Here is a 72,089-nt window from a genome sequence, read left to right as displayed (position 1 = left end):
TTAACATGGTCACATGACCAACTAGGCTACTCACGAAAATATATTAAAATATTATTATTTTAATATTCGCGAAATATTGATCAAACGGGCATACTTGCTCATTCGAGCAAAATCGAGAATTTCAGTCAAAGACCGAACTCTTCTGAAAATCCAAGATATTGCTCAAACGCAAATCAAAAAATGCCGAAACTCTCAGGATTGAGACTCGGGCATTATGGTGACACGAGCATGCTCCCTTGACCGACCAAGGGCGGCTCTAAGGCTTGCAATGAACCGGTCCCACACGTTTTCATACTTTTGACCTAATTTGCGCAATCGCTCATATTGGGTCCAAACTCTTCACGACCAACTCGAGGTTTGTGCAAACGCCCATCAGTTGTACCACGACCACCAAGGCACGATTTCATGCCATCTTGGTCGATCCCTCACCTTTTCATAATTATGTTTTATCACTTAATGCTCAATCGAGCACTATTGACGAAATCGGCGTTCAATCGTCATTCTTTCACTAACTGGTCAATCCAGGACCCTGATGCACGCTCGCTCGAGTGATTGGGCATCACATGGACGTCCATAGTTCCATGTGGTCGGTCCCCTATCACTCAGTGACCTATTTTCATCAATTCATCAATTAATGAACAATTGATCAAAAATTAGGGTTTCGAACAAACGCTCAACAAATCATCATTCTGAGCAAGTTCAAAACACTGATAAATTTATGTTGATCCATCAATCAACATCTGGATTAATTATATAATATTCGGTAGTCTATCAATATTTTAATTAATATTTTATGTTGATCCACCAATAAATAAATAATTCTTCGAATTGAGCAATACTTGCTCAGTCGCTCAAATATTGATCCAACCATCAATATTCAGTAATTTGTCAGTAATCCATCGAATTGAGCAATACTTGCTCAATTGCTCGAATATTGATCTATCAGTATTTAGAAATTCGTCGAATTGAGCAATACTTTCTCAATTGCCCAACTATCAATATTCAGTAATTCGTAATACTTGCTCAAGTGCTCGAATACTGATCCAGCTATAAATATTCAGTAATTCGTCAAATTGAGCAACTTGCTCAGTCGCTCAAATATTGATCAGTAATTCGTCATTGAATTTACAATATTGCTAGTACGTGCAATGTCAATATCATTTAAACCAGTCTTAACAGACATGTTCAATCCATGAATCGTTGAGCATTCATCACTCATGCTCGATTAAACAAAACCTAGACTCATTGTTTAATCAGTCAACAACTGACTAATTAATCCACGTCTTTCATGCAGACTCCACGATTCATGAGACATTAATCACGTCACATGGGGGGAGATCACTTAGGGTTTTGGTCTGGCGGCCTACGACATGTGGATACATCCACGACGAGAAGTGTGAGTAAGTCGTGCAAACGATTGAAGGAGTTAACAAAGTAGTGGGTGGGCGGTTAACCAAGTATCTGCACGACCTGGAACTGGTTTTCACCACGATTCCCACTTTCCCACTCTTTCACTCAAGAAACCGTCACACTTACAGGGATCAATGTGTTTACTATTCTGGCAATATAAATAAGTCCAAATCGAGGACAATCGAATATTATCATCATTCGTCAACAACTCGATTAAAAACTTATTCACAGAACTCAACTTCAACAGTTCACCAGTTTGCAGAAACCTTCAACACATCCACAATCATTGGTCATCATTGGTCCCACACAATTCTCAGCTTCCCTCCTACAAATCAACCCATCTCCCTATTTGTGACCGAATTGACTCTGGAACGGCCATTTTCTTGGTTTAGGCCGGAGTCCTATAGATTGATCCCTCGAATCTAAGCACTCCCTTTGCAGTGCATCTGTGTGAGGTTCAGCAGTTTGCTCGGTTGAGGAATCTCGATCGTACGCTCGACTCTTCACTTTCCTAAAAAACCAGCAAACCATTTTCCCCCATCCACAGATTGGCGACCACAGTGGGAGATTAATCTCTCGGTTGCAATCTCACATTTTCGCAAAATGGTTGATCTTAGGTCAGGTTCAGTTACAAATCCTAACACAAACAACACTAGCACTAGCAACGACGATGGTACTCCAGAAACTACTCCTGCTGTCAACACCGGTGTTGTTGATACCCCTCCTCCTCAAACCAACGTCGACAACCATCCCCTGTTCGGCCGCTCTCCCAAAGAAATTAGAGAAAATCCACCTACTATCGGTGATCTCATGAAGGTGCAAGAGACTCTTGCCAAGAACCAGATTGACATGGCTGCAACACAAAAAGAGTTGTGCAATTATCTCAAAACTCTCACTGACAAGATGTCAGAGAAAACTCAAGATAATGGATAATCCAAAGAGACATCCTCGACTGCTGATCCTGAAGTTACTCCATTCCATGTAGTGAACGATGATGAAGTTCACAAGGCTGCAAATAACCCACCAACAAAGGAACCTGCAGGCTTCATCACTTGTAAATACCTGGAATGCCTCATGAAGGATTGTTGAAAAGAAAAGACATCATATTTCCATCGTCACCAACATCCACGGTACAACAAACCAAGAAGCATCATCAGTTGGGGAGAATTGATTAATGCTTTCTGCATAAAGTACTTCTTCGTTTCAGAATAGGTTACCCTCTCAGACCTGGGAAGAATGTTTTAGGGGAACAATGAGCATGCCAACAATTATATGAAGAGGCTCAGAGTCCAAGCTTTAGATTGTCACCTGAATATCACTGAACAACAACTGGGGACTTGTGCATCAATGAATGGTCCCGGTTGACAGAGCCCTGCTGGAAAATCTTCGGTTCCAGACTTTCTCAGAGCTTCATGAAGCAGCCAAACGATCAGCGACTACTGCACCTGCTTTACTGGAAAGAGCAAAGTCTGCAAGGTCGAGGAACCTCGAAGCAGCCGACGCCTAACCAACAGTCAGTACAATCTCCAGCCTTTAGAAAACTTTGTTGCTGGAAGGAATGAAAGGAAAGCGGAGACACATAGCGCTTCTCCAACATCCCAGGCTCCTCTGGAGGCGCGAAGAAAAGATAACCAATCCTGAAATGCACAAATCTCGACCCGACATCAACGAACGGGGAAATGATCAGACAGACTCAAACTTCTCTCTTCTCATGAAGGAGTGATCGAGTTACTGGAAGTCTGGGTTCAAGATGGTACAATCAAATTGTCGTTCGTCAGGAGAGAGCCAACTGGAGAATAAATGAATAATCCCAGGTATTTCTGCCTTCATAAGTTCACCAATAATCCAACAGGTGACTGCAATATTTTCAAAGAGAAGGTTGATCCATAACAGCTCCAACTGGGGACTGAAGGAGTACACAAGAATCCTCTCTCAATCAGAGACCATGAAGGAACGCTTATAGATGCTTATGGCTACATCACTCTCAAGGTGAAGATAGGTTCAACCTGAACCGATGCCAAGTTTCACATAATCAGGAAGATCCAAGATATGACGCGATAGCATGGACCCATGCTGAAAACATGACTACAAACAAAGCGTCTTTTGTTTCACATCTCTCCAACAAAGAAAGTTCTGATCCAGAAGATTTGGCGGACGTTCCATCATCAGAGCACTTGGAGAAATTGAAATGTCACAGGTTGTGCGTTGAATCAATCAATTGGTAAATCCAACCTTTGGTTGTTGATTGAAATTGATTGATACTTGAACATTGGTCTTTGGTACCGTTCTAGTTAATTTCTCTTGTGTTCAATTAGACTCGCAGATTTCTATTTGCTTGAGTAAGTATTGAACCGAGAAATTGAGATATAACTCCTTGATATACTTTTTATTAAGATTGAGTCTGACTATCTAGTTGATTCTCTTAAAAGTATATTGGAGTTACTCCATACGGATTGCTAAACGAAATATTGGGTGTGGTTGTTAGACCCCTTCTTTTTTACCAACCTTAACTCATCCAAATTCAAAAATTCTCATCACCATTTTTAAGAGAATTCGAAGAAGAAGAGAATGCAAAAAGAATGAGGTCATTCCGAGTTCGGGTGAAGAAATTACGGCCAAAACAAGTTTACCGAAAATCGACGTCTACGGGAAAGTATGCATACCGTTTTGCAAACGAATTTTCATGACCTGGAGCAGTATGCAAACGGGTATGCGTACTAAAATCCCTATATTTTGGTTTTAAATGATGGCATGCATACCTGGTATGCGTACCATGAAGTCTAAACATCCCCAACTACTATTTTCAAACTTAAACATTTAAGAACCTTAAACACATATAAAGTTAGGTAGAAATAAACTTTAAGCAAAGTACATGGATCATTATAAGAACTCTAAGCAAATAAAAACACAAATCTTTCTCAAGTTTATAGACATACCTTTTTAGAAGAATCCAATCGAATTCTACAGCCTTACCGAACATAATATGTGCCCCCAATTCTCGTGCTTCCCTCACCGTATACATAGCGGGGCATTCCTTGCTGAGGATGTGAAAAAGCGGGGCTCTAACAACACCACCCAATATTTTTCTTAGCAATCTGTATGAACTAACTCCAATATACTTTGCTAGAGAATCAACTAGATAGTAGGACTCAATCTAGACTAAAGTATATTTAGGAGTTAATATCTCTCTCTTGTTTTGATTTACTCGAGCTAATGGAAATTAGTGAGTCTTTAATCAAACACAAGGAATTACTTGGATGCTACCAAAAACCAATATCCAAGGATCAATCAATGACAATCAACAACCAAAGGTTGGATTACTCTAATTGATGATCAAACGCACAACCTGTATTATTTCAATTATAAAGATAAAACAGTATAACGCGGAAATTGAAATAACGCAGACACCAGAAAAAAATTTAACGAGGAAACCGCAAATGCAGAAAAACCCCGGGACCTAGTCCAGATTGAACACACACTGTATTAAGCCGCTACATATACTAGCCTACTCCAAGCTAACTTTGGACTGGACTGTAGTTGAACCCCAATCAATATCACACTGATCCAAGGTACAATTATGCTCCTACGCCTCTGATCCTAGCAGGATACTGCGCACTTGATTCCCTTAGCTGATCTCACCCAAAACTAAGAGTTGCTATGATCCAAAATCGTAGGCTTTGACAATAAATAAATCTGTCTCACACAGACAAGTCTATCAAAGGATCAATCTGTCTCCCACAAACAAACCCTAAAGGTTTTGTTCCGTCTTTTGATAATAATTAAGGTGAACAGGAACCAATTGATAATCCGGTCTTATATTCCCGAAGAACATCCTAGAGTTATCAATCTCCTCAGAACAATCTTAATCGTATGGTAGCGAAACAAGATGTTGCGGAATCACAAACGATGAGACGAAGATGTTTGTGACTACTTTTTATATCTTGCTTATCAGAGATATCAATATCAAGCCAATCAATCTGATTGTACTCGTACGATAGAAGATGCAAGATCAGATCACACAACTACGATAAAAGTAGTATCGGTATGGCTTCACAATCCCAATAAAGTCTTTAAGTCGTTAGCCTGGTTTTAGAAGAAGAAAACCAAAGGTTAAAGGAGAATCGACTCTAGTATGCAAACTAGTATCACACGTAAGGTGTGGGGATAAGTTTTGCACAATACTAGATGTTTCCTTTATATAGTCTTTCAAATCAGAGTTTGCAATAATGTTAGCTTAGTAACAAAGCATTCAATATCCATCGTTAGATGAAAACCTGATTTAGATTCAAGCTAATATTTATCAACCGTTAGACCGAAAACTTAGCTTGTTACACACACTTGACAATGCACTCTTCTAGGTTTGTTAACTGTACCCAAACGTATGCACTTGTTGGTTCAATAATAGTGAACCAAAAGGTTAGCCATATAAGCATGTCATATCAACCATGTTCTTCTTCACCATAACTAGTTCAAATGACTTCAAATGAACTAGTTAGAGAGTTGTTCAATTGCAAGGAAATCTTATGTACTACACAAGACACAATTGAAGCAAAGATGATTTGATTCACTTGAATCGGTTCATGAACTTTTATAGCCACGGTTTACAAACTGCATTCCTTAGTCTTTTTAAGTTTAAGTTCAGAAATCATCTTCAAATATATAACCTTCTTAAGTTCGCAGATTAGGTTCGCGGACTTAAGCAACCGGGCAGGGTTTACAAACTCCTGCAGAAAATCTCGGCAAAAGACCTTCCATCGGTTCGCGGACTTGTACTCACGCAACTAGTTTGTCAACTCCAGCAGAATTTATCAGGATGAGAAGTTCGGAAGTTCGCAGAATGAGTTCGCGGACTTGGAAACAAGCCATTCTTCCGGTTTCTTCTGATCAACAAAGTTCGCAAACTTTGGTTCAAGGAATAGGACTTATACATAAATGTGTTTCCATAACAATGCTTATGTCCGTCATTGGTTATGTAATCTAAACTCTCATTTCAATCACTGAAACATTCTTAGAGGATGTTATGTAGTTGTTACACCATTTCTCGTCAAAGCAATTTTCAAGGTGATTGATATATATCATGACTTTCATCACTAGGTATAAATAAACTTGATCGAAGCGAAAAGCTTACCAACACATATTTCGAGATATAGATAGGCGAGGTATACTCGGCTCGAATTACCTAATGTGTACAATTCAAGTCTATATAGCATACGACTCTTGTCTCAAAGAGTAGGAGATAGATTAGATAGACTTTTGAGTGATAGATAAGTTCAAGTCTTCACATACCTTTTTGTCGAGAAGTTCCACCGGTTCCTTGAGTAGTTCTTCTTCTTGTATGATGAATCGCCATGAAGTCCTTGAGCTCAACTACACTTTTTATCCTAGTCCGAGACTTAGCTATAATAGACTAGAAATCAAGACTTATAGTTTTGATCACTAACATTGACAAATATGCTTGAGATACCAACGCATGCGAGGTTGACCGAGCAATGCTCGAACAGGATGCACTAACAACACACTCAAGTTGTGTTGAGGTGGGAAATTTCTTGATCACCACAAGTGGCTTTTGGATTATCATGAAAGAGATCGCTTTTAGAACCTTTCACATCCAAATCCATCTTTCCAAAAAACTTTTTAAGTTCCAACATCATGGATATTGCCTTCTCCATAGTCATGGAATTTTCTGGGAGATCATTCCTTTTCACACTCAAAACATCATTGTCTTTCTTTGGTATCCACTTCTGAGTGCGTTTAGGAACAGTCAGAACCTTCTTCCTATAACTGTCTTTTAGAATTCTTGGAATAGAAATAGATTGATTATTATTTTGCAAGTTAGTCTTTCTCCAATTGGGAGCATCGGATCTTGTCTTCGTCTTTATGAAGTTATCCTTTTGATAACCATTACGATTGTGAAAAGGATTCGTATGACGTTTATAGGCAAATCTAGGTTTATCACAACACTGATTCCTTTGCCTAAAGGTTGGACAGTTACAACCTATAACGTTAAGGGGATTAGTCTTAACATATGATATTGGTTTCACAACTTCTTGTGATGCCCAAAAAAGAACATCATGAAGTTTCTCATTCCTTATACGGAAACGACATCTCCTTTCCAAGTAACCTTTATTTCCGCAATAGTGGCAAACATAAGGAATGTTCTTACCTCGATCCGTGTGTGCTGACTTTGGAGGTTGATATACTTTTCTCTTTTGAACCTTAACTGTCGGTGAAGGTATTTCACTTTTTCCATCAGTGGAAACCTTTTGTTGAGAAGAATCACTAGCCTTGACGAATTTTACCTCTTTGCTAGTACTTGGAGCATCTATTCCCTTATAGCCAAATTCTCGTGTATCACGATAATTTTTACTTGCTCCTAGCATAGTGGTTAATTTACTTGAACTGGTATTGAACTTTTTCAAGCCATCTTCCAACATCTTGATTTTATCAAAAGCAACAACTAAATCAGCCTCGAGGCGTTTTTCTCGAGCGAGATACGCACTTTCTCTGTCATCGAAACTTGCTTGCTGGGAATTAATCCCTGCTTCAATTTCTGCAAGTTTCTTTTCTAACAAGTAGTATTTTTGATAAACACGATCGCATTCAAGTGACTTTCTACTCAGGTTTTCCTCGGTATCTTTGAGGATCGATTCTCAATAGCGATTCCAACCATAAAGACCTCCATAAATCCTTTTCAATTTCATGTTTTCTCGACAAAGAGGAGTTAGAAGAGGTGTGACATGAGAAGTTGTAATCTTCTTCATTTTTAATGAATCCAAAAATTTAACATACTATGAGACTTCCTCATCAACATCTCTATCAATATATGAATCACCTTCATCAGAAAGATCATCCAATTGTTCTTCTAGGCGTGTTTCCCAATCAACAATTTCTACATTCAGAGAATGTTTATATGGTGACTTAGATGTGACAGTTCTCTCAGGTGAATTCAAGTTTTGAAAATCATCTGGTAATTTCTGACCTGATACGTTATTAGAGATAGATTCATCCATAATAATCATATTGCTACAAACACATACTTATGAGGTCTTAAACGTGTTTGCCTGCTCTAAAAGTGGGGGTACAACAACCTCACCCAATATTTCGCTTAGCAATCTGTATGGACTAAATCCAATATACTTTTAAGAGAACCAACTAGACAGTCAGACTCAGTCTTAATAAAAAGTATATCAAAGAGTTATATCTCAATTTCTCGATTCAATCCTCACTCAGACAAATAGAAATATGCGAGTCTAATTGAATACAAGAGAAATAACTTGAACGGTACCAAAGACCAATGTTCAAGGATCAATCAATTTCAATCAACAACCAAAGGTTGGATTTACCAATTGATCGATTCAATGCACAACCTGTGATATTTCAATTATTTAACAAAATACAACGCGGAAAAGAAATAACACATACACCAAAAGTTTTGTTAACGAGGAAACCGCAAATGCAGAAAAACAACGGGACCTAGTCCAGATTGAATACACACTGTATTAAGCCGCTACAGACACTAGCCTACTACAAACTAACTTCTGTTTGGACTATAATTAAACCCCAATCAATCTCACACTGATCCAAGGTACAATTGCTCTCCTTACATCTCTGATCCCAGCAGGATACTACACATTTGATTCCCTTATTTGATCTCACCCACAACTAAGAGTTGCTACGATCCAAAGTCGAATACTTTAATAAACGAATCTGTCTCATACAGAAAAGTCTACAGGAATAGATAAATTTGTCTCCCAAATAAATACCTACGAGTTTTGTTCCGTCTTTTGATAAATCAAGGTGAACAGGAACCAATTGATATACCAGACTTATATTCCCGAAGAACAGACTAGAAATATCAATCACCTCAAAATAAGCTTAATCGACTAGGAAAACAAGGTATTATGGAATCACAAACGATGAGACGAAGGTGTTTGTGACTACTTTTGTATCTTACCTATCGGAGAAATTAATCTCAATCCAATCTTACGATTGTACTCAAATACGATAGAAACATCAAGATCGATCACGCAACTATAGAGAAAATAGTTGGGTCTGGATACACAATCCCAATAAAGTCTTCAAGTCGTTAACCTACAGGGTCTTAATAGAAACCCAAGGTCAAAGGAGAATCGACTCTAGTTTATACAACTAGTGTCACACAGGAGGTGTGCGGATTAGGTTTCCCAGTTGCAAGAGTTCTCCTTTATATAGTCTCCAAATCAGGGTTTGCAATCTAAGTTACCTTGGTAACAAAGCATTCAATATTCACTGTTAGACGAAAACCTGAGTACATTCAAGCTAATATCTTTCAACCATTAGATTGAACTTAGATTGTTATACACAAATGAAATGTAACTTCATTTAGGTTTGAGTAACCGTACCTCCACGGTTTGCAAACTGCATTCCTTAGTCTTTTTAAGTTTAAGTGCAGAAATCATCTTCAGATATATAACCTTCTTAAGTTCGCGGACTAGGTTCGCGGACTTAAGAAACCGGGCAGAGTTTATAAACTCCAGCAGAAAATCTCGGCAAAAGACCTTCCGCCGGTTCTCGGACTGGGTTCGAGGACTGGTACTCACGCAACTAGTTTGTCAACTCTAGCAGAATTTCTCGGTATGAGAAGTTCGGCAGTTCGCGGACTTGGCAACAAGTCGTTTTTCCGGTTTCTCTTGATCAACAAAGTTCGCAAACTTTGGTTCAAGGAATATGACTTATACATAGATGTGTTTCCACAACAATGCTTATGTCCATCATTGGTTATGTAATCTAAACTCTCATTTCAATCATTGAAACATTCTTAGAGGACGTTATACATTTGTTACACCATTTCTCGTCAAAGAAATTTTCAAAGTGATTGAAATATATCATGACTTTCGTCACTAGGTAAAGATAAACTTGATCGAAGCGAAAAGCTTACCAACACATATTTCGAGTTATAGATAAGCGAGGTATACTCGGCTCGAAATACCAAATGTGTATAATCCAAGTCTATATATATAGCATACGACTTCTTGTCTCAAAGAGTAGGAGATAGAGTAGATAGACTTTTGAGTGATAGATAAGTTCAAGTTTTCACATACCTTTTTGTCGAGAAGTTCCACCGGTTCCTTGAGTAGTTCTTCTTCTTGCATGATGAATTGCCATGAAGTACTTGAGCTAAACTACACTTTCTGTCCTAGTCCGAGACCTAGCTATAACAGACTAGAAATCAAGACTTATAGTTTTGATCACTAACATTGACAAACATGCTTGAGATAGAAACGCATGCGAGGTTGACCGAGCAATGCTCTAACACGTTCAATGATGTGGACAACGCAAGAAAAGCTTCTAACTTATCTTGGGCTGACGAATGTTATTCCAATCATGTTGATTTTGATAAATCACTGATTTCACAAAAGATCAATGATTTGGTAAAAAGAAGCAAAAGTTGTGAGAAAGGTCGCTCTCCAGTTAATGCTTCTGATGATTCAATACAAGAAAAATCATCCCATGTTGTCAATATCTTGGATACTTCCAATGTGTTCAATGAATTTTCGGCTTTCACAACAGAAACTTTTTCCTACTCAAATTCTAATTCAGAGTTTGAGTTTGACACTTAGATTGTTAAATTCTTGAATAAGTGTGAAGAAATTCACCAAAAAAACCTCCAACTAAAGGCTTCGTTGGAAAAACTTGAATCATCACTTCAGGTGAAAGATCTTGAGATAGATTGTCTTAATGATGAATTCACCGGGACCCTATCTCTGAAGGAAAAGGAGATTAATACTCTTAAGTGTGACCTGCAAAGGTTGTCAGGAAGTTCTGACAAAATCTCAGCAATGTTATTCGGTCAGAAGTCTTTTGGAAACACAAATAGTTTAGGGTTCAAAAGCAAAACTGTTAGCACAAACAACTCCTTTATTCCATCCAGAACAGTTGATGATGAATGTTGTGATAAACAGGAGGCAAATAAGCAAGATAATAAATCATCCTTGATTTGATGGTTCTGTGGAAGTGCAAGTCATGTTCAAAATAAGTTTTGGAAATTCAAGAGGAACAACAAAAGGATTGCCAAACTTCAAAATGACATGCAAAGGATGAATCTGGATCTGACTAATCAACAGAGTTCTAATGATAACAAGAAGAAATCTAGAAGAACCATATTCATACGAGGTAAGAAGTCTGTTTGTACAACAAACCTTGATAAGTCACTATGTGACAAAAGATCTGAGCATTCGGCTCATTCTGTCACTATATAATACTAGTGACGTCTGGATCCTCAGTTTTAACTTGAGAAAATGAGATTGAATCAAGGTTACTCATGTTTTGTATTTTTGGTAATTTCTTTTTATTTTTTGTTAAGAATAGATAAAGGATCATGAACCGTATAAGACTTGTTCAAAGTTCTTCTAGGGTTTAGGTGTCCGTAAGTCGTCTATTTATATTCATTTGGGACCAAAATGCCCTTCACTTCTCTTTTCTTCAAAGATACAAATTCATGGCTCCAGTAACTAGAGGTACCACAAAAAGGGATGCAATTAAAGCAGTTAATGTGTATCTTTGTGAAGGCATTCTTTCCTCAAGGAAGAAGAAGGTGAGATCTACAAATGATGAAGGTGCTTCCTCTAACTGCCTCTTGTCTGTTTGTCATGTTGATAATAACTTTAGAGGTATGGTGAAGGATTTCATTAACAAAAGAAATGATTTAAAATCTCAAATCATTTCATCTTAAAAAAAAATAGCTCACTATGAACACTTGTTATCTTTAACAAAGAATACCTTGGGTGGACTAAAAAGAGAACTTCGTGAGTTAACTGATTTGGAGGAATTGACGATCCCATAATCAATGAGTTTTTCAATAATGAGAAGGAATTCTCTGTAGATGCTCTGAGAAAGCTCTATGATGTCTAGGAAACTTCTTATGAGAATTTATTCTTGTGTTTTAAGAAGGATAACTAGGGTTTGGAATAGCCATTATTCTGAGTACACATAGCTATTTCCAACGATTTTCATCTCACAATGTTTTTAGATTTATTTATTTAAATTTGAAAGTTTATTTAGAAGATGAATTTGCAGTATTAATCTTTATGGTTTTATATATGGAAACTTGTTATAGGATATGTGTGTTTGCGTCCGTGAACTATTATTGTCCCATACATGGTCAAAAGTTAAGTCTTTAATATGCATTATGCAAATATTGATAAAAGATTGAATGAACTTTTGACAACCAAAAGTTAAGCCTATTATGTCATTATGCAAATATTGATGGAAGATAGGATGAACTTTTGTTTACAAAGATTAAGACTATTACATGTCTCTATGCAAATAGTGATGAAAGATAGAATGAATCTTTGTTTATTCCGCAGTTGTGGTCTTCCCTGATCCACATCTTTGTGTAAATGTTGTGTGGCTCCATAAGTTTTCTTATGTCGAGCATTTCCGATTAAATTAATCATGGGTTCTGTTGTGGTTAATTTAATTGAGTACTTTGGATACAAATTCATGTTTCATGTGATTTGTTAATGTCCAAAGAAATCCTTCTTTTCTTGTCAAAGTAAGGTTGCTCTTGTTGTTCTTTCGGGAATGACATTTTATAGGGGAGAGTTCTTATTTGAACTTGTGCTTAATTATTATATCTTTGTGGGGAGTGCGAATGTTGAATATTATATGGGTTATCTTCTATCATTATAAACTCCTTGATGAATGCATTTAGCTTCGGATATATGATTGCATCTAAACAAAGTTGATATGTGGTTCTCTTTTGGTCATGAAGTATCTCTATGGAAATTTCATTAGGATCCCACTAGTTTTCGTACCTTTGCCAATTTATATTGACAAAAAGAGGGAGAATTAATGTGTAGTTCACACTACAAATACATATGGTTTACGGATCATTATGTAAGGGGGAGTGGTTTTCATGTGAGATGAAGTATTAACTAAGGGTGAGTGATGCATATCACCATAGTATTGTTGTCAAAGTTGTGATACAATTGAACTTTGATGCTGTAATAATACTATGACACTGTATAACAATGATTGAGAGCTATTATTTCCTCATTGTTATAGCTACGAATCTTCAACAACGATGATGCTGAATTGAACACCTTTAGAATCACTGGAGTACTTGGAAGTGATGAAGACTTCGAGTAATGTTGAAGAAACAAGGAGATCAAGAATTTGGATGAGAATCTATAAAGTTTATTTATTTTGTATTCCATATGTATTGATAGTTTTGTAACTAAAATTGACAAAGGGGGAGATTGTTAGAGCATTGCTCGGTCAAACTCGCAAGCGTTGCTATCTCAATCTTGTTTGTCAAGTTTAGTTGCCACATCTATAATTCTTGATTTCTAGTTTACTTATAGCTTAGTCTCGGATTAGGATAGTAAGTGTAGTTGAGATTTAGACTCCACGACGTTCATCGATTGAAGACGAAGAACTACTCAAGGGAACTTGTGGAACTTCATCAACAAAAGGTATGTGGATACTTGTACTTATCTGTACTCAAAAGTCTATCTACTCTATCTCCTATTTGAGAAAAAAGTCGTATTGATTTATAGACTTCAATTATACACATTTGCTATTTCGAGCCGAGTTTATCTCGCTTAGCTATTTATCGAAATATGTGTTGGTAAGCTTTCGCTTTATCCAAGTTCATCTTTACTCGTGACGAAAGTCATGTTGATTATTTCAATAACTTGAAAATTGCTTTGATGAAAATAGTTTGTGAATAACAACTATTTTAACATCCTCTAAGAAAGTTTCAATGATTGAAATGAGAGTTTAGATCAAGTAACCATGTGTTGATGGTGGTTTTTAGTTTAGGGTCAAAGTCGTAAAACCCTATACTTAACATTGTGATCCTGCAAAGGAATAAAGGCCATTTGAAAGTAACGAGTGCTCAAACCTCTTTACTTATACATGTATTGAACAACTCAGTATATAGATGAAGTTCATTCAGAATGGTGCTAGAAATCCCAAATATTCTGTGAATTCTATCTTATGCTAGCATTATTAACTAATGTGTGATTTTCCTTGTACTTTTCCGTGTTGTGTTCCCAGCCGAACTCTCAATACTGGCATGACATGACGATCAATGCTCACTCTCAGCAGAGCAGCATGAATCTCCCGAAGTGCTAGTATTGGGATCTGCACAAAAAAAATACTCATACAGGCTACATCTCTCTGACAAAGAGATCAACGCGTTCACACACTTTTAATTAAAGTTAGCATGATCAAACACATATTTATTTCTTAAAGAAAGTCTAGACTGTTAATGTTAGTCTCAAAAACCATCACGGCCACACAACTTGGACGCACAATTTAACAAGCATAGCTTACTCTTAGCAGGACTAGGAAATCACCGTAGCAACCACCGGGGGGCCCACTAGTCCTCTAGTTGATCGACCCCCATGTTGCTCATTCACGAGCGCTTCAAACGCTGACCCAAACATGAGCGATTGCGCTGCTGTTTGAGGGTGAAAACAGTTTCTGCTGATTTCGGTAATTTCGTGTGTTGTGGGTGAGAAACGAGTCTAAACCCTAAACAATGTACTGCAAGGGAGTACTTTAGATTCGAGAGATCAATTTGTACAAATCCGTCCTATACCAAGAAATGGTCGTTCCAGACTTGCTTCGGTCACAAAGTGAATGAGAAGGGTTGGTTTTGGGGAGAGAAGCGAAGAGAGTGTTGAGACCAGAATAGTTGATTCTGGAAGAGTAGTTGTTTTGACTTGTATCAGAAAGCGTAAGCTAACAGATGGGAAAGCTAACAGGTAATTTCTGAGTGTTGTATGCTCCTGACCAAAACTTGTTGTTCGGTGGAAATAGGTAATGCCTATTTATACAAGTCGAAGTGAAACGTACTCTGTTCTCATTAAGAAATGGAAAACGGGTGAGTAAACGGGAGGAGGTGGTAACCGGTAAATCTTGGAATTGATGTTCCATAAAAGAAAGCGTTTCACCATTACTCCCTGTATTTACTAACCGCCTCATCCTTATGAGACTTTCTTATAACGAGCGTACTGTACGCCGCACGATGTAAACCGCCAAACCAATACCCAATGAGCATCCCCCAGTTTGTGACATGTGTTGATGTCTCGAGTGTTTTCGTGGAAAACATGTAGCATGTTGTTGTTGTCTGGAAAGTTGATCTTGGGAGACTTGCCGGATCGGTGGAGACCTTCAACCGTCGAGATTTTGCATCTTAAGAGGAAGGTAGCCGTTGATTATTGCAACCTTTTTTTTGGTAGACAGTGGCATGAAAGTATGATCAGTATGGATTTAATATGGCCAAGTTTAGGCGCGACCAAAAGTTAGGGTTTTGGCTTTGTTTAGGCGCGACCAAACTAGGGACAAAGGTTTCCATGCGTTAGCTGGTAACCTTGGACATCTAAGATCTGCATCTTAGATGAAAAAGTGGTCGTTGATTGTTACAGGCCTTCATTTTGGTAGCCGCATAAGGAAGGTCGGCATGGTATGGCGCGTCAAGGTGGTTGGAATGCCATTGGCACATGTGGCATGGCATGCCTTGGCGCGGTTTGGTGTGGCCAAAACTAGGGTTTTGGGCCAAAGTTTACCATGCGTTGTTTGGCGACCTTGGACGGCTAGGATTTGCATCCAGGATGGAAGGGTGGTCGTTGATCGTCGCACGCCTTCGTTTTGGTAGCCGCATGGGGAAGGCCGGCATGGTATGGCGCGGCAAGGTGGTTGGCATACCATTGGCACATGTAGCATGGCATGCCTTGGCGCGGTTTGGCATGGCCAAAACTAGGGTTTTGGGACAAAGGTTACCATGCGTTGTTTGGCGACCTTGGACGGCTAGGATTTGCATCCAGGATGGAAGGGTGGACGTTGATCGTCGCATGCCTTCGTTTTGGTAGCCGCATGGGGAAGGCCGGCATGGTATGGCGTGGCAAGGTGGTTGGCATGCCATTGGCACATGTGGCATGGCAATGCCTTGGCGCGGTTTGGCGTGGCAAAAACTAGGGTTTTGGGCCAAAGGTTACCATGCGTTGTTTGGCGACCTTGGACGGCTAGGATTTGCATCTAGGATGGAAAGGTGGCCGTTGATCGTTGCACGCCTTCGTTCTGGTAGTCGCATGGGGAAGGCCGGAATGGTATGGCGCGGCAAGGTGGTTGGCATGCCATTGGCACATGTGGCATGACATGCCTTGGCGCGCTTTGGCGTGGCCAAAGATAGGGTTTTGGGCCAAAGGTTACCATGCGTTGTTTGGCGACCTTGGACGGCTAGGATTTGCATCTAGGATGGAAGGGTGGACGTTGATCGTCGCACGCCTTCGTTTTGGTAGCCGCATAGGGAAGGCCGGCATGGTGGGACCAAGTCCAATGGCGCGGATGGCTTGGCATAGTGGGGCCAAGGGTTTGGTACGGACGGCTTGGAATGGTGGGGCCAAGGCAAGGTGCGGTTGGCTTGGCATGGTGGGGCCAAGGGTTTGGCATGCCATTGGCGCATGGTGCGTCTAGCATGGTTGGGTCCAAGGCAAGGTGCGGTTGGCTTGGCATGGTGGGGCCAAGGGTTTGGCATGCCATTGTCGCATGGTGCGGATAACATGGTTGGCATGCCTTGGCGCGGTAGACGTGGCTGGAATTGTTTTCCATTGGCATAGTGGTGTGGCTGGCATGGTTGGCATGCCTTGGCGCGGAGATGTGGCTGGCATGGTTTTCCATTGGAACAGTGGTGCGGCTGGCATGGTTGGCATGCCTTGGGGCGGAGATGTGGCTGGCATGGTTTTCCATTGGCACAGTGGTGCGGCTGGCATGCATTGGCGCGGTATCATGAGAATTAAGGTTTGGCATAGATGATGTCGGTCAATGTTAAGGGTGCTGCCGTGGAACATGACACATAAAAAAAAGGTACCCTGGTAATTCTTACGCAGGCATGCTGATCGATTCAATAAATGTGCTAATGTTCATAGTGACGTCATGTCAATTGTACGGTTTTACGATTTTAACCCTAAGCTAAAAACCACCATCAACATTAAGTCCCCTGCTTAGCTCGGAACATGAGCATTGTTGCGAGGTAAGCATAAGATGGTGACAGGCAAGGACAAAAATCGAAACGACATGTCGTGGAAAGATGGTCAGGAAGGTCCTACTAACATTTTTCTAGAGGTAGGGAGAGTCTATGATCCTCGTGTTTGGCGGCCTTGCGTATATTCTATTCGTGGTATAGACCGTGAAGTGGTGAGATGAAGATCGTCGGCTTAGTCTGGCTATGTATCACCTTGGCTGGGTTAGGGAACATCATGATGCTGGCTTGGCGAGTTGTCGGTGTTGGTGCGGCATGTCATGGTGCGGACGGTCTTGGCATGGTGATTGGTCTTCACAGGCGCGGTTGCCTCTTTTCCTTACTTGACTCAAATAGGAAGTCCTTTCCTTATTCAAACTCCCAAGTATCATGCCTATAAAAGCAGGGCGGCCTCTCCTTTTACTTCACACCTATATTTTTTTTTATTCTAGCCGTGTGGTAACAGTAAAGCGGACGAGACTGGTCCGGAAAGTGAAGGAGAGGCCCGGTCGGTTCGGCCAGGAGGTGCAATAAGGTTTTATCTTCAGAGGAAAGAGTATCATGCTTCTCCTATTGACTTTAAAGTCTTTGTGAGTCCGTTACGTCCCTTTGAGAAATGGACGCGATTCATGATGAGCCAGGAATGTGTAAAAGCAAGTTTGACCAAGGCGCAGATCATTGTTCCTGTCGTGGCTTCCGCAGTGCTTCGAATTAGGAAAGATATTCCAGGATTGGTTGCTTTTATTTACAGATGGTGTCCAGACACTCACACGGCCATATGCAGGTGAGGTGAAATAACTATCTCCTTAGAGAGTGTGGCCGTGTTGCTGAACCTTACCGTAATAGGAAAACTCGATGTCAAATTGTCTGCAGATGAAGAAGAAATGCGCGCCGCTCTGGTTGCGAAATCAAAAGGATTCGTTCGGAAAGAAAACGAGATGAGGTGCTTCTATGATTGGTGGGTGTCTCAGTGGTTTCCCGATGAGTTGCAACCGAATCATAAGAATAGTACGCTTCATGTCGCGGCGTTCTTGGCTCTTTGGTTATCCAGAGATATTTTCGATGACGGATCGGGTAAGAAGGAGATAAGACGGGAACTTATCAAGTTTTCCGTAAAATTGGCAAAAGGTATCTTTCTCCCTATTGGCGGCTTGTTTCTTGGTTTTCTGTACACACATTTGGATCAGCTGGTCACGGACATGTGCGCTTCAAATGGTTACATGAAAGTGGATTCGTATATTCATGCCGCCTTTCTCCAAGAGTGGATGTGGGAGCATTTCGAAAGGTATGCTCCAAAACCGTAGGCCGTACTTCCCGAGTCTTAGGGTGGCTCTAGGATACTGTGCTGGTCGAATAGGCGCCCAAAGATTGGTTCGAACTTGGTTGGATTCCTTGACAACTCGCACACGGTCAATTTTCGTCCATGGTCTCCAGTGCATGCGTCCATAACTCAGATCAGTACCTTTGCTCCTGCTCCGAGCATGTCTTTATCTTATGATAAAGAGGATATGAGTGTTGGAGAGATGGTGTTCATGCGAAGCTGCACGCCCGGTCATGTGCCGTCTTTCTTTCGAGTATCTTGCAAAGCAGTCTCTTACATTATCGATAAGGAGGCTTGGTATATGGATTTTGACCAAGGGGTCCCACTTGTTCATCATCCGGCTGTTCCAGAAGTCTCGTTGCCAACTGTTCTCGATTCTACTGTTCTTGTGTCGGGTAAAAGTCTCCCTTTCCTGCTTGCGGAACGAAATCCATCAACAACCTCCAAATATAACATATTTTGGCAGGATGAGTTTCTCGTTTTTTATGGATTCGTGAATGATGTGGTAGAAAACAGTTGCGGTAAGCCTTCTTCTGCGGTTTTAGCGGAGCACCCACTGCTGAGGGATCCTTCTTCGCCCAAGTGAAAATCCATTAGCCTGAATGCAGATAGTCCCCAAGTGAAGGAGCGAAGATCTAAAATCCATGCAGATGGTTCCCAATCAGTTTCGACAGCCCTACCGACTTTCAGTTCGTCCAATATGCGGGTACATGTGATTTTCTTTTTGACTTTAGTTGGATCGTGTATATCCTTGTTTCTTTTCTTAGTATCCGTCTTTGTATCTTGCATAGGGTCTCTGCAGCGTGAATGCCTTTACCAAACTTGCAAGTAGTCAAAAAACATCGCTTCTCGAGACGGAGGGTGGCGGTGATGATCCTATTCATGGCGATGGGGAACCCGAGAAGGATGAAAGATCATAGTTCAGTGATGGCGAGAGTAGTTCGTCCGACAGCAGCGCTGAATCTTCCTCTAGCCAGTCGTTTCTGAAGATGGCCCTGAGACGGAGACTGGTGGTGATACAGCTTTGTCTCCAATTGTGGCAGCCGCACCGGGCGACCTTGAAATGGATGTTGATCGATATGAAAACGTCGTTGTGACTCATACAATGGAGAGTACTCCAGTGGCCGCATGTGCAATTGTCGTTAGGAATCCCTTACCGGTTACTGATGTGGACGCGGGCGCCACTTTCAACCCTCCATACCCGGTTCCTTATCCGGATCATGCGTTGATCGGGGGATTTAGCGTGCCATCCAAACATGCGGTGCTATACACCAAGATATGGTAAATCTACAGACATATCTCCACGACCAAGAAGGTTACTAGTCGATTTGCGTTGGTTAAGCGTGTGGAGGAAGCTTTGTCTTCGATAGACGACATGTTCAACGTGACCGGTAATACTGTTTCTGAGGATGTAATCTCGAGATGGAGGTTCCATCGTGACATGTGTGTAAAATTCGAGTTCAATGTTCTTTGGTTCGTTGAAGGTTTCTCTGAGATTGAAAAGTTGCTGGTCGAAACAGTCGAAGGTCCTTCTGCGGATATGGTGAAGAAGCAGGAAGCTGAAGTCGAAAATTTTTCCAGGAAGCTGAAGTTGAAGAGGGCGTATCTCCAAAGCACGAAGGAGGCTCTTGCTAAGAAGATCAAGCCATTGTTGAAATTTCCTTGAATGTATTTCTGTCTTCTGAACATCTTATTTTTAGGGTTTTTTTTTTTGAAAGGAAAATGAAACGCCTAGCTTATGGTTTTGATTTCCTGGATTTTTGGGTTGATAGACAAATGTTACCTTGAGGGTTTTGGATTCTTCTTTTGGAATGAATTGTTTTGGAATGGATTTTTTTGGGAATGATGTTGTCTTGGTTATGATTGCAAGTGACGTAAACATCCCAGGAAATCCATGGAGCCGTGAGCGTTGCGTGTTAGTAGATGACATGGGGTGAAACATAAAATGGCTATCGGTTTTATCATTCCCGTGAAAACTTGAAATAGCAAACCATGTATTTTGTCTAGGTAAGACTTACTCGGTTTTTCAGGTCTCCTGATGAAAAGGGAATCTTCCGGGTGTAAGACCGAGTTTTACGGGAGGTACCTCCGTGATTGTGGAAAGTCCCCAGTCGTCTCATCTGGTAATCGAGTCGTCGATCCCTGGTTGGATCGTTTTCTTTTAACCTCTAGGCAGTCCCCAGTCATCCCTCGCCGTGTCAAGACTTATAATCGGGTCGTCTGGTAACTGATTCGTCGATCCCTGAGCGGATCGCCTGCTTCTACCGTCTTGATGTCTGGGTCGAATCATGAGATCGATGGTCGAAAATTGACATTGTAACCGAAAGATCAATCTCCCACTGTGGTCGCCAATTGTTTGAGGGTGAAAACAGTTTCTGCTGGTTTCAGTAATTTCGTGTGTTGTGGGTGAGAAACGAGTCTAAACCCTAAACAATATACTGCAAGGGAGTACTTTAGCTTCGAGAGATAAATCTATACAAATCCGGCCTAAACCAAGAAATGACCGTTCCATACTTGCTTCGATCACAAAGTGAAGGAGAAGGGTTGGTTTTGGGGAGGAAAGCGAAGAGAGTGTTGAGACCAGAATCGTTGATTTTGGAAGAGTAGTTTTTTTGACTTGTATCAGAAAACGTAAGCTAACAGATGGGAAAGATCACAGGTGATTTCTGAGTGTTGTATGATCCTGACCAAAACTTGTTGTTCGGTGGAAATAGGTAATGCCTATTTATACAAGTAGAAGTGAAACGTACTCTAGTCTCATTAAAAAATGGAAAACGTGTGAGTAAATGGGAGGAGGTGGTAACCGGTAACATTTGGAATTGATGTTCCATAAAAGAAAGTGTTTCACCATCACTCCCTGTATTTAATAACCGCCTCATCCTTATGACACTTTCTTATAACGAGCGTAGTGTACGCCGCACGCTGTAAACCGCCAAACCAATACCCAATGAGCATCCCCCAGTTTGTGACATGTGTTGATGTCTCGAGTGTTTTCGTGGAAAACATGTAGCATGTTGTTGTTGTCTGGAAAATTGAGCTTGGGAGACTTGTCGGCTCGGTGGTGACCTTCAACGGTCGAGATTTTGCATCTTAAGAGGAAGGTAGCCGTTGATTATTGCAACCTTTTGTTTGGTAGCCAGTGGCATGAAAGTATGATCAGTATGGCTTTAATATTGCTCAGTTTAGGCGCGGCCAAAAGTTAGGGTTTTGGCTTTGTTTAGGCGCGACCAAACTAGGGCCAAAGGTTCCCATGCGTTAGCTGGTAACCTTGGACGGCTAAGATCTGCATCTTAGATGAAAAAGTGGTCGTTGATTATTGCAAGCCTTCATTTTGGTAGCCACATAGGGAAGGCGGGCAAGGTACGGCGCGGCAAGGTGGTTGGCATGGCATGCCTTGGCGCGGTTTGGCGTGGCCAAAACTAGGGTTTTGGGCCAAAGGTTGTTTGGAGACCTTGGACGGCTAGGATTTGCATCCAAGATGGAAGGGTGGTCGTTGATCGTCGAACTCCTTCGTTTTGGTAGCCGCATGGGGAAGGACGGCATGGTATGGCGCGACAAGGTGGTCGGCATGCCATTGGCACATGTGGCATGGCATGCCTTGGCGCGGTTTGGCGTGGCCAAAACTAGGGTTTAGGGCCAAAGGTTACCATGCGTTGTTTGGAAACCTTGGACGACTAGGATTTGCATCTAGGATGGAAGGGTGGTCGTTGATCGTCTCACGCCTTCGTTTTAATAGCCGCATGGGGAAGGCTGGCATGGTATGGCGCGACAAGGTGGTTGGCATGCCATTGGCACATGTGGCATGGCATGCCTTGGCGCGGTTTGGCGTGGCCAAAACTAGGGTTTTGGGCCAAAGGTTACCATACGTTGTTTGGCGACCTTGGACGGCTAGGATTTGCATCTAGGATGGAAGGGTGGTCGTTGATCGTCGCAGCCTTCGTTTTGGTAGCCGCACAGGGAAGGCCGGCATGGTGGGTCCAAGGCCAATGGCGCTGTCATAGTGGTGCCAAGGGTTTGGTACAGACAGCTTGGCATTGTGGGGCCAAGGCAAGGTGCAGTTGGCTTGGCATGGTGGGGCCAAGGGTTTGGCATGCCATTGGATTATGGTGCGGCTAGCATAGTTGGGGACACGGCAAGGTGCGGTTGGCTTGGCATGGTGGGGCCAAGGGTTTGGCATGCCATTGGCGCATGGTGCGGCTAGGATGGTTGGCATGCCTTGGCGCGGTAGACGTGGATGTCATGGTCTGCCATTGGCACAGTGGTGCGGCTGGCATGGTTGGCATGCCTTGGCGCGGAGATGTGGCTGGCATGGTTTGTCATTGGCACAGTGGTGCAGATGGCATGGTTGATATGCCTTGGCGCGGAGATGTGGCTGGCATGGTTTTCCATCGGCACAGTGGTGCGGCTGACATGGTTGGCATGCCTTGGCGCGGAAATGTGGTTGACATGGTTTTCCATTGGCACAGTGGTGCGGCTGGCATGGTTGGCATGCCTTGGCGCGGAGATGTGGCTGGCATGGTTTGCCATTGGCACAGTGGTGCGGCTGGCATGGTTGGCATGCCTTGGCGCGGAGATGTGGCTGGCATGGTTTGCAATTGGCACAGTGGTGCGGCTGGCATGGTTGGCATGCCTTGGCGCGGAGATGTGGCTGGCATGGTTTGCCATTGGAAAAGTGGTGCAGCTGACATGGTTGGCATGCCTTGGCACGGAGATGTGGCTGGTATGGTTTGCCATTGGCACAGTGGTGATTCTGGCATGGTTAGCATGCCTTGGCGCGGTAGCACGAGAATTAGGGTTTGGCGTAGATGATGTCGGTCAATGTTAAGGGTTCTGTCGTGGAACATGACACATAAAAAAAAGGTACCCTAGTAATTCTTACGTAGGCATGCTGATCGATTCAATAAATGTGATAATGGTCATAGTGACGTCATGTCAGTTGTACGGTTTTACGATTTTAACCTTAAGCTAAAAACCACCATCAACAGCTGCGTAAAAACCAAGCTCAAACGAGCTAAGACCGTAAAAAACGGTCTCAAAAGCTATCATATCCGTCCAACTTTTCCAGCCTAGTTGGACGGCTTAGATCTTTCTGTAAACGATTAAAGAAGTATCAACATGATCATTTGCGTCCCTACTTCCTCCTTGAACAAACGACTTGTCGGCGACAAGCCTACAGGGCGCTAAATCGATCGCCCAAACTCGAGTAAACGCGTCGTGAACAAAGCCCTAGTTTGGGTCGCGGCGATACATAGCTGTCAGAGATCGATCATGAACGTCCAACTTTGCCGTCCTAGTTAGACGGCTTGGATCGCATCTCGAGCAACCAAAGAAGTTCCAACGTGTTCACCGTTGGCCCCACTTCTTCTTTGGATGATCGACCTCTCCATGGAAAAACCGAAACATACCAAATCGTTGCCCAAAGTAGCTTGAACGTGCTACTTTGAAAACCCTAAATTATGTTTGCGGCAACACACTACTGCCGCAAATCGATCACAACCATCCAACTTCGCCAACCGAATTGAGTGGCTTAGATTTAATTTTAGGTGACCCAGGGGATGTCAACATGCTCGCTGGCAACCCACTTTTGTACATGGTTGACCGACCTACTCAAACCCAAGCGCAGCATCTCGAATCGCTCGCTCAAAAGGGAGTTGGTCGAACGGCCTCCAAACCCTAAAAATCGCGTCAACGGCATTGAACAACTGCCGCAAATTAGTCACGACCATCCAACTTTGCCAGCTTAGTCGGACGGTGTAGATTTATTCTCAGAAAACAAGCAAAGCAACATTGTGAAGACCGACCATCCTTCTTCCACATGAGGCGATCGACCAAGTGATGACTTAACCGTAGGGTCCTCAAACGATCACCCAAAGGTGGTCGATCATGCCTCCTTTAAGACGCCAATCCGAGACTTATGCAATCAGGCTCTAAAACAATGATGCTTCATACACATTGATTAGTTTGAGCTGCTTAACTGCGAAGCTTCACATGCATCGAATACATACAATATTTTATATTGGCCTCATAAACAACTTAGTTGTTTCACTAATAGCACCATGCTATTCTCCGCGGTGGATCCCACGACCCACTTATTCGAGACATCAAACATGTCACAAACTGGGGGTTGCTTACTGGGGTATTGGCCTGGCGGTTTACAGTGTGCGTCAACGCGTCCATTACGAGAACGTGTCAGGAAAGGTGGTCGGTTATCAGTGATGAGAGTAGTGGTAGAACGTGTGATCAGTCATTCCTCATAACTAGACACGATGATCACTACCTTCCGTACAAAATCCACTTCTCCACTACTTCACTTCCTAAGAGATCAGGGTTGTGCTCAAATTACTTGTATAAATAGATTTTCAATATATTTCGAAAAGGGGGACAAGTGTTATCAACACAAGTAGCCAGAAACCATTTTATGATACACAAGTCATAAACAACCACACCTTCATAATTCAACATTCTGATCTCAAACACCTTCTTCGGTTCCCTCCCTAAGATCAACCCTTCTCCTTCACTTTGTGACCGAATCAAGACTGGAACGGCCATTTCTTGGTTTAGGCCAGGATTGTACAGATTGATCTCTCTAATCTAAAGTACTCTCGTGCAGTGCATTTGTTTTCGGTTTAGACTCGTTTCTCATCCGCACACCCAAATTTACCAAAACCAGCAGAATCAGTTTTCACTCATAAACAACTGGCGACCACAGTGGGAGATTAATCTCTCGGTCGCAAGATCAATTTTCAATTTCATTCCAATTTTCTCAAATTTCAAAATGGTGGATCTTAGGTCTGGATCGACGACCAATTCCGATGGAACTAGCACTGACAACACTATCGGCGTTGATGTCTCTGTCAGTGGCGCTACTGTACAACCTGTTAATACGATCAATGCATCTCGTGGAACTACATCCTCCACCACCAACACCAGCGGATCATAGTTTCCCTCAGTAAAACCTCCCATCACCAGAGCTAGAGCAGCCGCAAACCCCAACATTTCTTCAAGTGTAACCCATCCGGTCGTCACCAGAGCACCTGCTACTCCCCCGTCAGGACGAGGGGCTGGAGGAATCAGAGGAGGCCAACCTCTTATTACCATTATTGATTTGATGGAGAGGCAATAAATTCTATCTAAGGCTCAGACATACATGGCTTCGACTCAGAAAGAGGTACTGACTTTCCTTAAGACGCTTACAGAGCGACTACCGCAAGAACCGCGTTAGCCCATGGAACCTGTAAGAAGTAACTTCAACACTCTTGGCACAAGAACTTCAGCAGGGCGTGCATTCATAGATGAGGAAGTTCGTGTTGCGCCTGAACGCCCATGGGAAAGGAACCATCCATCCAGCTTCATCACTCGTGAGGATCTGGAACGACTTCTCCAAAATCGAGGCAAAGAAAACTCGGCAGACCTGCACCAACACCAACCTCTGTATCCTCCTGACGTGCAGAGAGTTCCCCTACCGAGAGGATACTCCTCTCCTCAGTTTTCCCTTTATAATGGTACTGGTAACGCTCGCGAACACATCTCTCGTTTTCTGGAATCTTTGGGAGAACACGAATTCAATCACGTCCTCCGCCTGAAAGAGTTCTCAAAGTCAATTACCGGAAGAGCATACACCTGGTAAAACAACATCACGCCAAACAACATATCAAACTGGTGTGAGATGGTCACCGCTTTTTACAAAAAGTATTTCTTTGTATCCGAGCAAATCACTTTCTCAGACTTGGGAAGAATGTTTCAGCGAGACAACGAGCATCCGAACGACTACGTCAAGAGAATCAGAATTCAAGCTTTGGATTGTCACGATCCAAACGTGACCGAACAACAATTGGTAGAGTCATGCATCAACGGTATGGTTCCCATCTATCATGCTTTACTGGAAAACCTGCGCTTCAAGACATTCTCTGAACTCCATGAAGCTGCTAAGCGATCGGCTACGACCGCACCAGCACTTTTAGAAATAACCAGACCGGATAGAGGTGAGGATGCACGCGAAACTCGAGGGAATAAGCGTCTTATCAACAAGCAATACAACACTGGTCCTTTGGTAAGCGTGGTAGGCGAAGGAGGGAAAAGGAAATCCCCAGCAACGGAGCAACAACCCAAACGCGCAGCACCAGCGCAGACAACCACATCCCGGAAAGCCACGTCTAAAGCTCCTGAAGCTGGAGATGTTCCAGACTTCCCATTTCCAATAGATGAAGTCATTGAACTCCTTGAAGCATGGATTCAAGATGATGCAATCAAGCTACCTCCTCTTAGACGTCCGCCAACTGAAGAAGAGATGACGAATCCCAAATATTGTCGTTATCACAGGTTCGTCAATCACACCCAACCAGTGACTGCAACAAGTTGAAGCGCATTTTCAAATAGAAAGTGGATTCGGGAGAACTTCAACTAGAAAACGAAGGAGTCAACAGAGACCCCCTTCCTGTCAGGAGTTGCATGATTTCTGGGGACTCTGTTCACAAGACTGTGCAGTCTATGATGTAATGATTGTGTGAAATTCTGTATTTCTCAAAGGCACAGCATCAAGACATGTTTGGGGCTCTTAACCGTGTCGTATCAGGAAAGCGTATGTTTCCAGTTAAGGAAGTTGATCCTGAACCACAATCCTTCCTAGAAAACGCAAGATGTAACTGGGGACTCCTAACTGTCGCTCGCTTGAAGGATGTCGAGTTCGACAACGTGCTAATTGACGTAGCATCTGATTTCAACATTGTCACCGTCAAGACCCTGAAAGATGCAATGATTTCGAAGAAGGAAGTTGTTCATTGCCCAATCATAATTAAAAATTCTGAAGGAGAGTCTAGAGACGCTTATGGGTACATCGACCTCGAAATCAAGATAGGAGACGCTCTAACACGCGGTAGGTTTCACATTGTGAAAGATTACCCGAACTATGATATGATTCTGGGGCGCTCGTGGGTGAATAACAACAAATCAAAGTTAGAAGTTTGTCCCTTGACAGTGTCTATACCTGAAAGGATTACCAACAAGCCGTCAAATCCTGAAGATTATCTGTTGCCGTATCGGCAGCTTGCCGATGTGACGCAATTACCTGGAGAGAGCCCATCAGCATACGTTAGAAGATTTCGAAACCAAGTAAGTCTTATCGAACAACCTTTTTTCCAATCGGTCACTCCTCCTTCTACTAAGTCCAGGGGACTTGCTCCAATCAACAACCCAGCCGCCACTAGGAGATGTGAATGGGATGCTGATCCTTTCAAACGCTTTGTCAAAAGTTTAGAAGCTGTCTCTATTAAAGAAGACAATCCCAAGGACCAAGTAGTTGTGCAACTCCCAAACCCATTTCAAATTGGAGATTTGGTAACAAAGACGACCGCGTTTCAAGTTGGGGATGTGACAGTGAAAATGACCGCTCAGTCTGATTCACCTACAGAAAAGGAAGATTAGGCATACCTGGTAGAAGATGTTATCTTAGGCGGTTACTGCAAGCTCATCAATGCTGACAAACTGGAAGGCGTGAGGATTCACTTACGATGGCTCGAACCCTATAATACCTAAAAATATTGTGCTACCATCTCCTCCAGCATTCTCCATACCTAAAACGTTGTGTTACCTTTTCCTTCAGCGTTTACTTTAGTATTTCTTCCAGCAATTTCCTCTTTCATGCAATATTTGTAATTTCCCCAAGATGATTGCACTGCTTGCATTCATAATTAGGGTTTCAATTTTTCAGTTAATCAAAGTATAAATTCCTTTTAGAAACCTCTTTACTCCCGAACCATGACACAAAGTCATGAACGAACTTAAAACCCTCATTACCCATCAGTTCAAACCAGAAAGACAAAACCCTAAAATAAACATCCTATATCTTTCGAGAAACATGAAAGAATACGTACAGGAAGAAAGGGCAAAGAGGATTCGTGTGGGTAATCAGAGGGAACGATCTACTCCAACAATGAAACATCACCACTACAATAAGATTTGCGCAACTCTTCCTACTGGAAAACAGGTTCGTGGTTAATCTCTGGTTTTTATTATCGCATCGTCCTTCATTCTTTGAGATCGTGAGCAATCATCACGAAGATAGTACACATAAAAACGCATCACGGGTTATATGCGTGAATTGATGAAATAGGGAGATTCTATTATCACCCTGGAGAGCGTCACAATTGGGTCTCAAGATAATGTGAATAGAAGGACCATTGTTTAATTAAACCTAAACTCAGTCACCGCTGAGCATAAAAAGGAATGTCTACAAACTATGAAAGCGTTCAATAAGAATAAAAGTAACAAAGGGAAATCTAGTCCTCAGAGGGATCAACAGTAACTTCACAAGAGTTGTTGGAAGATGCTACAACACCGTCATCTCAAGCTATTACTGCATCCTCCAAGGAAGCCGCGTCGACCTCCCCTTCCGCTTTGACACCTTCCTCAATGGTTGCTTCAATATTCCCTCTAGGAGATGCACCGGCATCATCCCTGGAAGCTTTTTAAACACCTTCTCAGATGCCGCTACCATGATCTCTTCGGCATCCACTTCAGTATTCCCTCCGGCGGTTGCTTCAACACCTTCTACGGAAGCTACTTTGATTTCCCCTTCAGAGACTGCCCCAACAGCCTTCTGAGGATGCTCTAGTTCGTCCAAGTCAGAATCGAGGATGATGATTCCGTTACAGACAGGGTAATCATACTTGTTTTCACTGGAAGGCCGCTCATGCTCGATCCTTCGCCGTTTTAGCCAAGATGCAAACCTTTCAGCTCTCACGCTCGGCGACTGAGACGCTTCGCCGCGCCTCCATTCTTCCTCCATGGAAACCGAAGCCAAGAAATCCCGAACACGCTCCCGAACGAGATGTAATTGCATAAGAGACGTACCCTGTATGGCACGGTCATCTTCACAAAATAGAGGATCTATTTTGGCCATCACCTCCTCAAATGCACCAGCCCCGGGTTTGTCAACTTCAAAGCTCTTCTCTGGAGAAGTAAAAGACTAATCATCACCAGCAGTTCCCATCATATACTGCAAAAAGGGACGTTATGATCATACCAACAGCTGGTAAATAAAATTGTTATTATCAATCAAAACCAAACTCCATAATGAACACGGAGCGATACGTGAAATGAAGAAGAGAAGCAATCATGTGATGAGAAAAAGGCTCCAGCGTCTTCTTTATATTCCACAAATCAACAAGACCCGGGAAGAAAAGGAGTCTCTACTCGTCATGTATAAAGGCTCCATGTACGGGATACCAATCAAGTAGATACTTACATATCTGGAAAAGATAACCGCACTGAAAGGAAACGTGCCCTACGCAAGGACCAAGCCAGTCTCTATCCTGGTAATGTGCATCGAACTCTTCTTGAGAATTTTTTTATATGTCACCATCTAGTGCTTACCCCGCAACAATGTCATAGTTACGTGCTAAGAAGGGGACTTAATGTTGATGGTGGTTTTTAGTTTAGGGTCAAAGTCGTAAAACCCTATATTTAACGATGTGATCCTGCAAAGGAATAAAGTCCATTTGAAAGTAACGAGTGCTCAAACCTCTTTACTTATACATGTATTGAACAACTCGGTATATAGATGAAGTTCATTCAGAATGGTTCTAGCAATCCCAAATATTGTCTTATGCTAGCATTATTAACTAATGCGTGATTTGCCTTGTACTTTTTCCGTGTTGTTTTCCCATCTGAACTCTCAATACCAGCATGACATGACGATCAATGCTCACTCTCAGCAGACTAGCATGAATTTCCCAAACTGCTAGTATTGGGATCTGCACAAAAAATACTCATACATGCTACATCTCTCTGACAAAGAGATCGACGCGTTCACACACTTTTAATTAAAGTTAGCGTGATCAAACACACATTTATGTCTTAAAGAAAATCTAGGATGTTAATGTTAGTCTCAGAAACGATCATGGCCACACAACTTTGCCACACGATTTAACAAGCATAGCTTACTTCTAGCAGGACTAGGCAATCACCGTAGCAACCACCGGCGGGCCCACCAGTCCTCTAGTTGATCGACCCCCATGTTTCTCATTCACGAGCGCTTCAAACGCTGACCCAAACATGAGCGATTGCACTGCGTAAAAACCAAGCTCAAACGAGCTAAGACCGTAAAAACGGTCTCAAAAGCTATCATATCCGTCCAACTTCGCCAGCCTAGTTGGACGGATTAGATATTTCTGCAAACGATTAAAGAAGTATCACCATGATCATTTGCGGCCCCATTTCCCCCTTGAACAAACGACTTACCGGCGACAAGCCTATAGGGCGCTAAATCGATCGCCCAAACTCGAGTAAACGCGTCGTGAACTAAGTCCTAGTTTGGGTCGCGGCGATACATAGCTGTCGCAGATCGATCATGACCGTTCAACTTTTCAGGCCTAGTTAGACGGCTTGGATCGCATCTCGAGCAACCAAAGAAGTGCCAACGTGTTCACCGTTGTCCCAACTTCTTCTTTGGACGATCGACCTCTCCATGGCAAAACCGGAACATACCAAATCGTTTGCCCAAAGTTGCTTGAACGCGCTACTTTGAAAACCCTAAATTACGTTTGCGGCAACACACTACTGTCGTAAATCAATCACAACCATCCAACTTCGCCACCCGAATTGAGTGGCTTAGATTTAATTTTAGGTGACCCAGGGGATGTCAACATGCTCGCTAGCAACCCACCTTTGTACATGGTCGACTGACGTACTCAAACCCAAGTGCAGCATCTCGAATCGCTCGCTCAAAAGGGAGTTGGTCGAACGGCCTCCAAACCCTAAAAATCGCGTCAACAACATTGAACAACTGCCGCAAATTAATCACGACCATACAACTTTTCCATCTTAGTCGGATGGTATAGATTTGTTCTCAGAAAACAAGCAAAGAAACATTATGAAGACCGGCCATCCTTCTTCCACATGATGCGATCGACCAAATGATGACTTGACCGTAGGGTCCTCAAACGATCAACCAAAGGTGGTCGATCATGCCTCGTTTAAGACACCAATCCGCGACTTATGCAATCAGGCTCTAAAACAATGATGCTTCATACACATCGATTAGTTTGAGCTGCTTAACTGCGAAGCTTCACATGCATCGAATACATACAATAATTTATATTGGCCTCATAAACAACTTAGTTGTTTCACCTAATATCACCATGCTATTCTCCGCGGTGGGTCCCACGACCCACTTATTCACGACATCAAACATGTCACAAACTGGGGGATGCTTACTGGGGTATTGGTCTGGCGGTTTACAGCGTGCGGCGTGCAACGCGTCCATTACGAGAACGTGTCAGGAAAGGCGGACGGTTATCTGTAATGAGAGTAGTGGGAGAGTGTGTGATCAGTCATTCCTCATAACGATACACGATTATCACTACCTTCCGTACAAAACCCACTTCTCCACTATTGCACTTCCTCAATTTCCTAAGATATCAGGGTTGCGCTCAAATGATTTGTATAAATAGATTTTTAATCTATTTTGAAAAGATGGACAAGATTTATCCACACAAGTATCCAGAAACCATTTTCTGATACACAAGTCATAAACAACCACACCTTCATAATTCAACATTCTGATCTCAAACACCTTCTTCGCTTCCCTCCCTAAGATCAACCCTTCTTCTTCACTTTGTGACCGAAGTAAGACTGGAACGGACATTTCTTGGTTTAGGCCAGGATTGTACAGATTGATCTCTCGAATCTAAAGTACTCCCGTGCAGTGCATTTGTTTTCGGTTTAGACTCGTTTCTCATCCACACACCCAAATTTACCAAAACCAGCAGAATCAGTTTTCACCCATAAACACCATGTTTGTATATAAACACAGTGTGTTCTCACATTTGTGTAAAAGTCCAAAACCGGGAACCCAAAGTATGTGTACCTTTACTGACGGTTGTTGGAAACTCGGGAAGTATGCGTACCCGTACGCATACTGGCGGAAGTCTCACGTCCGTGAATTTCTGCTGGAGTTTGGAAGTGTGAATTGGTAGCGTACCCGTACGAAAACTGGCGTAACCAAACTCGGTCCGGCTACTTAGGTATGCGTACCCGTTTGCATACTTAAGTAGGTTACTTTATAAAATCGGGTTATTCATGAACTAAAACATTTATATAATAAGGAATGCAATCTTTGCAAACCGTAGCTATAATGTTTATGAATTGATTCGAGTGAATCAAAACCGATTTTGCTTCGATTGTGTCTTGTATACTTCTATGATATCTAAGCAATTGAATAACTCTCAAACTAGTTCATCTGACTCATTTGAACTAGTTATGGTGAAGATGAATAAGGTTGATATGAAAGTGCTCATATGGCTAACCATTGGTTAACTATTGTTGAACCGACTAAGTGCACACGTTTAGGTACGGTTATTTCAAACTTAAATGAAGTTACATTTCATTTGTGTATAACAAGCTAAGTTCGATCTAACGGTTGAAAGATATTATCCTGAATCTAATCAGGTTTTCATCTAACGGTGAATATTGAATGCTTTGTTACCAAAGTAACTTAGATTGCAAATCCTAATATGAAATCTATATAAAGGAGAACTCTAGCAACTGGGAAACCTAATCCCCACACCTCCTGTGTGATATTAGTTGCATAGATAGAGTCGGTTCTCCTTTAACCTTAGTTTTTTCACGAAACCCTGTAGGTTAACGACTTAAATACTTCATTGGGATTGTGAAGCCAGACCCAACTATTTTCTCTGTAGTTGCATGATCTGATCTTGCTGTTTTCTATCGTTATTGAGTACAATCGTAAGATTGGCTTGAGATTTATATCTCCGATAGGCAAGATAGAAAAGTAGTCACAAACACCTTCGTCTCATCGTTTGTGATTCCACAATATCTTATTTCGTTAATCGATTAAGATTATTGTGAGGTGATTGATAATACGAGGTTGTTCTTCGGGAATATAAGTCCAGGTTATCAATTGGTTCCTGTTCACCTTGATTTATCAAAAGGCGGAACAAAAACTCGTAGGTATATTTGTGGGAGACAGATTTATCTATTCAATAGACTTTTCTGTGTGATACAGATTTGTTTATCAAGTCTCCAACTTTGTGTTGTAGCAACTATTAGTTGTGGGTGAGATCATCTAAGGGAATCAAGTGCATAGTATCCTGCTGGGATCAGAGACGTAAGGATCACGATTGTACCTTGAATCAGTGTGAGATTTATTAGGGTTCAACTACATTCCAGACCGAAGTTAGATTTGTAGTAGGATAGTGTCTGTAGCGGCTTAATAAAGTGTGGCATTCAAATCTGGACTAGGTCCCGAGGTTTTTCTGCATTTGCGGTTTTCTCGTTATCTGTGTTATTTCTTTTCCGCGTTATATTTTGTTATATAATCGAAATATCACAGGTTGTGCGTTGAATCGATCAATTGGGAAATCCAACCCTTGGTTGTTGATTGAAATTGATTGATACTTGAACATTAGTCTTTGGTACCGTTCAAGTTATTTCTCTTATATTCAATCAGGCTCGCAAATCCTTATTTGCTTGATTGCAGATTGAATTGAAAATTGAGATATAACTCTTAGATATACTTTTTTTAAGATTGAGTCTGACTGTCTAGTTGATTCTATTAAAAGTATATTGGAGTTTTTCCATACAGATTGCTAAGCGAAATATTGGGTGAGGTTGTTAGACCCCCGCTTTTTCAAAAGCTTTCCGAGACCAACTGATGAAGGAATCCAAATTTGCTTTATTCTCTCTGAAAGAATTTTTGCCACAACTTTATAAAAGACATTACATAATGATATTATGTAATCCGAATGAGATTCAGAGTTCTTTATCTTAAAAATCAAAGTAATGTTTGTATGGTTAGGAAGTTCTGGAAAACTAGCATAATTAAATATACATTGTATTGCATTAACCACATCATTACAAATGGTATTCCAACATTTCTTATAAAAAATGGGTGAGTAACCTTCCGGACCAGGTGCAGTGTAAAAATCCATTTTTACCACCACTGATCAAATTTCTTCTTAAGTTGGAATTCTCGAGATTGCCGCATTATCCACTTCAAGAGAGGGGCACAAACTCTGTAAAGAGATCTAAGTTTTCTCTTGAGTAACTGATTGTTGGAATAGAGACTGAAAGTGGTTAACTAAAACTTTAGATATCTCCCTATGATCTGTCACCTATGAACCTTCATCTTTTTTTCTTCAGAAGTATTATGTTATTTTCCTTTTCTATTTGTTGAATAGACAAATGGAAATGTCATGTGTTTTTATCCCCTTCTTAACCCCAAAGTTGTTTCATTCTCTGATCCCAATATGCTGCCTCCATAATCAAACAATCATTAAGTTGAGTAACGATTAATTTTTCTTATTGAATAGAAGCAGTAGGTCTCTGTTAGAGCACTGCTCGGACGAACTCGCATGCGTTGTTATCTCAAGCATGTTTGTCAATGTTAGTGATCAAAACTATAAGTCTTGATTTCTAGTCTACTTATAGCAAAGTCTCAGACTATGATAGAAAGTGCAGTTGAGCTCAAGACTCCATGGCGATCATCATACAAAGACGAAGAACTACTCAAGGAACTGGTGGAACTTCATTGACTAAAAGGTATATGGAGACTTGAACTTATCTATCACTCAAAAGTCTATCTACTCTATCTCCTATCTTGAGACAAAAGTCGTTTTTCTATATAGACTTTGATTATACATATTTGCTATTTAGATCCGAGTTTATCTTGCTTATCTATTTCTCGAAATATGTGTTGGTAAGATTTCGCTTTGGCCAAGTTCATCTTTACTAGTGACGAAAGTCATATTAAGTTTCAATTACTTGAAAATTACTTTGACGAAAAAATAGTGTATGAACAACAACTATATAACGTCCTCTAAGAATGTTTCAATGATTGAAATGAGAGTTTAGATTATATAACCATGGTTGGATATAAACACTGTGTGGTAACTCATACGTGTATAAGTCCTTATTCCTTGAACCAAAGGATGCGTACTTTGCTGCTCAGGAAAACCGGAACTAGAGTCCGCGTACCAAGTCCGCGTACTGTCGGAAGTTCTCATCCCGAGAATTTCTGCTGGAGTTTGTGAACTGAAAAAAAACTTATTCCGGGTGCTTAAGTCCGCGTACCAAGTCCACGTACTTAAGTTGTTTATTTTCTAAAAACGATTATTTGTAAACTTAAACTTATATAAACTAAGGAATGCAAGTTTGCAAACCGTGGCTATAAAGTTCAAGAATCAATTCGAGTGAATCAAATCGTTTTTGCTTTAATTGTGTCTTGTATACTTCTATAAGATCTAAGCAATTGAAAAACTCTCTAACTAGTCCATCTGAGTCATTTGAACTAGTTATGGTAAAGAAGAATATGGTTGATATGAAAGTGCTCATATGGCTAACCATTTGATTAACTACTGTTGAACCAACTAGATGTACATGTTTGGGTAAGGTTACACAAACCTAAATAAACGTGCATTTCATTTATGTGTAACAATCTAAGTTTTGATCTAACAGTTGAAAGATATTAGCTTGAATCTAATCAGGTTTTCATCTAACGGTGAATATTGAATACTTTGTTACTAAGCTAACATTGATTGCAAAACCTGATTTGAAAGACTATATAAGGGAGAACTCTAGCAACTAGGAAACCTAATCCCCACACCTCATGTGTGATACGAGTTGTATTATCTAGATTCGATTCTCCTTTAACCTTAGGTTTCTACCGAGACCCTGTAGGTTAACGACTTGAAGACTTCATTGGGATTGTGAAGCCAGACCGATATTACTTTTCTTGTAGTTGTGTGATCTGATCTTGTTGTTTCTATCGTACTAAGTACAATCGTAAGATTGGCTTGAGATTGATTTCTACGATAGGAAAGATTTAAAAGAAGTCACAAACATCTTCCTCTCATCGTTTGTGATTCCACAATATCTTCTTTCGCTAGTCGATTAAGATTATTGTGAGGTGGTTAATAATACCGAGCTGTTCTTCGGGAATATAAATATGGTTTATCAATTAGTTCCTGTTCACCTTTGTTAATACCGGAATTCTCGTTAGGTTCTACCCGTCCTAGTATACCAAGATGACCTCACTTTTCTTAGAATAATATGAGAGAGAGTTGTCCTTCCATTGTACCTTGTTCTTTCTTATATAGACTTTCCAAAAGCCCCTCCCTTTTATGACACTTTGCCATGTGTCCTAAACCTCCTTAATTACTGCTAATGTCTTCCCTTCTCTAATATAACCTCCTTCTTCCTTGTTAATTCCTTCATTGTCCCTTCCACCTCATGGATTCTTCTTCGGTGGACTTGGGCCTTAGTCCCCCATGTTCCATGTGGCCTTTCCCCTCTTTGGGGCACCCTAACCTGGTTAAGGGGAATTATTTTTCATGTATCAACATTAGTCCCCTGACTATGAGGTTAATCGTAAGATATCCTCATAGTCATTACCTTAAAATCTTCCCTATTAGCGTTCGTGGGCGACGTTTGAACTCCTCCTAGCACGGCCTCTTCAGTTCCTTATCAATTATCATGTACGTTTGTGTAACCGCCGCCTTTATGCCTTCAGATTCCCTGTATATATGAGCCCTCGAATTTACTTGTTTCTTTCACTTCTTTCACCGCTTACCTCTTTCCTTACACACTCCGCCCACACGTGTGTCATGCCTAGTAGTTCTTCTGATGATAATTCTTCTAGTGCTTCCGACGAGTCGGAGGAAATAATGAGCAATGGCTCGGAGGAGAGCAAGTACTCGGGGGAGATAGAGCTCCACTTACCTCCCCCTTCCGATGGTGAGTCTTATACGCTTGCAGAGTTCACCGGGACTCCCGTGTTAAAACGCGGATTAAAGTTAAAGGAGTTCCGAGGGGGGAGACGTGTGATTCCCCTGGATGATAATCTCATCTCTCGTCTCCTGAACCCTCAAGTATTGCCTTACCCAAACGCCCCCGGGTGGATTATGTACCCCGAGCCGGCTGACACAGCTACTTACCCGTTCAAACAGGTTCCCCGTATGGCTATCCATCGTGGTGATTATGAGCTTCCTGATATCGACACCCGTTCAATATCGAAAACTCCCCCGATATGGCCGCACTGGGTGAATTATATCCGAGATAATCCCGACCACGCGTCCATGCTTCGTAAGGCCAGAATTTATGAGGTTATAGATTCCTCTCTCAATCGGGAAATAGAGAGATGCCGGCGCGACGCGACTCTTCAACCGTTGGATCCCTACTGTCCATATTCTACTTACACCATGAGGTGAGGCCACCGTGGTCTTGGAAGATATCGTTGCACTTATCGGTCTGCCTCTCCATGGGACCCATTCCTTCAACGAGGCGGTCGTTTATGAAGCATTGACCCCCGATGATCGGACGTTGTGGGCTAATTTGTTAGACTGCAAGGATGCTTCTCGTGTTTAATTAATGCGGAAGGACAAGACATCGGCCGCAAAAGATCAAACGTGGAAAATTATCACCGCGGGGGGAAAGACTATCAGCACCAACAAAGCAAAGTCCTCTGGTGTCGCTAAAGAGAAAGCTAAGCTTATCGGGGATAAGAAAAGGAAGAAAACCCCGACTCCCTTGGGGGAGCGTCTCCTTAGTAGTTCTTTCCGTGCTTACGATTCGATTCATGGACCCAATTATTTGGCTGTTGCAGCTGACTCTGAATGGTTCCCCAAGGATCATAAACACGCGTCATTTCCTCTTTGGCTTCGGTTCTGGGCTCCGCGGTTTGTAGAAGGAAAGGTGCTTCCCCCGGAGCGTCAGGAGTCGAACCCTCGGGCAGAGTTGACTTCCTTCATTCTTCTTTGGCTTTGTCGCGACGTGTTCGAGTATAGTCCCCAGGATACAATAAAGAAGAGCAGAATCCCATGGCGGTGTTATTGTCTCGCGGGGTCACCTTTCATCTTACTCCTATGTTCCTAGGTGGCTTATACCGTCATTTGGATTTTTTCTGCAAAGACCTTCAGATGGTGGGGTCGATGCATAAAATCGAGACCTTTATCCCCGCCTATTCATGCTTGCGTGGTCTTGGGAACACATTCTTCCATACGCCCCTGATCCGCACGTCTTGGAGGTTCACCGCGAAGAGGATGTTAATCAGGCCGATGGTTCGGTGAAGAAGGTTCCCGTCGAGTATAGTTATCCTCGCAATAAAGGGAAGATACCGAAGGGTGATATAGCAAAGTTCTTAAATGTGACTAAGGATTTTAATCCATGCCCCTATCACGATGGTCGATCTGGTCCGTCCCACTATGATTTCACAGCGCCTTTCGACGTGGATTTAGACTCGACGCAACTTCTCTCTGAATCATATTTTGACGTGGTGATGGCGGTATTACCCAGCTATCTTCCTGGCTTTCATGCCGGCAAATTTATAGCCATGTCTTACAACCCTGATCGCACGGCTCGCCAAATCGGGTTTGACCAAGGAGTACCCCTTAGATTCCCTCCCCCGGAGAGTACAAATACTTCGGACATCATTGGTAGTTTTAATCGTTTCATTTTTAAAGGTCCGGTGCGCTTGGCTGATCAAGGGGTTAATTTTTCGTTTAAAAATCCTCTTGCTGGTCAGCCTCGGAGGTTACCGAGGGTGCTCATGACTATCAACTTCTGACACGATGCCGCTCCTTGAATTTCTTCCTACAGGACCCGACCCCTGCTCGAGATTTATCACACGCGGATCTTAAGGCACTTCATGCCTCGGGGAGGATCAAACTTGACGATTCCATAGCCATGGAACATCATCTCTCCTCGGGTACTAAAGGTCGTCCTTTAGAGCTTATTGTGACTTCCTAGTATCCTCCTGAGGGTTGTGATCCTATCCGTCCGAAAAGGGAGATGAAATTTTCCAACCGCAAGCCCCCTCGTTTGAACGTACCTCGATCATCTTCAAGCCCTTTGGTGATTCAGGTGTTAATTCTAGTCCTTTACATTACATAGATATTGTTTATTATATATTTTTTTTAGAACCAACCCGATCGTTGATGGGCCATTGGCTCGCATGTCCTAGGGTGCTCCGCCTTCCACTTTTGTGGGGTGTAAAGCCCCTTCTTACATAATGGAAGAGTATTTAAACATGCATGAACGCGACTGGACCGAGAAAAATCTCGCTAAAAAGGCTAGAAGTGAAGCGGCCAAGTTCTCGGATCTTCCTATGCGCCCCTGTTCCTCTGCTAACGTTTCCCCTTTACAATTTGGGCAGCCTCACCAAAGTGGCGTGTCGCAGTCTCTTTATGGTGTTGTCAAAAAATCGCCTCCCTCCTTTTCCGATCAATTACACAATCTCGGAATAAGATTGTCCGGACGGCGGATGGGTTTCTCCGCGCCTGAAGGTGTTGTCAGTCAATCCTCCGTGGGAACAGACTGTTCGTGTTCGAGGTGAGGTACATATATCTCCTAATGCTGTCCTGGAATCAATGATCCCATCTGGGTCTAACCGCTAAGTGTTTGGTGGGTCCTCAACCCACGTGGCGTTTCCTACTGGGGGCTTTCAAGGTAACCCATTACTCTGTCTTGCATTTATGAATTTTTGTCCCTCTCTCTTCCCCTTATTCTTTGTTATAAATTATCGGGCTTTGTTTATCATGTTACTCACTTTTGGATCCTCAGGCGCATCTAGCGGTCCAAGCTCGTCATTTGGTTCTTCGGTGTCCCGCGACAAAGATATCAATACATCACAACGTCAAGACGCGTCTAAGGTTAGAAAACAGGACTAATATTTTTTTTTCTTTATTTTCCATGAACCCACATCTATATTAATAATTGGTTTTATTATTAGATTATGGGTAGTAATCGCAAGGGAGGGAGCAAACCCAAAATCCCTGGAATTGATGTCGGCCGGCGCGTAATCACCAGCGATGATAGCGGCTCCAAGCGCCCTTGTAAAGATGACGGTGGATCTCAAGCGGACGTGTAGCTTCCCAATGTCCAAGTAACAGTCCCTCATGCCGATACGGGTGCGCAGCTCCAATTCCCCATGGTGGTGGAGGCCGCTGCATCTGGGGTCGATCCTTCTACTTATACTCTGGTTTATGGGTTTTGGGTTCCATCCATTTTCGCTGCCGCGTACAAAGATATTGTTGAGTGCACTGGTGATCATATGGTTAGTGTCGGCCTATTGGATATGAGGACGCTATGCTACATAACCAAGAATCCGTTGGAGGTCGCCGACGAGCTTATTAAGGTGGGAAGTGATCCCATCTCTGCATCTAAGATTAGTGGCTGGGAAGCGTCCGTGCGAACAGCCATCAACTTGAAGTTTCCGATAGGTTGGCTTGAGGCATTGTTAGTGCAGGTGAAGAATCGTAAAGACCCCCGCGTTCAACTTACCGCTCGAGTGACCAAGCTCAAGGAAGAATTGAAGAAGTGTTCTGGGGTGACCAAGATGAGGAAAGAGATGCTGGACGAACTTCTTACCCGAGTGGGAGTGGCGAGCGATGAGCTACTTCGTGTAGAAACTGCAGAGAAGGGTGCCCGAGATGCTTTTGAGCAGGCCCAGCAGGAGCTCTTCTCCCTTCAATCAATTTGATACACTTTCTTTACCTTCTATCTCATGAACAATTTCATCTCTCTTTTCCCGCTAATTTATTCTTAAGCCGGGTTGTTGTGTTTTTTTTTTAGACTTTGATGTTGTTAAGTTAATGGTGTTTGAATCTTTTAATTGTACATACTTCCTTTCCTGTTTTGTTGTTTATTGCGCGTCAGTACTGAGGATTGCGTATGGTACGAGGTGGATGTGCCCACTCCCCCGCTTCATTTCTATTAGGATGTATGTTAAATGCGCCTACTCTCCCTCTGTTTTCTCAACGGGGAACTGGGAGGACAGGATGTATATTAAACGCTCCTAATCTGGGGATCCGGAAGGCGGGATGTATGTTAGCGTGCCTACTCCCCCCTTTTTTGATAGGGGTTGGGATGGCGGAATGTATGTTAAACGCGCCTACTCCCCCTCTGTTTTTATCAAAAGGGAACTGGGAGGACGGGATGTATGTTAAACGCTCCTACTCTGGGGATCCAGAAGGCGGGATTATGTTAAACGCGCCTACTCCCCCTCTTTTTTTTCTAAACAGGGAACTGGGAGGGCGGGATGTATGTTAACACGCCTATTCCCTTCTTGAATTTATTTAACACCTTGAGGTGCGGGTGGTCGGGGCATAATATAACACGCTTACTCCCCCCTTGAATTTATGGAACATCTTGGGGTGCGGGTGGGCGGGGCATATTGTGGACGTGCCTATTCTCCTTTTTCCTCTCTTTTATCTATTGGTCGAGCATGACCTTTCCGTTATTTGTTAGTTGAGAAAGCGTGATTGGCGTTCCTACTACCTTTCATCAGTCAATCGGACGCCATCGGCATCCCCGTATTTTAGTAAATTTTCCAGCCGATCGGGTACCTCTGGCATTCCCACAGTTTTTTAGTTATTCGATCGGGTGCCATTGGCATCTCCACAACTTTTAGTAAATCGATCGGACGTCTTTGACATTCTGCGATCTTCTGTCAGTCGATCGGGTGCCATTGGCGTTCCCGCAATTAATGTTACGCAACCTTTTGTCAGTCGATCGGGCGTCATTGGCTTTCCCGCGACCTTTTATCTGTCGATCGGACGTCATTGACGTTCCGCAACCTTTTGTCAGTCGATCGGACGTCATTAACGTTCCGCAACCTTTTTTCAGTCGATCGGGCGCCATTGGATTTCCCGCAACCTTTTGTCAGTCGATCGGACGTCATTAACGTTCCACAACCTTTTTTCAGTCGATCGGACGTCATTAACGTTCTGAAACCTTTTGTCAGTCGATCGGGCGCCATTGGATTTCCCGCAACCTTTTTTTTATAATCCACTCTAGAGAATATTTTTTTCTTTTAGAAATTTTTTGCAAGGGAAAGACATTACAGATTATATATATATATATTTTCACTTAGCTCATCAGTTTCCTTTGTTCTTAATGACGCGGGAAAGGGTCTTGCTCGATCATTTGTCTTGCTGCCTCAAGCCCTCCAGACTCGCGTTTTCTTTCAAATATGCTTATTATCGCGAGACATTCTACTGTCGGATGTCCCATTCTCCTATGATAATGGCAATACCTTGCAGCGTCCTTATTCATTTTGTTGACATCCACCACCGTCGGCGGCAATTGAACCTCTCCCTCGGCTACCCATTGGTTGAGGATCCGAACAGTCTGTTCTCTTCCATACGGTAGTAGAGGAGGAGATGGTCTTGAATCCTTTCTAAACCATTTGTTTTTCCTTTGGATGAGGTCCCCCCTTGTTGTCGGATTTCGTCTCCCTCTTTGTTATTAGACTTATAAGGGACTACGGATGTGGTGCTTACAGTTTGACGCCAGTTAACGTCTGCGGGTAGCTCTTCCATGCAGTCAGCAATTCTTTCAGTAGCTTCCTCTAGTTCGACGAAGGTTTGGAATCTGAAGTTGATCAAACTCCCTTTGAAGGACTGAATCATTCCCCGTACGCATATTTCCACAAGTTCTTCTTCACTAATGTCTTCATGGAAATCCAGTGCCTTCCGTCGGAATCTTGCTATATATGTCCCTATTTCTTCACTTGTCCTCTGTCCGCTTCTGCTCAGGTCTATGGACATAACTTTCCGCTTGGCTGAATAGAATTTATCCATAAACATCAAGTACATAATGGTCCAAGAGTATACGCTCTCTGTCTTTAGGTTATCGTACCAAGTAAAGGTTGTTCCTGTCAAGATTTGGGGAATTCTCTCAAACACAGTTTCTCGTCGGAGATTCTATCGTTCATGGCTGAGAGAAAACGGCTGACATGTTCCCGCGCATTTCCTTGTCCATCGTAAGTCTTAAACTTGGGAGAAACATAGTCCTTGGGGTATTGATATTCCCGGACACTTAAAGGATATGGGTTGTTCTTTAGATGGTGGTTATCTTGCTTCGTAATATGATACCTATGCTCCAGGTACTCCGCCATTTCCTCCTGTGTGATTACCGAGGCCTTGGTATTCTAATGTTTTTCCCATTCGGCTGCTTCCCCAGGGGCGCTTTGGCCTGCCATCACGGCTTGTGCTATCCATTCTTCCAATTTTTTCCTCTTTTGCAATTGCTCTTCCAATTCTTTCTAAATACTTTGCATGCCCGGGGTTCCAGGCTTTTGGTGAGCGTCTTCAAATTTTTTGTGTGCGCTTTGATGTGGTGTTTCTTCCTCGCTATCCCCTTCTTCTATGATGACCTCGTCGAGGTCGACAGGGCGGGTGGCTGGTTGATTTTTTGTCACACCAGGATTAATGCTATTTGGCTGCATCATGATAGACTAGGCATGAGCCTCCGGGTGTGGTCGCCAAATGTTAATACCGGAATTCTCGTTAGGTTCTACCCGTCCTAGTATACCAAGATGACCTCACTTTTCTTAGAATAGTATGAGAGAGAGATGTCCTTCCATTGTACCTTTTCCTTTCTTCTATAGACTTTCCAAAAGCCGATCCCTTTTATGATATCTTTTCATGTGTCCTAAACCACCTTAATTACTGCTAATGCCATCCCTTCTCTAATATAACCTCCTTATTCCTTGTTAATTCCTTCATTGTCCCTTCCACCTTATGGATTCTTCTTCGGTGGACTTGGGCCTTAGTCCCCAAGTCCCCATGTTCCATGTGGCCTTTTCCCTCTTTGGGGCACCCTAACCTGGTTAAGGGGAATTATTTTTCATGTATCAACATTAGTCCTCTGACTATGAGGTTAATCGTAAGATAACCTCATAGTCATTACCTGAACATCTTCCCTCTTAGCGTTCGTGGGTGACGTTTGAACTCCTCCTAGCAAGGCCTCTTCAGTTCCTTATCAATTATCGTGTCCGTTTGTGTAACCGCCGCCTTTATGCCTTCAGATTCCCTATATATATTAGCCCTCGAATTTACTTATTTCTTTCACTTCTTTCACCGCTTACCTCTTTCCTTACACACTCCGCCCACACATGCGCCATGCCTAGTAGTTCTTCTGATGATAATTCTTCTAGTGATTCCGACGAGTCGGAGGAAATAATGAGCAATGGCTCGGAGGAGAGCGAGTACTCGGGGGAGATAGAGATCCACTTACCTCCCCTTGCCGATGGTGAGTCTTATACGATTGCAGAGTTCACCGGGACTCCTGTGTTAAAATGCGGGTTGAAATTAAAGGAGTTCCGAGGGGGGAGATGCGTGATGCCTCTGGATGATAATCTTATCTCCCGTCTCCTGAACCCTCCAGTATTGCCTTACCCAAACGCCCCCGGGTGGCTTATGTACCCCGATCCGGATGACACATCTACTTACCCGTTCAAACGGGTTCCCCGTATGGCTATCCATCATGGTGATTATGAGCTTCCTGATATCGACACCCGTTCAGAGTTACGCAGCGGAAGCTTTGTGGCGTTGAGTCTTCTGCTATGTTTATTATGTTGTATATTCTATTTGTAAACCAAATGACTATTGTATATGTATCATTTAAGAGGAGCTCTTATTTATATATTTCTGAGCGGGGCTAGTTTTTGGGTTAAGATTTGTAGCAGATTTCTAAATTGCATGTTTAAGTAAATGATTTAGATTCTTAGTGCCTCTTTATTTAGTTAATCTCTTGGATTAGTCAGCTGCTAGCTTTGGGGGCGCTACAATGTTGGTATCAGAGCTCCCTATTAGATCTTATATGGGAAAAGATAGGAATAGCCAGTACCAGTTAGTGAAATAAATTAGTTTACTATTGGGTTGGGTTGTGATATAATCCTTAATCACTAAAAACCATCAATAATTAAAAGATTTATTTGGTTGATTGATTGTTTATTTGATTGTTTTTGTATGTATGAAGTAAAAATTATAGGGTACACCAGTAACTTTAGATAATAAGGATTTGAGAATAATTAATTTAAAAAGTATAAACACGTACATAATTCAATACTAAAATTAGTGAGTTTAGTATTATTGATAGAATGTCACCTAGAAATTTATTGAATACCTTGACTTATATTTATAATTTCATAAATATTAATAATATTCTTGGAACTTAATAATATTTGTAAGAGTAGTTAGAATAACAGCCAACCATCATTGTATATAATCAAAATATTATTATGGTTATTAATGATAATAAAAGTAATAATAATTTTGATAAGTAATGTTAGCATTTCTCAATTAGTATCGTATTGAACTAAATTTAACTAAAATTTCAATAAGGATATATAACGGTAAAAATAATAATTATGATTAAATAACTATGGAAAATTATTTTCGCTTATCTATGAATAAGTTTTGTAAATTAAATTATTTACAAAATTATCTTTAATCTAATAAATGACTCGGTAAATTTCTAAAACGAAACAAATATACACGAAGTAGTAATAATAGTATTTGAATAATTAAGTTAATAACAATCTATAGTAGATAATATTTGGAAAATTTATATATGGTATTACAGTGAAGTTAAAAGTATCAGATATCATAAATTGACGTGAAAATCAAATTAGGATTACTTATATTGGTAAAATAAATAAATAATATATAAAAATAATAAATAAAAATAAAATAAAATAAATTTAGATGATAAAATTGTTTAAATGTAAACTACTTATATACTTTACGAAGTAAATTTATAAGACACACACCAATTACGATAATAGTTTAGAGACTAATTATTTTTAATAAATTAATACTTAGTTAATCCAGCACTAGGGAACAATGAGGTTTGTAATTCTGATATGTGTGTGTGGTTTTTTGGCCATAGGAAAGCATTGTGAGGTCTGATCAGCCTAGACAGGGAAACTACATGCATGGATTACCATTCGTAAAAGGAGAACTTGCTTCTATTAGTTAACTGATAGATCCAAAATTTTACTTAGAAACTTTATTATAGAGTATTTTCTCTCGTAATTGGAACCATTATCTTTTTGAAATAGAAACTAGTTTATTAAACCTAGAGCCACAAAGTTTAGTTGTAGAAAGCCATTTAGGTTTGTGATTTGCTTTATGTTGTTTACGCTTAGACAAGAGATATGATTTTTTTTAAGGTAGGGAGTTTTTGAAGACCAGAAGGATGGTTTGATTTTCTAAGACGAAAATGTACAAGGTGGAGAGAATGTAAGGACCCTCAAGCTCGTCAACGCTATTAGACTAGTCAAAAGACGTCTTAGCTGCTAATAACTCGATTAGTTTAATACGAACGTTAATTAATAGAAATTAATCTAACAACGATTTAGATATGAAACTAGTGCCGTTGGATAGATCTCGAAAAGTTACGCGGAATGGACTACTCGAACGTGTCAATCAGATATCGGACGATGAAGACTTTATCAGTTTAGTTAGAAGGGAAAAATAGCCATCTTGCAGTTTAGCCGCCTTGGCTGCCCATATCAAGTTTTCGGGTGCCTTTAGCATATTTGGTCGGCCTTATCTTCACCTCACCGAGAAGATTCATTCTTCTTTCTTATTCTTCTTCATTCTTATTTTTCATTCATTCTTTATTCTGTTTCTTCTCTTCCCCTGCTCTTTCTCTTCTGCGAGTGATTGAGAGATCAAGTGGAGGCTTTGTGATCGGTAGGAGGTGGAGAAGATCATGGAGTAGTTGGTGGTGGAGCTGTTGTTAATCATGAAGAAGAAGTAAATGAGAAATTATTAGGGTTTCTGTAATTGAATTCGAGTATTCGATTATGGGTGAATAAGGAGAAGTTAGAAGATGGGTTTGTTCTCAATTGATGTTTAATTGGAGTTGTAGAGTTGTTTGAGGATTGTCTCAGTGAATTAGGGTTTGAGTTGGAAATTCAGATGAAGAACTTGAAGATGAAATCGAAGGTTTAAGTGACAAATTTAAGATGGGTATTGAATAATTGATTGAATTAATCTTAAGGACGATGATTAATTCGAGATTGGATAAGTTAGGGTTTTAAATATAAGATCCATTGAAGTTGTTGGCAGAATTAGGGTTAGATTGTGTTTATAAGAAAGTGATAAAGACTGTGGGTTGTTGTTAGTTTTGAGACGATTGCTCGATTGAGTCAAGGGAAGAAGGAATTGGACTCCAACTGCCTGAGTGAGTCTATTACAAGGTAATTGTTCTTCAGGTAAACTTTTTAAAGTTGTCCTTGTTGATCGTTGAATGTGTGTGTTACAGTTGAAGCTAATTTGGAATTGAATATGAAGTAGAACTGTTGGGGTGTTAAGGTTTGAGATGAATTTAAGATGTTTGAGTTGGAATTTGAATTACAACTGAGTTTAGAATGAATGGAGTATTGTTCTAATGAATGATACATATGTTGATTTCTGATGCAGTTCAATGTGTATGCATGAAAATGATGAGAATGGGATTGTACAGTGGTAGTGTTGTTGCAGGGGAACTGAGATTAAATATTTTGAAGAGTGTTAATTGAGATTGTGGTGGTAGTATGTTTTACTGTGTTGATGCAGTGGTGGCTAAAGTAATGTGTAATTCAAGATGAGGTTGTTGGGGTTATGTTGGCTGTCATGGTTACAGAGATAGAAGATGATATGAGGTACAGTTAAAGATAGTTGCAGTTGGGAATGAAACTGATGATAAATGAATTGAACTAGGGAAGGTGATGGTGAAGAGTCGCAGTTGAGTTGTGCAGGTCCTATGATTTGTGGATATGGAGTGAGAGATGTAATTTGCTGGTAGCAATAGAATTGAAGTTTCGGGTGGGGTTGGACTATGTTGTGTGAGTTGCAGTTAAAGGATTTCATGAGTGGATTGATATGAGATTGAACTTAGTTTGATAGTGATGATAGAATTGTAGCTAGTGTTCCTGTGAAAGCTTGCAACTTCTGCATTGCAGGTAATTTAAGCTTGTGTTGTAATTAGACTTTGAAGTTTACTTGAAATAAGTATGTTGTTGTAGTATTGAGAAGTGATAGTGTTATCTGTTAGAAATGAAATGAATTTGAGATGAAACTGTAGCCTAGTGAGACTGTTACTTGGGTTAAGCTTGTAGTCAGTTTAGCTGATTTAACCTAGTGTCTGATTCAGTCAATCTGACTGAGTCGAGTCAGTTTGAATCGGGTTTGACCATCTGAGTCACTAGTCATGACTCAGTTAACCGAGTTAGATATTTGACCTGACCTCAACTGTTGACCAGACTTTGACTTCTTGACTGACATCGATTGTTAGTGAACCTCTCTGACCAGGCGTTGACCGTTAATTGACCGTCAGGTGACCCAGTTGGCCCAGGCTTTGTGTAATGGGCTTGTTGAGTATATTTGGGTTTAGGACTAGTTTTACTAGTTTGATGAGTTAGACCCTTATGATCTGAATTAGCCTTTGATTTCTTCTACATTGTTGTAGATATTCATAAGACTTAGCTATGGACTATAGAGTCAATTTAATCGGATTCGTAAACTCTTAGTTATGCTAAAGATAGATAATAAAAAGGTGTAGAACCACAAAAGGGATTAGAACCATTAGATAGATTTGTATGATTCTTGTATGAGTCATTTTAAATAGATTCTTAGAGTTCTTGTGTGATTAACAGTTAGTTATTAACAACGATCGATTCAAAGGATGAACCAGTGGATCGTGGATCTCGAGGTAGGTGAGGCTTGTCATCGAAAGAGGTGGGAATTGATAGCGAACTCTCTTGTGTTCATTATTGTTTTACAAATCAATCTTGGTGTTGTGAAATTCATGCATATCTTTGTGTGCTTTGTGTGGTATGAGATGTGTGCCGACACAATATCAGTATTCTATGGCTAGGGTGATACACCGCAATATTACACGGCTAGGGAGATACACCGCAATATTATTCTTCCTTTATATATTAAGTATTCTATGGCTAGGGCGATATACCGCGGTATTACCTATTCGGTGTGGAATTGGCATAAATATTACTCTTCCCTTATGTGCGGCAACACATATCTCATACATGGATGTTTACTGTTATTTATGGATGTCTTTGAAGAAGTTTCTACTTTGTGTTTTACTGTCTTTCCGTGTATTAACGACTTTCGATAAAACCTGCATTGTCTTCGATTCATATTAATAATTACTTGAAAGTTAGTTGTTATTTCCACGGGGCACCCCTTTTAGGGATGATGTGCTCACCCATTCCCACTTTCAGTTTCAGAGACAAATTAGAGTTGCACAACGGAAGCTTTGTGGCTTTGAGTCTTCTGCTATGTATATTATGTTGTATATTCTATTTGTAAACCAAATGACTATTGTGTACGTATCATTTGAGATGAGCTCTTATTTATATATTTCTGAGTGGGGCTAGTTTTTGGGTTAAGCTTTGTAGCAGATTTATAAATTGCATGTTTAAGTAAATGATTTAGATTCTTAATGCCTCTTTATTTAGTTAATCTCTTGGATTAGTCAGTTGCTAGCTTTGGGGGAGCTACAGTAGCGAAACTAGATATTGTGGAATCACAAACGATGAGACGAAGATGTTTGTGATTTCTTTTTGTCTTGCCATGTCGGAGATATAATCTCAAGCCAATTATTCAATTGAAATCGTACGATAGCAAATGTTAAGATCAGATCGCTCAACTACAAGAAAAGTAGTTTCGTCTGGCTTCACAATCCCAGTGAAGTCTTCCAGTCGTTAACCTACAGGGTCTCGAGAAGAAACTTAAGGTTAAAGGAGAATCGACTCTAGCAAACCAACTAGTATCACACTGGAGGTGTGGGAATTAGTTTTTCCAGATGCTATATGTCTCCTTTATATAGCTTTCAAATCAGGGTTTGCAATCTAAGTTACCTTGGTAACAAAGCATTCAATATTCATCGTTAGATGAAAAACCTGATTCAACCAAGCTAATATCTTTCAACCGTTAGATCGAAACTTAGCTTGTCACACACACAAATGAAATGCATTCATTTAGGTTTGATTAACCGTACCTAAACGTGTACAGTTAGTTGGTTCACAAATAGTTAACCAATGTTAGCCATATGAGCTCTTTCATATTAACCGTATTCATCTTTCTCATAACTAGTTCAAATGACTCATAAGAACTAGTTGAAGAGTTGTTCAATTGCTTAGGTCTTTATTCATAGACACAATTGAAACAAAATCGGTTTGATCCACTTGAATCAATTCATGAATAATATATCAACGGTTTGCAAAGATTGCATTCCTTATAATTTATTGTTTTAAGTTCATGAACTACCGATTTGAGATATCACCATCTTGAGTATGCGTACGGGTATGCGTACCTTAGCTACCGGATTTGAGTTTACAAACTCAGCAGAAATCTTCGATTCGAAAACTTCTGTGAGTAAGCGTACCTAAGGTGTCTGGTTTACTAGTTTGCAAACTTACAAACTCCAGCAGAAATTTTCAATATGAAAACTTCTGTGGGTACGCGTACGGGTACGCGTACTCAACCTGTCTCCTTCAACAATACCGCATGCATACATATGCACGCACTTGGCTCTCGGCACATGGATTTATGCACTAATGTGCGACACACTATATATGCTTATATCCATAGATGGTAATCTCAACTCTACATTTCAATCATTGAAATATTCTTCTATAATGTTATAACAATTGTTATTCACGACTATCGTCATCAAAGCTATTTCAAGATTGAAACGTCATCATGTATTTCGTCACGGGTAAAGATGAAAATGGTTAAAGCGAAATCTTACCAACATATATTTCGAGAAAAAGATAAGCGAGTAAACTCGGCTCGAAATAGCAAATGTGTATGTATGAAAACTATCATACTTATACGACTTTGTCTCAAGAGCAGGAGATAGAATAGACTTTTGAGTGATAGATAAGTTCAAGTCTCCACATACCTTTTAGTCGGATGAAGTTCCACCGGTTCCTCGAGTAGTTCTTCGTCTTCGTAAGATGATCGCCATGGAGTCTGGAGCTTCAACTACACTTGACTATCCTAGACCGAGACTTAGTCATAAGTAAACTAGAAATCAAGACATATAGTTTTGATCACTAATATTGACAAACATGTTTGAGATAGCAACGCATGCGAGTTCGACCGAGCAATGCTCTAACAATCTCCCCCTTTGTCAATTTTAATGGCAAAACTATCAATACATATGGATTACAAAAAAAAAGATAAAACTTTGTAGCTTCTCGTCCACATGCTTGATCTCCTAGGTGCTTCAACATTACTCGAAATCTTCGTCACTTCCAAGTAATCCAATGATTCCAAAGGTTATAAGTTTAGCATCATCGTTGTTGAAATTCCGTAGTCATAACAATGGGAAAACAAAAGCTCTCGATCATTGTTATACAGTGTCATAGTATTATTACACAGCATCAAAGTTCTCATATCACAACTTTGACAACAATACTACGGTGATATATATCACCCCCCCTTAGTCAATACTTCGTCTCAACATGAAAACCACTCCCCCTTACATAATGATTTGAAAGCCATATGTATTTGTAGTGTGAACTACATATTAATTCTCCCCATTTTTGTCAATAAAATTGGCAAAGGTACGAAAACGGGATCATAATGAAATTCTCATGGAGACACTTCAAAACCAAAGAAAAGTACATATCAACTTTGTTTTGATGCAATCATAAAGCCGAAGCTAAATGCATTCATCACGGAGTTTATAAAGATACAAGATAACTCCTCAAATATTCCACAGCCGCACTCTCCACAAAGATATGGAAATTAAGCGCAAGTTCAAAAGAACTCTCCCCCATTTGATGTCATCCCCGAAAGAAAAACAAGAGGGACCTTACTTTTACAAGAAAAGAAAGATATCAAGGAAACACTAAGATACATAGAAGATACATCTACTTAGAAACAAATGTGGAAAACTTTACACCTAAAGAATTTCCAAACTCAATTGCCCAAAGGATCTAAATAAGAGCAGGGGCAAGAGTTATGGAAGACTAATGAACCAGAACGATACCAATAGACTGCCGTAGGTTTTGAAACGTAGTAGTATCTAATGGTTTGGTGAGAATATCAGCCAATTGTTGTTCTGAGGGAACAAATTCCATATTAATGATACCATTTTCATAAAAATCTCGGATAAAATGGTACCTTATGTCAATGTTCTTAGTCCTTGAGTGCTCAACTGGATTTTCTGTTATGCGAATTGCACTGGTGTTGTCGCATAAAATTCTCATTATTCCAGTGTTGATTCCATAATCAGCAAGAATTTGTTTCATCCATAGAAGTTGAGTACAACATGAACCTTCAGCGATGTATTCTGCTTCACATGTTGAGAGGGATTGTGAATTTTGTTTCTTGTTGTGCCAAGCTAAAAGATTCAGTCCTACATAGTAGAAACCCCCTGATGTACTTTTTTTATCTTCCACGCATCTTGCCCAATCTACATCTGAATAGGCAGTAAGATCAGTATTAGTATCAAAAGTGTAAGAGAGACCATACCCTACAGTGTGATCAATATATCGTATGATCCTTTTTGCATCTGCAAGATGAGACTCCTTTGGATTTGCCTGACACCTAGCACATCAACCAACACTAAAAGAAATATCAGGTCGAGTAGCCGTGAGATATAAAAGGCTTCCAATGATAGATCGATAAAGTTTTTGATAAATATTTACACCTTTATCATCTCGATGCAGTTTACTAGTGGTGGGCATAGGAGTTAATTTAGGGGTAGACTTATCAAGACCGAATCTTGAAACAAGATCTCTGGCAAATTTCTCTTGAGATAAGTAAATTTCATCCCTGTGTTGTTGAAATTGTAACCCCAAAAAGAATTTTAATTCACCAACATTGCTCATTTCAAATTCCTTTCCAAGAGACACTTGAAACTCTTTTGCAATTTTCTCCAATGTTGATCCATAGATGATGTCATCTACATAAATTTGAGCAATCACAACATCTTTTCCACTCCACTTGGTAAACAATGTTTTATCATCTCCTCCTCTCGAAAAACCTTTCCCAAGAAGAGATGAGGTCAGTTTTTCGAACCAGGCACGAGGTGCTTGTTTCAACCCATATAGTGCCTTATTAAGTTTAAGGATGTGATCTGGGAAATCAGGGTTTTCAAATCCCTTAGGTTGAGCTACATAGACTTCTTCCTTTAAGGTTCCGTTTAGAAAAGCGGATTTGATGTCCATTTGAAATAGCTTTACCTTAAGAAAAAAAGCATGAGCTAATAATAATTTGATGGACTCAAGGCGTGCTACATGAGCGAATGTTTCGTCAAAGTCGATTCCTTCGATTTTTGAATATCCATGAGCGACAAGTCTTGCTTTGTTTCTGACAATAGTGCCAAACTCATCATACTTGTTCTTAAATATCTATTTTGTGCCAACAATGTTGATATTTGGAGGACAAGGTACAAGCTTCCATACATCTTGTCTTTCAAATTGATTTAACTCCTCATACATTGCATTCACCCATAAGGGATCGCTAAGAGCTTCATCAATATTCCTTGGTTCTACTTGTGAAAGATAACAACCAAAATTGCACAAATTTTGAAGTTGTCCTCTAGTCTTTGCAGTAGAATCTCTTCCTCTTATGATACTGTTTGAATCATGGTTTCTTTGAACCCATAGGTGTCATTGAGGGACACGTTCTTGTTTAACAGGCATAGTCTAATCAGTGTTTTTCTCCTCGTCACTAGAAGGATCGGGATCAGTGACAGTAGGTACAACTTCAATTGAATCTGGAACTTCTTTGACTTTTTCAGTTGTCTCGGTTGGAGGCAATTCAACCGGAGGAAAATTATGATGAAGGTCGCTAATATTATCAATGATAACATTAGTGGACTCCATCATTACTTGGGTTATGAGATTAAATACTCGAAAACCACGACTATCAGATGCATACCACAAAAAAGATACCTTCATCACTTTTAGTATCAAATTTCCCTCTCTGTTCTCGATCTTTTAGGATGTAGCACTTACTTCCGAACACTCTAAGATAGTGTAAGTTGGGTTTTCTACCATACTACAACTCATATGGAGTGTTTAGGGTTTTAGACCGTAGATAGACACGGTTGATCAAGTAACATGTTGTGAAGACAGTTTCTTCCCAAAATATTAGAGGTAAGTTTTTGTTATGGAGCATAACTCTGGCCATTTCCTGAATATTCCTATTCTTTCTTTCAGCAACTCCATTGGCTTGAGGAGTAATAGGTGGTGAGTATTGTTAAATAATCCTCAGTTTGTCACAGAATTCAAATATTTTGGTTTCCTTGAATTCAGTGCCACGTTAGCTTCTAATTTTCTTTAGTTTGCGACCTTGTTCATTCTGGATTCTATTAACAATAATTTTAAATTCACCAAGGGTTTCATTCGTATGAGCTAGGAAAGATACCCAAGTGAATCTGGTGAAGTCGTCTACCATAACTAAAGCATACTTCTTTCCACCAACAGTAGGTTGTTGAATTGGTCCGAAGAGATCCATATGAATTAAATCAAGTGGAGCCTTAGTGAGAATATCTCGAGATGACTTATGGTGAACTTTCATTTGTTTACCCTTTTGACAGGCACCACATACACCATCAATCTTTGCATTGATTTTGGGAACGCCTCTAACAAGTTCTTTGTTAATGATCTTAGTTAAGAGACGATAACTGATGTGACCAAAACGCTCATGCCAAAGATGTGTAGATTCCATCTTAGTAAAATTGCAACAATTGCTAAACTGAGTATCAAGAAGATAACAGTTATTTTTACCACGAGTTCCTTGAAAAATTACTTTTCCAGTTTTGTCTACAATGTCACATCCATTTGCATTGAAGACAACTCTATAGCCTTTGTCACAAATTTGACTAATAGAAAGAAGATTTGCAGTCATACCTTTAACGTATACTACATCATGGATTTCTGGAACACCGGGAAGCTTGATCGTACCCTTCTTGATAATGTAGCAACAACTCCCATCTCCGAAAGTAACTGGTCCTCCTTCAAAGTCGCCTGTGGAGACAAACCATGAAAGGTCACCAGTCATATGTCGGCTACAACCACTGTCAAGAAACCATTGGAAGGGTGATGTTGATTTTAAGGCAAAAGCTCCCATACTAACACTACTTTTCTGTTTAGAATTTCTTGTTAGTATTGTACACCTTTTTAGATAAGTAAACAGTTATTCATCTTTCTTGTGAAGATTGCTCGCAACTTCTGTACTTTTCTGAAAACGCGTACATGTATGTTGATTGTGATTGTGACACTCACAACACATACAAGGGCCAACATCAGTAATCTTATTTGAGAAGTTCTTCCTTCTATCAATTTTCTCAAAGTATAAACTTTGTTTGACACTTGACTTAATATGATCCTTTAGAGAGGAATCAAATGAGTTATTCATCATCACTGAAGTAAGATCACGGTTGATCCGTATTTGTTCATCCAACTTCCTTTGGAGAATAACAAGGATTTTAGAACATTCCCTAAGATTGTGGTTTATTCCTGGTGAAACGTTTATAGAGATTTACTGTCCATCTAGTCAGACCGCCACAAACACAGACTTTTGAGGTCTTGAACGTTTTTGTCTGCTCTGATACCAATTGAAAATGCTGGGGTACAACAACCTCACCCAATATTTCGATTAGCAATCTGTATGGACTAACTCCAATATACTTTCTAGAGAATCAACTAGACAGTCAGACTCAATCTAGAGAAAAGTATATCGAGGAGTTAATATCTAAATATCTTGATTTGATCTTTACTCAAGTAAATAGAAATCTGCGAATCTTTATCAAATACAAGGATAAAAACTTGGATAGTACCAAATACCAATATCCAAGGATCAATCAATTTCCAATCAACAACCAAAGGTTGGATTTCACAATTGATCGATACAACGCACAACCTGTGATATTTCAATTATATAACAAAATATAATGCGGAATAGAAATAACCACAGACACCAGAAGTTTTGTTTACGAGGAAACCGCAAATACAAAAAAAAACCCGGGACCTAGTCCAGATTGAACACCACACTGTATTAAGCCGCTACAGACACTAGCCTACTACAAACTAACTTCAGTCTGGACTGTAGTTGAACCCTAATCAATCTCACACTGATTCAAGGTACAGTTGCGCTCTTTACGTCTCTAATCCCAGCAGGATACTACGCACTTGATTCCCTTAGATGATCTCACCCACAACTAAGAGTTGCTACGACCCAAAGTCGAAGACTTGATAAACAAATCTATCTCACACAGAAAAGTCTATATAATTGAATAAATTTGTCTCCCACAGAAATACCCAAGAGTTTTTGTTCCGTCTTTTGATAAATCAAGGTGAACAGGAACTAATTGATAAACTAGACTTATATTCCCGAAGAACAGCCTGGTATTATCAATCACCTCACAATAATCTAAATCGTATGGTAGTGAAACTAGATATTGTGGAATCACAAACGATGAATCAAAGATATTTGTGATTTCTTCTTATCTTGCCCTATCGGAGATATAATCTCAAGCCAATTATTTAATTGAACTCGTACGATAGAAAATGGCAAGATCAGATCGCTCAACTACAACAAAAGTAGTTTCGTCTGGTTTCACGATCCCAATGAAGTCTTTCAGTCATTAACCTACAGGTTCTCGAGAAGAAACCTAAGGTTAAAGGAGAATCGACTCTAGCAAAATAACTAGTATCACACTGGAGGTGTGGGGATTAGTTTTTCCAGATGCTAGATGTCTCCTTTATATAGTTTTCAAATCAAGGTTTGCAATCTAAGTTACCTTGGTAACAAAGCATTCAATATTCACCGTTAGATGAAAAACCTGATTCAATCAAGCTAATATCTTTCAACTGTTAGATCGAAACCTAGATTGTCACACACACAAATAAAATGCATTCATTTAGGTTTGAGTAACCGTACCTAAACGTGTACACTTAGTTGGTTCATAAATAGTTAACCAATGGTTAGCCATACGAGCACTTTCATATTAACGGTATTCATCTTTCTCATAACTAGTTCAAATGACTCATAAGAACTAGTTGAAGAGTTGTTCAATTACTTAGGTCTTTATTCATAGACACAATTGAAACAAAATCGGTTTGATCCACTTGAATTAATTCATGAATAATATTGCCATGGTTTGCAAAGATTGCAGTCCTTATAATTTATTGTGTTAAGTTCATGAACTACCGATTTGAGATATCACCAGCTTGAGTACGCGTATGGGTATGCGTACCTTAGCTACCGGATTTGATTTTACAAACTCAGCAGAAATTTTCGGTTCGAAAACTTCCGAGAGTACGCGTACAGGTACGCGTACCTAAGGTGACTGGTTTACTAGTTTGCAAACTTACAAACTCCAACAGAAATTTTCGGTATGAAAACTTCTGTGGGTACGCGTACTCAACCTGTCTCCTTCACCAATACCGCATGCACACATATGCATGCACTTGGCTTCCGGCACATGGATTTATACACTAATGTGCGAACACTATATATGCTTATATCTATAGATGGTAATCTCAACTCTACATTTCAATCATTGAAACATTCTTCTATAATGTTATAACAATCTTTATTCACTACTATCGTCGAAACGTCATCATGACTTCCGTCACGGGTAAAGATGAAAATGGTTAAAGCGAAAGCTTACCAACACATATTTCGAGAAAAAGATAGGCGAGTAAACTTGGCTCGGAATAAAAAATGTGTATGTATGAAAACTATCATACTTATACGACTTTGTCTCAATAGTAGGAGATAGAATAAACTTTTGAGTGATAGATAAGTTCAAGTCTCCACATACCTTTTAGTCGGATGAAGTTCCACCGGTTCCTCGAGTAGTTCTTCGTCTTCGTAAGATGATCGACATGGAGTCTGGAGATTCAACTACACTTGACTATCCTAGACCGAGACTTAGTCATAAGTAAACTAGAAATCAAGACATGTAGTTTTGATCACTAATATTGACAAACATGCTTGAGATAGCAACGCATACGAGTTCGACCGAGCAATGCTCTAACATGTGTTATTTCTTTTCTGCATCATATTTGTTTATATAATTGAAATATCACAGGTTGTGCGTTGAATCGATCAATTTATAAATCCAACCTTTGGTTGTTGATTGAAATTGACTGATCCTTGAACATTGGTCTTTGGTACCGTTCAAGTGATTTCTCTTGTATTCAATTAGACTCGCAAATTTCTATTTTCTTGAGTAAGGATTGAATTGAGAAAGTGAGATATAACTCTTTGATATACTTTTATTAAGATTGAGTCTGACTGTCTAGTTGATTCTCTTAAAAGTATATTGGAGTTAGTCCATATATATTGTTAATCGAAATATTGGGTGTGGTTGTTAGACCCCTTCTTTTTCAATTGGTATCATAGCAGGCAAACACGGTTAAAGACCTTACAAGTATGTGTTTGTGGCAATCTGAGTTTGTGGACAAAATCTCATCTCTGCCATTTACGCATACCAAAAATGTCTTCCAAAGCTTTCAACTATGCCAAATGTCTTGGGACTATTTTTATTTTTTTTTCTGAATCACATGAATTTTATTAAAAAAAATTTAAAAGATGAGTTACATCAATTAAAGGAAGAGAAAAGAAAGTAAATAAACTTCAACCCAATAGGCTAAGTCCATATACAAAACTTAAGAGCTAAAATTAACACAATCTATAATATACCACATTTGGCATTTCTATTCTGCTAAGGAAAGAAGGTCTTCTTCTGCAAAGTTGCCTCTCTCCAGATACTAAGGTAACCCCTCTTTTTTCCACACAATCTGCATAAAAATTTACTTCCCTATAGCAATGGCTGTATCTAACTTCTGATAACTTCCTCATTGCAATTTTCCATCTCCCTCTTGCAAACCAAGGGACATGTCCATTCATAAACTGGTTTACTACAGTCTTTGAATCAGAGACAATAATTATTCTCTGCATTTCCCAAACCACTGCAAGCTCCAGAACATTAATCACGGCATATATTTCTGCCAAATAGTTTGAAGCAAGTCCAATACCTCCAGATAAAACACCAAGGACTTCACATAGATGGTTTCTGATTACAATACCAAAACCAGCAGCACCCGGATTTCCTATAGAAGAACCATCACTGCAAAACATTATAAATTCAGGACTTGGAAGAATCCGTTGACAACTTTTCATTTCCTGAAACTTACAATTCCTGACACCCATATTGAAGATTGTAATGATTTCCAAGTCATAGTTTTGGTTCCATTGATTTCCAGTAATTCTTAAACCATTCTCATTAATCAACTTAAGGACTCTTGTCTTGAAACACTGTGAGTTTGGTTTAATTTCTTCAAAGTATCTCTTATTTTTCTGGAACCATGATTCTTTAAGTATGATACATGCAGCAGTAAGCCAAATCTGTTTGATTAATGGACACTTATTCCTTTGCACATTTCCATACTTCATCAAAACTATGAGGTTGAGAAAAATAGAATATAGCAGATATCCAAATCCAAATTTGTGTACTAAAACTACACTCCCACAGTAAATGATTCATATTGTCAGTGGCAACTTCACATATACAACATCTTGAAACTATTTCATATCCTTTACTTATCACAATGTCATCATCAACATACACACCTTGAACTAGTTTCCAGACATTACTAGCAACACTGGGATGAATAAATGAATTCCATAAGTACCTTGGCCAATGTAGAGTTCTTTCCTTGAATCTTATCTTGTTAATTGGTGCTTGAATATTGAAGACACCTTGTAAATCACCAATCCATGTCAGTTCATCTCTTCCTCCATTTGTAGTTGGAAGTGTGAAGCTTTGGAGCACGTCTTAAATTTCAGTTGTTAAAGACCAAACACCATTTTTAATAATATCTGAAACTTTCATGGAAATGTTGTCAGTTATGTAAGAAGTAAAACCAAATATTTCAATTAATGGTCTTTCACCTATCCAAGTATCAAACCATACAGATATGTTTTGGCCATCACCAATGTTCCATCTCACATCTTATTTAAGAGCATTAAATGCCCATTTGAGTCCAGGCCACACAGAAGAAAGCTGCCATTTATTGGTCCATTGTCCATGCTTGTTTTGATATTTTGCTCCGAAAATTTTTGGCCATTCATCTTCTGACTTCATAATCTTCCACATCATTTTTATGAGAAATGCTCTGTTAATATTCACTAATTTCTGAATTCCCAAACTACCTTCACTGAAAGGAGTACAAAGCTTTTTCCAAGAGTAAACAATATATTTCCTTGTTTCACTGTCACCTGACCAAATGAAGTTTCTTATAATCTTTTCACAAATCTTAATAACTGAAGATGGCCATTTATAAATTGCCATATTGTACATGGGGATGCTGCATAAAACTGATTTAACAAGAACTAGTCTTTCTTGAAAAGATAATAATTTTCCTTTCCACCCAGCTAACTTCCTCTGCATCATCTCAACCATTGACCAAACAGTACTGACTTTAACTCTTCCGGCTGTTAAAATGACTCCCAAGTATGTGTCAGGAAATACACTCAGCTTCATTTGCATTATATTTTTGATTAACATTTTTCTCTGATCAGAAGTGCCATCAATAAACAACTTACTTTTACTTTTGTTGATGCATTGGCCTGAACTATTTTGACACATCATCAGCAAACAATACATGGGATGGATGTATACCTTTTCTTATCACCATTGGTTTAATGTGACCATCATTGGCTGCTTTAGAAATACTTCTACTCAAAGCTTCTTCCATTAGCACAAAAAGAATAGGAGACAAAGAATCTCCTTGCCTTAAACCCCTTCCAACAAAAAAGAAGCCACAAGGACCACCATTCACCATAACTGACAATTTTGCTGATTTGAATAGTGTGTGTAGCCATTCACACCAATTTTCAGAAAAACCAAATTTTTTAAGAATTTGAAAAAGAAAATTCCAACTTACAGAGTCATATGCCTGTGATATGTCAATTTTCAATCCCACATTTCCACATCTCCTCTTTTTCTTCATCTCATTTATCATTTCAGAGGCTAAGAGAATTTGCTCTTGAATACATCTTCCTTTAACATATGCAACTTGTTGAGGAGAGATTAATTTATGCATTAAAGTGCCCATCCTTGTAGCAATAATCTTTGTGAAAATATTAAAGCAAACATTACTTAGACCAATTGGTCTAAACTGGTTTGGACTTCTTGCACCTTCTGCTTTTGGCAACAACACTAAAAAATTTGAATTTAATCCTTTAGGAATAAATTTTCTTCTCCAGCAGAATTGGATAGCTTGTACAACCTCTTTATGTATAATATGCCAGCAAGCTCTGTAAAACCAGCAAGAGACCCCATCTGGTCCAGGTGCACTATCAGGATCCATACTGAAAATGGTTGTTTTAATTTCCTCATCATCAGGAATTTTCTCCAACATCTCTTGTTCTTCAGATGTGATGACCTCAGGGATAACATCCAGCATTGAACTTTCAATATTAACTTTTTGAAATTTAAATTTATTTTCAAACTGGTTGACCAAAATATTGGCCATTCCTTCTTGGTCTGAGATAATATCTCCATTATTATTTTCCAATTCATTAATATTGTTTCTTGCCTGTCTGATTTTGAGATTTGCATGAAGAAAACTAGTATTGGCAGCACCCTCCCTGATCCATTTATTTCTGTTTTTCTGCTTCAAAAAAGTATTATATTGCACTTCCTTGGAGTTAAAATCATTTTGAGAAGTTACCAGATCACTAAGACAGTCTTCATCCAAAGGATTAGCATCTGATTTGATCATTGCTTCTTGTCTTCAACATCCTTAATCTGAGTTTTAATATTTCCAAAAACTTTCCAATTCCAATCCTTATGAATTTTCTTCAATTTCTTCATTCTACTTTGAAACACAAAAGCTGGATCTCCTTGAAAACTTTCTGACCAAACTTCACTTACAACCTCCAGAAAATTTGGATGTGATAACCACATTTTTTGGAATCTGAATGAAGCATTTTTGGGTTTAGGAATTTGTGCACAACCCCCTAGTAATGGTGCATGATCAGATGCAATTCTTAATCCAACTTTGTATCCCCAAGTTTCAAATTTATCTAACCACAATTGATTATACACAACTCTGTCCAAATTGCAAAGAATCCTCTTGCTTCCATGCTGACAATTTGACCAATAATGAGATAATCCCGTTTTTGGTGCTTGAATAAGTTGACAAATGTCTAAACATGAAGTAAAATCCATCATTGTCCTCTTGTTTGGACATTTCCCTCCAATTTTTTCTTCAGCTGACATTATCACATTAAAGTCACCAATAACAAGCCATGGTAAATTAAGAAGACTAACTTGTTCCATCTCAGACCATAAATATATTCTTTGAGTAATGCCAACACGAGCATGAACTCCAGAAATAAGAACTCCACCAACATTTACTGTAATTATTTGACTGGACATTGAAATAACTAAAGGAGTTGATAAATTTTGATTCCAAAAAGCCAAATATTCCCTTTTTTATTTGAAACTGAATTGTGAATAACCATACTCTTCATAACTGGTAAATTGAGCTTATTACAGAAAGAAGAATTACAAGTTACCTTTGGTTCAGCAACCCAAACAAGATATGGATTAAACTGATTTATGAGAGACCTTAATTTTTCCTGAGACCTAGCTCTCCTTAGGCCTCTTAGGTTCCAATAAAGCACCTTCATTGCTTGGATTGGAGGCCTTTGGTGCCTCCTTTCCATGGATTTTTCCTGAAATTATATTTGACTGGATTCTGCATTATTACTGATGCTTGAATGCTTGCTTGAGAAGGATTGCTACTCAGAATTTTTTCCTGCAAAGAAGAGCTTGAGACAGTTGAGGCAGGCTTTGTAATAATTTTAGACCATGTAGTGGCTGGAATTCTCTCCTCTGAAACTGTTCCATCTTTTCTATTTTTGTATTTTATGACACTATTCTCCACCAAATTTTCTTCAACCAATTCCATAATCCTAGTTGGATGAATATCATCTATTGAGTCATTTCTTTCAGAACTATTATTACCATCATTATGCAATGAACCAAACATACCTGAAGTTACTTTAATGGAGTCTTGTAATTTGGAAGTTGAATGAGCATGTTGAAGTATATGAGTAACTGGTGTGTTGCAAATATCAAAACCACCATCTCTTTGTGATACAGATTGAGAGTTACTCCCATTTATTGCATTGTGCTTTGTTGCTTCTCCAATAGGATTTATTTTAGGATCAATTGGTGGAGCTATATAAAAACCACCAACCTTGTGTGATACATATTGAGAATTACTCCCATTTGTTGCATTGTGCTTTGTTGTTTTTCCAAGAGGAGTCATTTAAGGATTAATTGTTGGATCTTGTTGTTGTAACTCACCATCTTTTTTATCTCTACATTCAAGTTGGAGATGACCAACTATCTTGCAACTATCACAAAACTTTGGAGGCTTAATAAGTATTACATTCTGCATAAACCCTCCAAATTTTGTTTTAATCCATAGCTTGCTAGGAATCTTCTTTGCAAAATCAATGTTTATTAGCATTCTAGCATAAAAACCATTTTCATAATTAAGAGTGGATTCATCAATTTTAACTGGTACACCCAGAGCTCTTCCAATAGTAAACAATGTCTTCTCATCCCAATATTCCAAGCTCAATCCTGGAAGATGAACCCAAACCATAGCTGATGATGTTCTAAAGTATTCTGGTCTAAAGTTTGGAATCCATTTCCTAATCCATAAAACCTGATCGAACACTTCCCATTTTCCAGCTTTGATCATATTCTGATCATTTTCATTATCCAGTTTAATTGTAAAGAAACCTTTCCCCAATGAAATCATTTTACATTGCCCTATTAATTTCCACTGATTTGTAAGATTTAGAACAACATCTGAAAATTTAAGATGAGAAAGATCTAATCTACCAATAAGATAGAATTGCCAAGCAACACAATGATCTTCTGTTTCAGAAACTAAATCTATCGATAAAGCTTCTTCATAAGTTTTTCCAGATCCGCAAAAGATGAATCCATTTTTATATTTTGTTTTTTTTCCATAAAGAGAAGTAAAATTTAACCAACTAATCAGTAAGCTACACTAAATCGAAGAGAAATAACACCAATCATCGGATTCACCTGAAAATTCACCTGAGATTAATGCTAGATGACGCTGAAAACGAAAAGAAAACGATGGGAAAATTTCCCTGAGTTGGTCGCCGATCCTCAGAGCTTGACTCAGAACGATTACTTATATCTTATTTGTGAATGATTTCTTCAAATGATTACTCCTTAGTTGATTCTTCTGAATCCCGAAGTAGAAAAGTTGTTCTATCAAATGTTGATATCATTTCCTCTAATGAGACATTTGACACTATTGCAAAAGCTGAAATGGAGCTCACCAGAATCTCAAAAAATTCGACTGAGACTATTGATTTTCATAAACATGCTCAACTCATTGATGAGTTTGTAAAGTCTCTTGGTCGAGAACGTGAACTCTATAATATCATTGAGTCATTCTCTAACAATATCGAAAAACTTCTTCAAGAAACTTCTCTACAACGTGAAAAGATTAGTGTTCTTGAGGATATTGTCAAGGAAGATTTAATTAGAGAAAAACGTTTGATCGAGACGCATTCATCAGAAATAAACAATTATCGTGTTGAAAAAGATAAACTTGTTGCATCTCTGCAACTTGCCCGAGAATAGTGTAACGCCTTGAAAAAGAAAAACTCTGTTTTGATGATTAAGTCATCCTCTACACCTTCTCCTGATACTCACAAGGTTTTACCTCGTGTAAAGAAAAATTCCTACAAGGAAGTACCTACTGAGAATCACTTGCAAAATGTGCATGTGAAGGATGAAGGTTTGGATCAAGGCAATCATGTCTCAATTCCACGATGTTGTTCCTTCTGTGAGAAAAAGAATCATTATGCTCTTCATTGTTTCATCAGAAGGAAACAAATTTCTAATCTCCATAATTTGCTTCTTTCTACTGTTAATGGAGTAAATTGTCTTACGACTTCTACATTAAATCTCATGCCCACAGAAATCCAGAAATCTTATAAAAATGATCTCTCTTCAAGAAATCATCACAGGTTGCATATTCCTCATTACTGTATAAACTCTTGTGCCACTAATGAAGACTTTCCTTGTGTTTATAAGAACAAGTATGATAAGTCTAGATCAAGAAAATGGAAATTCTCCAAATTCCCTTTTCTAGAACCTATTTCTAGAGGTCCTAGACTCAGTCCTCAGAAAAATCCTTCGGATGGACCTTTGAAGGGGTTTATGACTAATTCCTCTGGAATATGTTATAATCAATGGAAGGAAGGTAACACACAAGTAAAATGCTCAAACTTGTACAATTATTCTCCCATGTTTCGTAGTGAGATCAATTCTAACTCCTTTACCTAACTCTAGGTAACCCCATCCTTGAATCTATCTCGAGAAAGTACAAGGATGATGATTATGGGAGTCTCAAGAATTGTTTTATATTTTTGTGCTATTTTTCTTTTGTCAATCAATTGACAAACATCGTGTTTTTTCCTATTGGATTTTTTTTCTTCTTTCTCTTGTGAACGGTCCACAAACGTTCGCGTCCTTCTCTTATCAGTTTATAGGGTTTCCATAACAAGAGTTTCCTTCTCCTATTTTCAAACACATATATACTCTCTATTGTGTTACTCCATCCCTATCAAAAAATATATGGAGAACTCTATAAAATCTCAAGAGATAGTGCAACTTTATATGGAGGAAGACACTCATGGACGTGAGTCAATTCAAGAGATGGTTCTAAAAAGGATGACTAAAAGAAAGGATCACAACTCCTGGATTGATGATTCTGTCAAGGATTTAACTCGTTTTCAGAATGATTCAAAGGTCGAGTTTGTGAATCTTCAACTGCAAATAAACCAACTCTTAGATGGTCAGGCTATAATCCTTGCTAATCAGAATGTTCTGATACGGAATCAAAAGAAGCTCATCATGGACTGTGTCAAGGCTAGACAGCTTGCTCGGATAGTTGATCTAAAGTTAGTGTTCTAACTCACGAACATGGCGTGTCTACGGTCAAGAGAGTAAAGGAAATCAGTGATACCTTCTTTGACGGATTCATTGAAAGGTATGAGGTTCTCAATGAACTTTGATTTTATCTAGTAAATCTTCTTATGAGAATTTTATTCTTGTGTTTTTTAGGAAGAATAACTAGTTTTTGGAATAGCCATTATTGTGATTATACATAGCTATGTCCAATGTTTTCATCTTCATGTTTTTAGGTTTATTTGTTTAAATTCTAAAAAGTTGTTTGGAATATGATTTTTTTTGCAGTATTAATCTTTATGGTTTTATATATTGCAATTTATTACGGGATATGTGTGTTTTGCTCCACGAACTATGATTGTCCCATACCTTGTCAAAAGTTAAGTATTTCGTATGTCGATATGCATGTATTGATAAAAGAATGAATGAACTTTTGAAATTACAAAAGTTTTAATCCTATTATATGTCATTATGCAAATATTGATGGAAGATGGGATGAACTTTTGTTTACAAGGATTATGTCTATTGTATGTCATTGTGCAAACAGTGATGGAAAATAGAATGAATCCTTGTCTATTCCGTAGTATTGATCTTCCCTGATCCATATTTTATGTATATACTGCGCGACTCTGTAAGTTCGCCTATGTTGAGCATTTCCGATTAAATTAATCATGGATTTTCTTGTGGTTAATTTAATTGAGTATTTTTGGATTTAAATTCATACTTGTATGTGATTTGTTATGTCCAAAGAAATCCTTCTTTTCTTATGAAAGTAAAGTCGCTCTTGTTATTCTTTCGGGAATGACATTTTATGGGGGAGAATTCTTAATTGAACTTGCGCTTAATTGCCAAATCTTTGTGGGAAGTGCGGCTGTGGAATATTATAGGGGTTATCTTGTATATTTACAAACTCCTTGATGAAAGGATTTAGTTTCGGCTATATGATTGCATCTAAAAAGTTGATATGTGCTTTCTTTTGGTCATGAAATGTCTCTATGGAAATTTCATTAGGATCCCACTAGTTTTCGTACCTTTGCCAATTTTATTGACAAAAAGGGGGAGAATTAATATGTAGTTCACACTACAAATACATATGGTTTTCGGATCATTATGTAAGGGGGAGTGGTTTCCATGTGAGATGGAGTATTGATTAAGGGGGAGTGATACATATCATCATAGTATTGTTGTTGAAGTTGTGATAGAATTGAATTTTGATGTTTTGTAATAATATTACGACACTGTATAACAATGATTGAGAATTCTTGTTTTCTCATTGTTATGGCTATGGATTTTCAACAACGGTGATACTAAACTTACAACCTTTGGGATCATTGGAGTACTTGGAAGTGACGAAGATTTCGAGTAATGTTGAAGAACCAAGAAGATCAGGCATGTGGAAGAGAAGCTACAAAAGTTTATTTATCTATTTTTGTATTCCATATGTATTGATAATTTTGTTACTAAAATTGTTAGATCACTGCTCGGTCGAACTCGCATGCGTTGCTATCTCAAGCATGTTTGTCAATGTTAGTGATTAAAACTACAAGTCTTAATTTCTAGTATACTTATAGCTAAGTCTCGGACTAGGATAGAAAGTGTAGTTAAGCTCAAGACTCCATGGCGATCATCATACAAAGAAGAAGAACTACTTAAGGAACTGGTGGAACTTCATCGACTAAAAGGTATGTGGATACTTGAACTTATCTATCACTCGAAAGTCTATCTACTCTATCTCCTATCTCGAGACAAAAGTCGTTTTGCTATATGGACTTTGATTATACTTATCTCGCTTATCTATTTCTCTAAATATGTGTTGGTAAGCTTTTACTTTGGCCAAATTCATCTTTACTAGTGATGAAAGTCATATTAAGTTTCAATTACTTGAAAATTTCTTTGACGAAAAATAGTGTGTGAACAACAACTATATAACGTCCTCTAAGAATGTTTCAATGATTGAAATGAGAGTTTAGATTATATAACCATGGTTGGATATAAACACTGTGTGGTAACTCATACGTGTATAAGTCCTTATTCCTTGAACTAAAGTATGCGTACTTTGCTGCTCAGGAAAACCGGAACTAGAGTCCGCATACTGTCGGAAGTTCTCATCCCGAGAATTTCTGCTGGAGTTTGTGAACTGAAAACAAACTTATTCCGGGTACTTAAGTCCGCGTACCAAGTCCGCGTACTTAAGTTGGTTATTTTCTAAAAACTATTATTTGTGAACTTAAACTTATATAAATTAAGGAGTGCAAGTTTGCAAACCGTGGCTATAAAGTTCATGAATCGATTCGAGTGAATCAAATCGTGTTTTCTTCGATTGTATCTTGTATACTTCTTTAAGATCTAAGCAATTAAACAACTCTCTAACTAGTTCATTTGGGTCATTTGAACTAGTTATGGTAAAGAAGAATATGGTTGATATGAAAGTGCTCATATGGCTAACCATTTGGTTAACTACTTTTGAACCAACTAGATGTACATGTTTGGGTACCGTTACACAAACCTAAATAAACGTGCATTTCATTTGTGTGTAATAAGATAAGTTTCGATATAACGGTTGAAAGATATTAGCTTGAATCTAATCAGGTTTTCATCTAACGGTGAATATTGAATACGTTGTTACTAAGCTAACATTGATTGCAAACCCTGATTTGAAAGACTATATAAGGGAGAACTCTAGCAACTGGGAAACCTAATCCCCACACCTCCTATGTGATACTATTTGTATTAGCTAAAGTCGATTCTCCTTTAACCTTAGGTTTCTACCGAAACCCTGTAGGTTAATGACTTGAAGACTTCATTGGGATTGTGAAGCCAGACCGATACTACTTTTCTTGTAGTTATGTGATCTGATCTTGTTGTTTCTATCGTACTAAGTACAATCGTAAGATTGGCTTGAGATTGATTTCTCCGATAGGCAAGATATAAAAGAATTCACAAACATCTTCGTCTCTTCATTTGTGATTCCGCGATATCTTCTTTCACTAGTCGATTACGATTATTGTAAGGTGATTGATAATACTGAGTTGTTCTTCAGGAATATAAGTCTGGTCTATCAATTGGTTCCTGTTCACCTTGATTTATCAAAAGACGGAACAAAAACTCGTAGATATTTTTGGAGAGACAGATTTATCTATTACCGTAGACTTTTCTGTGTGATACAAATTTGTTTATTGAAGTCTTCGACTTTGGGTCGTAGCAACTCTTAGTTGTGGGTGAGATCAGCTAAGGGAATCAAGTGCGTAGTATCCTGCTGGGATCAGAGACGTAAGGAGCGCAACTGTACCTTGGATCAGTGTGAGATTGATTGGGGTTCAACTACAGTCCAGACCGAAGTTAGTTTTTAGTAGGATAGTGTCTGTAGCGTCTTAATACAGTGTGTGTTCAATCTGGACTAGGTCCCCAGGTTTTTCTGCATTTGCGGTTTCCTCGTTAACAAAATTTCTGGTGTCTGTGTTATTTCTTTTCCGCATTATATTTGTTTATATAATTGAAATATCACAGGTTGTGCGTTGAATCGATCAATTTGGAAATCCAACCTTTGGTTGTTGATTGAAATTGACTGATCCTTGAACATTGGTCTTTGGTACCGTTCAAGTGATTTCTCTTGTATTCAATTAGACTCGCAGATTTCTATTTGCTTGAGTAAGTGTTGAATCGAGAAAGTGAGATATAACTCTTTGATATACTTTTATTAAGATTGAGTTTGACTGTCTAGGTTATTCTCTTAAAAGTATATTGGAGTTAGTCCATACAAATTGCTAATCGAAATATTGGGTGTGGTTATTAGACCCCTGCTTTTTCAGTCTCCAAGATTGAACTCTTAAAAGTTTATTCTTCAGAAATGATATTTTATATTTTACACAACCAATTCTTGTACGGCTCCAGTTTGTAAGAAAATAACCCAAATTTCTCAACTTAGATTGGATATCATCATCATCACCATATTGCGACCAACATTAACTGAATTTTACAAAATAAAAAATAAAAAATGGATAAGATAACCTTACATTTTTAGCGGAGACCCTGAAAGAATTAGGGGCGACTAATAAAACAAAATAGGGTCACCCAAACCTAAAAGGAAGCCACCTTATCTTCCATTTTTCATAATACCAATTCTACCCTTAGCAATCGGTAGTTTAGTTTATATAGAAGAAAATTATTTTAGTTTTGTAGTGTTAAGGTTTTAGAGTAGAAGAAAATAAATAAATAAATAAATGGGATAATACCAGTGTTTCTTAAATCAACAACAAACATGTATGGGTAAGAAGAAGAAGGTGAGAAACATCACGAAGAATATCATGTTCAAGGTTCAATACTGATTAAAGAGACGATTGAATGCATTCAACACCATTAACGTCTCAGAGTCGGTAGATAATAGAGTATTTTATCTACCGACTATACCTTTCTGTTCAAATTGATAAGCACAATTAGTAGTCTTATGATGATAATTATCTACCAATTTTTTAATCGGTAATCTCGTGATGTTCATTATCTACCGATTGTGGTAGTAGCTCCAAATTCAAAATTTTCATAAACCATTGGAATTTTGAATTTCTCTATTTTCACAATCGGTAGTTTCCTGATGTTTATTATCTACTGATTGTACAATCGGTAGTTTCTTACTGATCATTATCCACCGATTGTGGTAGTAACCCCAAATTCAAAATTTTCAAAAACCAATCGAATTTTGAGTTTCATTATTTTCAAAATCGGTAGTTTCTTGATGTCAATTGCCTACCGATTGTACAATCAATAGTTTCGTGATGTTCATTATCTAACGATTATGGTAGTCGCCTCATATTCAAAATTTTCAAAGCAATGAAATTTTGAATTTCTCTATTTTCACAGTCGGTAGTTTCGTGATGTTTATTATCTACCGATTGTACAATCGGTAGTATCTTGATGTTCATTATCTACCCATTGTGGTAGTAGCCTCAAATTCAAATTTTTCAAAAACCAATGAAATTTTGAATTTCTCCATTTTCACAATCGGTAGTTTACTGATGTTAATTGCCTACCGATTGTACAATCGGTGGTTTCGTGATGTTCATTATCTAACGATTATGGTAATCTCCCATATTCAAGAAAATTCAAAAACCAATGGAATTTTGAATTTCTCTATCTTCACAATCGGTAGTTTCGTGGTGTTTATTATCTACCGATTGTGATCGTAGCCCCAAATTTAATTTTTCAAAACAAAGCAAAAAAGAGAAAAACACAGTCATAATCGGTTGGAAAAACCAACACTGCCAATTATAAAAGGGCATATAAATATTTTCTAACCATTAGTACATCCCATAACCACACCTATGGGATGGGAATAAAAAAGTTAACCCTAATTCGTTCTGGGTCGTCCCTAAAAGTGCCATGTAAGATAACCAATAAGTTTCAAATTTATAGTTCGGAAGAGCTCTAGCAGTATTTCCGCAGGTATTCAAGGGAAATGGAGCATGGCCACTAAACACGATACTCATTCCAAAAAATTCCAATTTTTTCGTACAAATTAAAGGTATAAAAGTAATA

Source organism: Papaver somniferum, chromosome 11 (assembly GCF_003573695.1).
Source record: "Papaver somniferum cultivar HN1 chromosome 11, ASM357369v1, whole genome shotgun sequence".
NCBI classification, from domain to species: Eukaryota; Viridiplantae; Streptophyta; class Magnoliopsida; order Ranunculales; family Papaveraceae; genus Papaver; species Papaver somniferum.
This window is presented reverse-complemented; position numbering follows the sequence as displayed.